Genomic DNA, 61,894 nt, shown 5'->3' on the forward strand with positions numbered 1-61,894 from the left:
TAAAGTATTTTAATTATTAGTTAAAATTTATGTGAATGGTACCTATATTATTTAAGTGTTTACCAATAAATGAGGTAGGTTTTAAAAACTCACCAAATTATGGATTCTACATGAATGTGAATTTCAATCTTGTTATTAACAAAAATCATAAAAAAAACATATTTTGTAGAAGAATTTAACAATGATGTACTGATAAATGAAACAAATTTACGCTTTAATTAATCATAAATCATTATTAATATGATTTTTAAAGTAAATGTATAAATTTAAAACATTTATTGTACACGATAATATATGTTAGGGTGTGTTTGGATTGAGGAGAGGATTTTAGGGAGTGGATTTAGAGTGATTTGAGATAAAAGTGTAAATAAAGTAAGGTTGTTTGGATTAGGGTATATTAGAGTGGATTTGTGAGGAAAGTTTATTGAAATTTGTGTATGATAGGATGGTTGTTAGGAGATTTTTATTTTTTTTAAATTGTATAAAATGTAAGTTTACAAATTTACCATTTTTTAAAAAAAAAAATTCACAAATCAAATCAAAACTAAAATTAACTTTTATTTTTATTTTTGTTAATATTATTATTTAATAAATTTATTTTAATTATTATTAAATATGTAATTTATATTTATTTTTATTGTTAATTTTTATATTTAATACTATTATTATATAAATTATCCTTTGTTATAAATAATTATATTTATTATTATTAATAATAATATTATAAATAATTTTATAATATCAAGGGTAATATGGTCAATTCACATCATCTACGTGGCTTTCTTGGCAAATCTTTGGGCACCCGTGAAGATGAAAAAATGTGTTTCAGCACCTTTCTTCGCTCGCCAATACACTGAAATCAGTGGAAACAAACGCAAATAATCTGTGCCTTTCTTTCTTTGGATATAGTGAACAACCAGAAACAAACACAGCCTTAAAGTGAATGATGTGATAGTTGTGAGAGTATTTTAATATATTTTGAATAGTATAAATGGTAAGATTACAAATTTACCCTTGTATATAAAAATAATAATTTTGTGTACATTTTAGTTAATTAAAATAATGTAAAATTTTAAATATAAATAAAAGAATATAAAATTAAAATAATAATTATTAAAGTGGATGTGTGAGGAAAGTTTATTAAAATTTGTGAGTGATGTGATGGTTGTTAAAGTATTTTGAATTATTTTTAAAGATATAAATTATAAATTTACAAATTTATCCTTATCTTTAAAAATATTTTTATGTAAATTTGATTTAATTAAAATTTTATATATTATTCTCTTTGAATAATTATTTTAGAAAAGAAAAAATACAAGTTTCATATGATAAAAAATGATTTAATTATTATTAATTTATTTAATATATTCATTATTATTATTTCAATTTTTTTAATTAATATTATTATTTTATAAGTTAATTCTAAATATTATTGTTATTTTAATATTTATATATTCATATTATCAATATTAATATACTTTTTATTATTATAATTAATTTTTTATAATTTAATTATAATTTTTTATGTTTTATTATATGTGTAATATAGTTTTAAAAAAATTTAAATGTGAAATGTGAATAATGAAGGAAATGTTGTGAATAAAATTAAGGGTTTATAAGTCATTTACATATTTTTGTATGACTTTCTCTCTTCCCCTTCTCCTTTCTCCGCAACTCTGAGAAGAAACATTCAACTCCCTATTTGGCACTTCCTCGCTCTCCCACCTCCTTTTAGCTGCTGATCCAAACACGGGAGATTCCGCACTCCTTCGTTCTTCCACCCTTCCATCTGCTGATACAAACACAACATTAAAGATGGAAACAGTTTGAATTTACTCACTCAAATTTTTTATTTTATAATTAAAAGCACTAATAGTATGATATATATATATATAAATATGTTTATAATTGATTTTTTAATTAAGAAATGTTTTATGTAGTATTTAAAAGTTATTTTTTTAACTTTTTTTTGTCATTTAATTTGTTCTCGTTCATTTGATAATTTTGTATCTTTATTAAAAAAATGGTATAATTAAATTTTAAATTATTTTTAAATTTGAGTATTTTTATTAAATTTTCATAAAAAAAATCATTCTATTGACTATTCAAATTTTTTATATTTTTAAATTTTCAAAAATTTTGTGTAGTTTAATTTTATTGTTAAGTAAAGTAATTTGACGGTTTGATTTTCAGTCTCAAATACAATATCTTGAAATTGAACAACATTACAAATGAATTTTTAAAATACTATAATATAATTTTTAATATTTAAATTATAAAATAAAATTAAACAAACTATATGAATAGGTAAAAAGAATTATTTTACATGGACTAAATATATAAATTAATTAAGAGAAAAATAATTAAGTTTTATAACTATTTTTTATTGTTTAAATTTATGATATTACGCTTAAAACGTTAAATTAAATCATTACGTAACTTTAATTTATAATAAAAAAATTAATTAAAAATATAAATATTTTACATACTTAATGTACAATACGATTATGAGATTCCATCAATCAAGATTGTTGATCGAATACCATTCGGATGATGTGACCATAAGTTTTCATTAACATCGCTTAACATAATGATTAACATAATCATGGTATGAAAATTTTTAAAATTCGAAGGTTAACTCGATAACTTACCTTAATCTCAACTTAGTGTTAAAGGTAAATCACAACCCTATAAATAGGCATACCAATCAAGGCAAATACATGAATTAAACAATATTTATTACACTCAACTACCTCATACCGACTAAGGAATTATAGTACTTTTGCAGGTACACCACCTACATCAACCGAAGATCGCACGACATCCCCAACTAGAATTAGCAACAATTTATGGAGCTTAAGGGAGGACCAAGACCTTTTTGAACTTATTGTAAGTACAATTGACGCACACCTTAGGGTTGAGAAGGACTTGATGAAAACTTATGGTATCGATAAGGAGTAAGAGAAATGAGCAATGAGCAATGGAACTGATCACATGACCCTGCTTTTGTCACTTCATCAAGAGATGACTTATATGAAAAACTAGAATGAAGAAGAGGTTTGAACCCTCATACTGGAGAATGAGGATAAGGATGGCAAGGCGGGACGAGGCAGACCATGTGGGCGATAACTATCGTTTTGCTGTCAAATTTATATGATTCTAGCGTAGACTTGTCTAACACTAGACAGATGATAGTATAATTGTGGTCAGATGACCCGAAGTCGTTTCCCAACGAATCCAATAGTGATTCAGTTAACTGAATTCAAAATCTATCTACAAGTAATGAAAAGTTAGTAATAACAATAATAATAAAAAGGGGGTAAGATAGTTATGCATAAAATATAAAAGAGATTGAAATAGAAAATAAAAAGAAGTTGATCCCCAAGTTCTTCCACCATTGAATTCTTCACAGGTTCTCTAAAGATTAATTTTTTCTCAATCCTCCAACAGAGTTAAACCAGATTGAACATGCGCCAATCTAATTCAACTGAAACTCACCAGTAAAACATGCGTCTACTGGTTTAATCAATACCCACTTTGTTCCATGCGTATACTCCATGGGAATTTTTACCTCCTCTCTCTTGAATCATGCGTCCAAGAAATTAATTAGAACAATGCGAACTAACTAAGAAACCAAAGTTTAAGACAAAGAAGACTCTCAATCACGCGTTCAAGTACAACCTCTCACAAAAACTAGTTTTCAAGGAGATTAGACAATAAAAACAACTGCTATAGAGAATTAAAAATCGAAACTTTTATTGAACAAAACCTCAAAACTCAATGGGAAATTACAAAGGAATCAACAAAAAAGGTTTAGCCTTCCATGCGGAGGCAAAACAAAAGAATTACTAAGAGGAAAATAAACTAAGAAAACCCTATGAAACTCTCTCCATTTTCTCCTTGATGCTTGTTTCCTTTTATAGGCTTTTCTGCTCCAAGGATCTTGGGAAAATATTGCAGTTTAGATTTTGTAAACAGTTTCCACTTTCCATAATTCTTTTTATTTTGCAGAAGATTTGCTTCCAATTCTGTTTTTGAGATATTGTAGATTTTATTTTCTCTTTCTTCTTCTTAGAATTTGTTTCTTGTTTTGGTTCAAGAAGCAACTTGGATTTTTGCATATTTGGCCCATTCACAAAGGTAGATGCTTCCTCCGGATAATTTACTCTAAAAACACAAAATTAACAATAATAATAGTTAAGGCCCAAATAAACCCAATTATAAGAATATTAATTAAAATAATGGATTTATTTATTATTATAGTCCAATAATCTATGAATAAGGCTAGTGAGTGTGAATAAATATATGTTCATCAGTGGGCTGCATTTCAACCCCCTGGCATAAGGAGAATGCAAAAGAATAAAAGCTTAGGGATGTAGAAACTGAAAACAAATTTACGTGGTGTTTTCCTTATTTGTACCTCGTGAAGTTGCCTAAATGTTTTATCATTCTGGTGTTAGTGAGGCTTCACAAGGTGTTTGAACCAAATCTGGTTTAGCTCCATATACTTGTGAGTGTATAGAGAAATTAACAAAAAAACCTATTGCCTCTATTAGTGGAAGTAATTTTATGAAAACAACCCTACTAAATAAATTTACTGTGAAAATTGCTAGGTCATTCTAATAAAACATCACAAGCTTTTATAGGAATAATGTGAAAAATGTTTCTGGATGAAGTAACACAAATTTTGGAAGTTTCACAAATTTTGGAAGTTTTAGTGTTTGTTTCATTCTAGATTTTTTCTTTTGAAATCTATTCTAGTGTTATTCTTAGGTTTCCTATTTGAGTGTTCGTTGTTTTTGTTAGCTTTAATTGTTGATTTGTGTCTTAAAATACTCCTTGCAGTTGTCAAATTAATCCATTTGAGTTTAGCAATTTTAATTGAGCTTTTCTTTATTTTTACTTGATGGCCTCATAAGGTGAAATTCATATTGAGTGGAAGTTTGGTTTTGAAGTTGTGAAGCTAATTTCTACTTAATGATTCATAGCTAAAGGCTAAAAATAGTGATTATTTGGAGAGGGCAGCAATTGAAGACAAGAATCAAGTTCATATAAAGAGAAGGAAGATTTGACAACTTGAAGAAAAGAAATTCATAAAAAAAAATTGTTTTATTTTTAACTTTGTATAACAAAACCTTTTTAGTTCTTTTTGTGTCTTTTTTACTTTCTTTGTGTTTGGGAAAATGCTCTCAAACCAATCCCATTAAGACATTGTAATACAAATCCATTCATTAGTAGGTGAAAGTGTGTCAAGGGGTTCAAAGGGTCACTTGCACTTTCACATAGGACATGTCTAGTTTACTTTCTTCATCTTTTTTTTTTCTTTAATTCCTTTTTATTTAATTTCTCGTTTTCCTTTATTTTTCTAAGTCTTCGTGATACCTAGGTGATTGATCTTCCTTTAATCATTAGGACGCCTTGAATACATCACATTTAGGGAAATTTGTTTTGAAGTTTCTTTTGAGGAAACACTTTGTTAAGACTATCTGAGGTAAGCTTTGGCTAAGGGAATACTTGATATTTAAGCACTCCTAGTGAATCACTTATCTTTCCTGGGAGTGAACTTGGAGACAGTTTGACTTGTTGACCTTGATTGAAACTTCACCAAGTCTACCTATTTGTAAAAATATTTTATCACTCATTTGAGATATTTTTTTTTGTGTGAAAATCATTTCTTTTTAATTTCAAAATGAGTGATCATTTACATGCATCAAGTGTACAAGGAAGTAATAGGGAACAAGAAGATGCCTATGGGTGGAGAGAGGAGAATAGAATTTTGAAAGAAGATAAAGATAGAAAATGGGATGAGATAAAAGAAATGTTTGGCAAAATGGTTTTCAACCAAAATAAGGACAAAAGGTTTGAAGAAGAAAGACCTATTTATAGAAGAAATATTTATAACTCCCATTATCAAAGAAAGGAAGGGGTGTGTTTTGAGCTTAGAAATTTATATTATTCTACAGAGCTTGAAGTATACATTCCCTACTTTGATGGAAACAAAAATGTTGAAGATTATTTATAATGGGAGAAAAAGCTTGATCAAACTTTTAAGCAATACAAACTGGATGAATATACTAGATTTTTCTTGGCTACCCTATGTTTTCAAGAATGTGTTAGGTCTTGGTGGCAATAAAGGCAACTTGACGATAGAATTGGTACAACATCAAAACTAGAGTATTGGAGTGATTTAAAGGCGTGTATGAGAAGAAAATTTGTTCCGCCTTCATATGATAGAAAAAGAAAGCTTAGAGAAGAAATGAAAGAGCTTGTTAGAATAGGAAGAAAATTTGTAGACAAAGAAAAAGAATACGCTATAAGAGAAAAAGAATAAGCTAGAAGAGAAAAAGAGTTTAAAGAAAAATTACAAGCTCTTCTCAGAAAGAAAGAAGAGAAAGAGGGCAGAATGAAAGGAAAGATAGAGAAGAGAAAGAAAAGAGAGAAACAATGATGATAGAAAAGGAAAGAATAGAAAAGTCTTTGTTTGGAGATGAACAAAATATTGATAACATTTTTACTTCTATAAACAAACCTTGTGAGGAAGTTCTTGAAGAAAAAATTGTGTCTAGAGAAGAACCAGATATAGATATAAATTGTTCCTCCACAGAAAATACAGGTGAATGTTTGATTCAAAAGGAAAAAGAAGAGGAAACCCACAAAGAAGAAGAGTCTCTTATGACACCCCCTGCAAGCATAGTTGAGAAAGAATCCTTAAAGGGGGATTGCAATACTTTGAACTCTTCTTTTCAATTATATAATGCTCATTCTTCTTCACAAAAATCTTAAAAACAACACTTTGTGATGTTGTTGCCTAGCTTGGGCAATAAAAAACACAAAGTGAACAAAAATATTTTTGAAAAATGTCCTATGTTTTTCTTTCAAAAAATTTATAAAAATAAAGGAACTTATTTCTGTTTTCTTTTCTTTTGTTTTAATTTTATTTTAGTAAAGAAAATTATCTCATATTTGTTTGATGTCTATTATAGATTGACATTTGATCCAGGAGGAAAATAACAAATAAACAGAGGTTGTTGTCATTGAACATCATTTAGGATCTGAGGACAAATCCTTTTTCAAGAGGGAGGGTCTAATGGAGGACAATCCAGAAGGACACATATTGGGCCTTTTACTAGGGTCATGGCTAGAAGAATGGAAGAAAAAGAAGAAGGAGTTCATAAAACTCTATTTTTATGGAGAATTAATTTTTAACTTATTCTTCCAAATTTCATAGTCTTATAAATTTGTACAAAATAGTATAAGCTTTATTTTGAGCTTGTATTTCGGTCAATATCTTGGGCCATGTTTTAGGCCAATTTTGCCTATTAGAGTAGGGTGTAAATAGAAAAAGAAAGAGTCTAACTAGAGTTACAATTGGGCCTCTTTGGATCCAATGCAACTCTAAACCATCTGAAGAGTTTTTTTAGGGTTAAAGCTTGCACCTTGGCTGCCCATAACACTATAAATACAAGTGTTAGTCCCCTTGTAAATGAGATTTGAATTGATAATGAAATGTTTCCCAAGTTGATAGCTCATTTCTTTTCAAATTCTCACTCTCAAGTTTTCACTTCTATTAGTGTTTTTCTTGAATCTTCTTAGGAGTTGGCCTAACCTCACTTAAGCTTCATTATCATTCTCCATACACCAATACTTCACAATTTCTTTCACTCATTTACCCATCCAATCCCACCAAATTTCGCACCCCCAAATACAAAACAAAAGACTTATAGCAATGCAAGCTAGGATTGCATCACTAGTGAAGAACAAACTAAATTGCAAAAAGTAAAATGAATTAAAAAGAACTAAGTATAATTGTTAAACATGTTAGTTAGCAATCGTTAACGAATAATTCCACTTAGAAAGCACGTAAAAAAATAAAAAGTGATAACATCTAAAAGTAAATTGCAAGGAAATGTAAATGACTGAAACTTAAATTTTGAGAAATATGAAAGGTTGGAAAGTAAATTACAAGAAACGTAAATAGCTAAAAATGTAAAGGGCAGAAAAGTAAATTGCAAAAGCGTAAAAACTATAAATGTAAAATAAGGCCTGATGAAATGTACACCAAGAATGATTCAGAATGTATTAAAAATAAAAGAAAAATATAAAATTCAATTGTAAATGACAGAAATGTAAACAAACATGATTTTAATAGAAATGAAGTAAAGAAAAATGAAACCCAATTCAAGAATGAAAATAGGGACCGAAACCATGGTTAAATGTTTTTCTACATCAAATACAAGGGACCTAAATCTAGATTCATTGATAATGGAGAAAACATATAGCCAATCGGTTCATTTGTCCTTAAAAACCCATTTTCAATCGAAAACAAAGTTTTGGAAAGATTTTGAAGAGAAGACACTAAAACATAACATCATTTAACAAGGTTTTTGAATAGTTGAAATCCATTTCCATAATCGATTTCATTTCAAAAGAAGAACTGAGAAAGTGCAAAAAGTAAAGAGAAGAAGAAACGTGAATAAAAAAGAACTCGAATAGATTGCATAGAACTCAAAACGTCAAAAACAAAAAATGATAAATTGTAAAAACTAAAATGTAACTCTAACTACTAACTATCTTTTATTAATGATTTTTTTGCTTCTATTTATAGAGTTTCAAGACTTAACAAGTGGGTAGGCATTGAATCGGGCCCACACAATTGATCTAAACTAACTCTTTTAGCTTCTTTCTTCTTCGGCCAGTATTGACCATCTAATGTTGGTTGATTGCTGACCTTTAACTGTCTATATCATGTTTCTCCATAATTTTTGTTCTTTAAGTTTTGGTTTCCAATCTTCATTACATCAACACCTTCATTCAAGCTTCCAAGGTCAAAATTAGTTTAAAAATTATTCCTTCAAATGATCAAAGCACTCGTTAGACGATTCAAGCAAAATATAAGCTATAAAATGCATTTTTTATAACATTTTTGTAAAAACTCTATTATTTTGGAGAAAATACAAATCTGATCTAAAAATAGAAAATAACAACGAAAGAAACCTCAAGGAAATGCAATTAATCTAGAAAATTGAGAGTTATCACTCCTCACTACCTTGACTACTAATCATTTTGGTTTAAAAAGCTTAAGAACACTAAAAATTTGACCTAGATCATCTTAAAAGACAACTTGAAGATTTAAATAAAAAGAAACAAAAATTACATTAATGCTGAAGAAAATGAGCTTAAGCAATTATTATGCCCAACTACTTGAGTCCATCAATGCTTCTTCCAAGTCATGTGAATTTGGACTTCTTATATGTTATCTTCAAACTAGGCTTGTCTTCGTCAACATGTAGAAAATAACATCAGATGATATATTTTCATGAGCTTATGATGCAAATCTATCCATTTTCTTTATCCTTCATATTCTTCCAAGTGGAACCTTTAGTACTCTTAAATAAAATATAAAAAAATTATAAGAAAATCCAAAATTACATTAACCACTCTAGATCATATTAATTATCCAGGCTGAAAAGGATACCCTTGCAAATGTAGTGGGACAACAAAGTATTTGGATTCAATACTATTGTTATTCCTCTGTATATTTCCTTACCAAACATAGTGGAGGTTGCTAGGGGAACCTCCATGTTAAACATTTTAGTGATACAACTATAGGCCATGAAGTCATATTATGTTGTGTTTTTTTTCACATATAATAATTACATTTAAATTATAATTTATTATGTTAGGTACATGGAAAAATTGAGTGTGGAGCAAGACAAATCTGAAATATATGAATTTGTTGAGCCTTAATCCATGCAAAAAATACGGGAACACAAAAGTTCAGATCCAACAATAATTGCAAACATGGGTAAATGACTCACTGAGGCATATTTACTTGACTAAATGCATTGAAGTGTTAGTTTTCTAACTTGTATTTTTCAAAATCGTGCTAATTATATAACTAATTATTTGTCATTCACTATTGGTCCCATTGACAGTTAATTGTAATTATACTTAGGGGTTACATAATAGTGTGATTTTGTTCACTTTAAAGAAAACCCAAGCATGAAATGAAAAGCGTATAACAAGAGTAAAGTTAACATTTTTCTTTACATTAAATAAGTATAAATGAATTTAAACTATCATATGTCTTTACTGTAATTAAAGTTGTGACTAACACAAACATTTTTAACGGGGAAAGAGCAAAACAAGGTCATTGTAATTCATGTATTCTAAGGTTAGACAACTTTTAATACATACAATAATTATTTTATTTAAAAGTTACGTGGAAATAATTTTTGAACTTGTTTTTAATAGGAAAGTTGATTTGTTCCAATGTAGCTACTATATTAAGTATTGGATGTGAACCATCATTTGGACGAGTATTATTGACTCAGGGACTAAAGTAACACATTTCAACATTTACTGAGTTGTATTTTATTTTTATGACTATTGCATAATAACGCGAGTCAAACATTTCAGATCTTCGGTAATCAATATTCATTGTCTCAAGATAACATCCAACAAATAAGACAATAATAATCAACTATCCTTCACCAACACAAAAAAAAATGTAGTTAACAATATTTTCTTCTTTAGCTAATTTTTAGGTTAAATTAGATAATTTTTTATTGAATTTTTTGTTGAAATGTTTGGATTTATTTGTATGTACATGTGTATTGATATTTTTTTTTACATTTCAAGTTTTGGTTTTAAGTCAAAGTCAATTAAATTAAAAAAGTGGATTCAATATAAATTTATAACGTTTTTTTTATCTAATATCTATTCACGTCGACCAGTGCATCATCCGACGTAGAAATTCACTTATTTGAAATAAATTCACGTTCATGCATCCATGTTGAATTTTTACTTTATGTAATTAACCCTAAATATCTAACTTAAGAAGTCTTTTTCTTCATCGGAATTTTGAGTTTTAACAATATATTTTGAAAATATAAGAAATATATTAAGTGAAGAAGTTTATAATTTATTTTATTTGTGGTAAAAATATAATAAAATATTATTTATTAATAATATTACAATCTTAATTTTCTAAATTTAAATATATTATGTGTTGTAAATCATGTGTGTAGGTGTTAAATTCTTAATAAACATATTTATTTTCTTTTATAAAGACATTAAAGTAGTAAGAACGCGATCCATATTTATATATATTATATTGTATTTCTTTAAAGTAAATCTGTATATTTTATTTTCTGTAAAATGCAACACACATGTATAAAAAATAAAAACAAAAATTATTAAAATGGGAAAAAAATGATTTTTAATGGAAATTAACTGCATACAAGAATTATAATACAATTTTATAATATCATTTAACATATATATGATAAATTTAATAATTTGTAAAGAAAGATTTCTGTTGGGCCAAGGCCCAATCGTTGGCCCATGTGAGAAATGTTTCACCATTTCCTTCCCGGTGCGTTCTATTGGGGAGCGATGTTCACGTAGATGGTGTTGAACCGCCATGGAGAAGCCATCGTCGTCGCGAAAATCGAGCACGAAGGTGAAAGCTTCAAGCGATGTGAACACAAGCTTGAGTATGCTGAATGAGGATCTTCTTCAGAACATTCTAGCGAGGCTTCCTGCTCTACCATTCGCTTCCGCAGCCTGCGTCAGCAAAGCATGGAACTCTCTCTGCAATCGCATCCTCTCTCGTCCCAAACTCTCTTCCGCGCTTTCTATCAACCCTTCGCTCCCCGTACGTCTCTTTCTATCTCACAATTTGATCATTAGGGTTCGGTAATTAACCTACGGAATGACGCCGGTTAACGCTTTACAATCTCGAATAGGATGCTGTGAATGAGGTTGTGCAAAGGGTTCTGTCGGAGCCAATTCGACCACATTTTGCTATTGCTAATACTGGAACTGGATTCTGCACTTCCAGGACTCTGCAGCTTGTAAGGAATTGACACCTAACACCTCTTTTAATTTTTTTGCTTTATTGTGTTTATTAATCAATTGACTTATTGCTTATGTTGCAGATTAGAAAGTCATTGGGATCTAATATTCCTGTTATTGTTACCGTGGCAAATGGTATTATTGGAAGGGATGCTGTTACTGATGAGTTTAAAGAGGTTGGGTTTGATATTTGTTTTCTGTTGTGGTAGAGATTTACTGAACTCGAGTAAACGCAGGGTGATTTATGTAGGTCAAATGGGGTGCCCTTTTTAGTGGCTTTGGTGGGGAAGCATATGCAAAGTTTATAAACGAAGGCTTAGTTTTGACTGTTGGCTACTTGCCTGGATTGAAAGTTGAAGCTGTGCCGTTGCGGCGGCCACCAAAGGTAGTAAAACCCCTTTAAGAATTTGGACTTGTGCATTCTCAGAAATTGAATATGTAATATGAGAGAGATTGAGATAGTAAGAAATTTTGAAAATGAATGCTTGTACAAAGGTGTTAAGGAACATAAAAAGAACGTGAGAGTAAAATATTTGTCTGTCTTGCGATGGTTTTTCATATTATTAACTACACACTTTACAAAACAGAAGAGTCCCAATCCAAAGACTAACATTATGACTATTTGATCCTCGTTTAACATCACAGTTAACATCACAGTTTGTATTTTTCCCACCAGTCATCTCAAGCACCATGGGTTGACAATTTTATTAAGGATATTAAGGAATATTCAGCCATTGTCTCCGGTCGCCCATTCCCTGTTGGGATCATATTGTTTGGAGTAAGTTTATAGCTGCACACTTATTTACTATTTTATTTTATTAAATTTTTCATTATTTATTTAATTCTTGGATATGTTTCTAACACTCTGATTTGGCTGCATAGGAAGAAAACAGTGACATGAAATTGGTTCTGGAGAAATTGGGTAAGTATTACTTATATGCATATAATTTGGTATTCCTGTATGTATTATGTTTCTTAATTATGCTCTTTTGTTTCATATTCTCTTTTACTCTTTACTTTATCAGGAAAGTTGTAGGAGGAAATTGGTCTATTGCGTGGTAGACTATGGAGTTTATCGGGTTATCTCATATTTAGTGTGTCTGTAATAAACAAGCTAGGAAGGAAATTATTTCTTGGGGTTTAATATGTGCACAATGTTTTCTTCTTAAAGATATAACTTCCTGCTTACTCTAAAATTTTTGTTGTAAAATGTCTATGGGATACATAATGGTGATTTGATACTTGACTTTAGATTTGGCAACTGTATTGTACCAATGTGTTATGTAATTTAGAGCATTATACCCTTTAGCCACAAGTTTGTGCTCTTCTTTCATTTTCATTATTTTTTTTCAAAAATGATGTCTTGTTTTTATTTCAGATTATGCCATGCCTATGGACACAATCGTTGTGGGTGATGAGAGAGGCTCCTTTGACTTTGTACACAAAAGTGGGAATGATTCTAGAATCATTTGTAGTAAAAAAGGAAATGTAGAAGCTGTTGCTCTCGTATTTGCTCAGGACAGAGACAGGTCTTTGGGTATGTCTTGTTATCCTTTTGGTAGCCCTTGCCAAGATGCATGACATAATCCTTGTAACTAATATAGTGCATACTGCCCTATTTCATTGATGAGGAATGCATTTTCTTTTATTCCTTGAAAGGATCACAGGGGTGATAACTTTTGTACTTTCATGAACATATATCTTTTATTCAGGAGAAAAAATGTACTGTTAATCAAATAAATTTTAAGAAAAGACAAGTGAAGCCCTTCAAGTTTGATTAGGCATGTCTGTAAATTTTAATTATTTTGCTCTCTCGAAATAGTGGTGTGCAGTTTGCACTAGTTGTTGGAGAGAGATAAAGTAAAAATAGGAGGTTGTAGCCTAGGGAAAGGGGTGGTAGGCTGGAATTGTAGTTGACTTGGAAGAAGCACTATCAAATTTGTGCCCTATTATCATTTCTTCTCTTCTGCTATTGCTGATTGTATTCCCAGTTCAAAATCTTATTTGCGTTTGGCTAAGACCGCTATTATTATTGCATCTTCCTCAAGCTTAGTAATGGACCTAGTGGGTTCTATAACATTCCCAATTGATGAGAATTTATTGAATAAAAGCTTAATTTAGTTGTTTACCTAATACCAATTATCATTATTGAATACAAATGCCACCAATTTTGGAGTATCCATTCATCATAGGATAAGCACCCTCATTGTTTTTTCTTCATCATTTTTCCTCGTTTTTGTTTTGCCATTATATGTGTGAACATGTTGAATAACAGTCTATCTTGTGCATTGTTGTACTGTTGTGATTGTTTTCAGTCACATGGCATGATTTACGATTCTTTTAACTTAGTTTGTTTTTTACAAATTACTTACCTTTGCTGTGGATTGATTTCTCTGCAGGAACTATTAGGTTTCATGTTGCATTATCAAATGGTGTTTCAACTGTGGGTCCCAGATACAAGGCAGCCTCAGTTAGACCAAACACCATTGACGGTGCAACATGGCTAACTGCCAGGAGGGAAGGGCAACAGGAACTTCTTGATGGTCAGAGTATTCTACTTGATATCAATAATTTGGTGCGTAAATTATATGCATACTTTTAGGCAAAATTCAAATTTCATTTTGTTATGGAAAAAACAAGTTTAAATTATTTAGAACTAGTCAAAACTTAGTTTTGAAGAATGACTGTTAGATTTCATCTAATAAATAAAATACCCTTATGAAGAAATTTGCGAGTGACTTTGTATGGATCCGATTGCAAGGTATGGGAATTGGAAGTATGGGATTCTAGTGTGGGGTTTATAAGGCTCTGGGCTTTCCAACAGAAGCAGTTTTTTGGTGTGGTTCTCCTGTCCTGAGGTTCTTATACTATTGCATGTTGATGAATTGATTATTTGTTCTCCCTAGGTGGTTAATAATTATCAATGAAGTTATTAGACACAGTTTTGAATATTTTTTGATGTTCTATTCTAAATGCATAAAGCTAAGAAGGAATTTGGAAAAATCTGTTGAGTTAGTCTCTGAATCACAAGGTATTGTTGGCTTGATCTTCTTGGAGCTCAAAACTATTTTGAAGTTAAAATAAGAGTTTTAAATTTAAATAAAATCTATTTGGTAGTTATATAAATTTATAAGCTTAAAAGTTAATTAGTTAAAATTTCTTGTTTAGTGATTTTGGATCTTGAGATTTTAAACAAAGAAAAATAGAAGCAGCTTTAATGTTCTAAAACTATTTTTTTTTAAAAGCTACTTTTCTAAACTTTTTTCATTGAACAACTGCCGTTTTAAAATCTCCTTTTTCCTAAAGTTCTGTTTAGCTCAACTTCTACTTTGGAGAAGAGAAGCCTAAAATAAGTTAGGTTAAACACTTCCTAAGTGGCTAAGAACAATAATAATATTCTTTTTGTATGGACGTGACATTATTTTGCAAAAAGTTTTTTTGGTAAGTGATTATTTATTTTTTATTCCAAGTGGAATTCTAGCAATTATAAATGAAAATTTTTATCCATAAAGTTTAGAAGAATTTTTCCAATGACAACTGTTGAGTGGTATTTGTTCTCGGTGAGTGGATAATTACAATAATTAAAGCTTTCCTTTTTGTTTGTTTTGGGGTGGAGGTTGTTAGACACATGAAGTTATGGAGTTTATTAATCTTATTACATGTTATTAAGTGGTCATTACATTCATTACTGGTATTTTATTCATTAAGTAAAATAGCCCTTGTCTCTAAATAAGTACTTTTTTGTTTCAATAACTAATTTCTTTGTATCACCTGTCATATCTATACTCTTTCTTTGGATCTGTCGACTTGCTTGGGGTGTCTATGAATCATTTTTCTTTTCTAAATTATTGATTTGTCTAATGCCACAAGGGGCCTGAAAATTTATTAAAATTTCAGTTTAAAAAAAGAAAAATAAAGCAAGAAAATGAATTGATACTGTTTCTTCACTAATGGATTTGTTTGTAACTGGTCTTTTCTTTAATGGTGATGCTGAAGTTTATATTATGAATTAAGGAATTTATCTTCTTTTGAAGTATGATGGGATATTTTGGAATTTCCCATCATAAGTGGAAACCTTTTTTGAGCCGGCAAATAATAAATGGGAAATGTACCAAAGAAAGAAAAAGGCAATCTTCATTGACGATTGAATATATTTCCTCCAAGGGTTTCATCTTACAACTGAACGACGACTGCTTTGTTTTCTCACTGCTAAAAGCTTTACCTCTCACTTCTACCTCTGCTTCTGATTAAAAGCTTAAACGGTCAAACTTCTCCAACTAAGCAATTGTTGTAATGTTCTCTCCCGTAGCTAGATTCTAACTGATTATTGGTATTCGGTATTCTATAGTAAAGCCAACATTGCATTTTGATCTATCTTAAACTATTTTCTTTTCTTTAACTTCTATGGGGATGATAATGTGAGAGCTGAATATGATTCTTAAAGTTGTTTGGAGGAAATTGAAGATAATAAATTTCTTGCATCTACTTCAAATAGCCTAGTTAAGCATCTAAACTCTCCCAGGCTACCTGGCTTCCTTGTATTTTGTCAGCGTATTTTTCTTAAAGCAGTAATAATCTGTATGTGTTTATGCTTACTCATGATGATGGGTCATGGAAAATGCCACGATGCACTTGGGTATTAAATTTGATATGCTTATTTTTGTTGAAAAGAGATAATGTAGGCTGATGCTGCTATTATTTTTCTTTGGTTATCATATCAACTTGAAGTTTTGTGAAACTAATTTGATATATATTTTGTGCTTGTGCTTTTTTTTTTTCTTTATTTCTTTGTATATATGGTTTTTATTTTCTTAACTTAAAAAATGTTGCAGCTGGACAATCATATTGAATCTCCTGATTTGTACATTGGGGTAATTAAACATAGGAAGTTCTCCACGGGAGCAGAGAAGCCAATGCCAAGAACTTGCGTTGCATATCATGGAATTGTGGGGTATGATTTAAACTACTCTTTTAGATGTTCTATTTCCTCGTCAATGTCTATTCTTCTCTCATTCTCTGGATTTGTTTGAAGATCTTTTTTAAAAGGACTGAATTTTGCTACATCTACCTTTTAGTGCTATATGGTATACCCTATTATTCCATCACTGTCATTTTCAACTGCTGATAATTTTGGTTTATCTAGCTTAGATAATAGGTGATGAATTATGGTTGCTTATAAGCAACTCAACTAAAAGATATAGTAGTCTACATTTACAAATTTGGTGAATTGTTGGATTTTGTCAGTCTTGAAAGTTGTTTTACCCTTTTGGGGAATCTTGTGCTATGTCGGAAAACCATTGTAGGATTGGCAGTGTGTTAATTATTATTGTACTTTAAATTCTTGGATGTTGAGTGTATGGAACTAGAAGAAATCTTCTAGTTCATTAATTGTTGTTTGGTGTTTTTAAATTGTAATTGTTAATCTGCGCTCAAATTCTTTGAAAAAAGACAAATGCATATATGCATGATTTCCTACATTCTTTTTGTACAATCTAGATAACATGAATTCTTTCCAGAATGAAATACGGATGCATACAAGACTTTTGAACATAATTGAAAGTCTAAGCTAATTTGGTGTTTTGATAGATGGTATTGTTTTATTACTTCAATATTGAAATCACTTAAAACATAAAAATGGTTCCTAGACAGAAACAAGGAGAAAGATGCTTCTGCTGACATTGGAAATGAATCTTTTATTAGCTTTTATGACAGCCATTTGATGTTTTTGTATTTGTTTCTTTTCCTGTAACTTGGACATTCCTTGTTGTATAATCAATTTTGTTCCCCTTTTATGTAAAATTATGGGTCTACTTGCAATCCTTGGCCTTTAAAAACGTATCTATGGTTCTCCATAGCCTCTTGCGAAATTGTCACCATTAGCATCATGAGGCACATGACCATGTGTTTCTTTTGCTCTTATGAGACCTCTATTTCCATAACATTCCCCAGTTTAATGTAATCAAGCAGGTTGTTGTAAACATTCTTGCTCTTAATAAAAAAGGCTGTGTTTTTGTGTTTGGGCAGAGGTGATGAAGAGTATCTATATGTTGATGGCATTGGCATAAAAACAGGAGATTTCTTTCAGTTCTACTATTCAGATCCCAATACTGCCTTATCTTCATTAACCAAGGTCCATGATGCCCTCAAGAGTATTACACTGGAAAGAGATTCTAAGAGTTTCAAGGGTAATGGAGACAATGCTGCCAATGTTTTTGGGGGTTTAATTTTTGCTTGTTATGGCCGGGGTGAATCATTCTTTGGACGTCACAATGTTGATAGCTCCCCTTTCTTGGAGAATTTTCCTGGAGTGCCAGTTTCTGGAATATTTTGTGGTGGAGAAATGGTGCGCCCCTGTACCACTGTGATTGGTCAATGTGAAGGAGCAAGCCCCGTTAGTTGTTGTCTGCATGTTTACAGCACTGTCTACTTGGCAATGTCTTATACTCCTCCTTCTGTGGAAGATTAGATGTTCATATTTTCTTTCCAGTGTAAATTTCTTAGTTAAGTTGGATGCCATTTTACCCTCTGCCATGAACATGGATCTGATTATATTGGGCGTATCAGATAATTTTTAGTAGTTAATGGTCATGGAATTTATGTTTTTTCTATATACTGTGTTTTGTTTATCTATCATAATAACATTATGAAACTGTCTCCACACTTTCTGAAATACAAGTTCTTGAAGTGAGAATGGATAGGATGTAATGAAGTTATTGTTCTGCTGGGAGCCGCGTCCTAAAGATTGCTGGGTGTTGAAAATGTGATGAAGTCCGGTATTGAAATTTAGTCTTGTAGTCATTCCACAGGATTGAAGTTTATGGAAATAGCTTGGTTTCTTTTTACTCGGGAGCCAAAGTCCTAACTGGCAGTTATAAAGAGTTTTGGTTTATTATGAAATGTTCAGTGGCTCTTCGAAGTTTGCTTTCACAATTCAATGTTCTCTGATGTATTATTATGCAAGTTCATCCACCATCTTTAGATGGCCTGGTTACCCTTAATTTGTCCTTCATAGTATTCTCTACCGATGTGTTTGTCTTCCTAAGCACTTTGCCTGCGCATTTGTTTTGGGTAACCAAAGGTTTGAGGATGTGTGGGCTCTAGTATGGACAAACTATTGTTTAATCTAATTAAAGAAATTTTAGTTTTTCTCTTTTTATTAAATCAAATTCAACCCAATTTAATCTTAAAGGAGTTGTGTCAATTGTCATAGGTTTTTGAATTTTTTGTTAAAAATTGTAATTTCAAATCTTTTATTAGATTTTCTAAAATATTTTTTTAAAATAAATTATATGTTTGAATATTAAATATTTAAAATATATATTTAATTAAGAGAATAATAAAGTAAATTAAATAATAATTAGAGTATTATCATGTTATTGTTATCAGTATTATTAATAATTTTGTTTAATTGAATTATGAATCTTATAGAAAGTTAAATTAGATTGGATTGAGTTGAAAATTATAAAATAAATGGAACTTGATATATTGAAGTTGGATTGAGTTATAAGATCTAATAAATACATAAATGAATTTTGAAGATTCTTGTTTATGCTCTTTCCTTCCATGTGTCTCTCTAGGTAAGAGTCTTTATGCCTTCTGTGATTTGAGAAAGAGAATGAAGAGAGAAAAATGGGGCAAGTACTCGAAAAAAAATATGAAGCTAAAAAGAAATATAAGGATAATTCAGCTAATATGTAAAAAATCATTTATCTTTCTCCCTCCACATGAAACAATGGAATATAAATAGTTGTCTCTTTAAGGTATTAAAGCATTATGTATTCTTATACTCTAAACAAAATACATAAACAGTCCAGATAACGATTTAATATATCGTTATTTTAGAAATAGAACCAAAAATATCCAATTTATAGCACCTTACTATATGACTTAGTGTATGTTTGCTTAAGGAATGAGAATAATTAACTCAACATTTTTCTCTCAAGCTTCTTGGTTTAGCTTGAGTTTTCATTTTTTTTTTTTTTTGTAGTTTGGCTTTTAAGAATTTCGTACACATAACACGAGACATGATACCAAAAACATGCACTTAGAACATGTTATTTCAAAAATGACTTTTGAGTCTTTGGAAATTTTCCAATCCTCCTTCAACCTGTGAAGAATTGTTCATCCATCTTATGTTTCTCTTGCACTTTTTCTTCGGTGATACTTGTCTTGTGTTTTATATGTTTTATGTGTTTTCCGGCAATAAAAACTACTGGTATGATTAACAGTAACAAAACTTATAGACAATAACTATAGCAGTTTTTTGAGGAACGAATTGGTCATGTGCTGGCTACAATGCTAATAATAGTATGATAAAGAATATATCGTTTTGCTAAGAAATGTGATCAAATTGAAGTAATGAGAACTATAAAATATTTCTTTGATGTAATTAATATTGTAGTTTACAATGACCCAGGTAGTTAAAATTAGTGAAAAAGATATCTTAATATAACATGTCAAGAAGAGAACATAATTATCAAAATGAAATCAATTATGCATTTAGACATAACGTATCATTAAATATAATAAATGTAATAATGATAAAAAAAATAAAGTTTATTATAAAATGTAGAAAAAATTAATTGAGAAAAAAAAAGACTCATTTGTCAAATAAACCATTTTTAGACCTATTATTTGTGAAAAATGCACACTATAAAAGATTCAAGGGTATGCAAGGATGTGAAACTTTTTTGTAGTTGAAGTTAAAAAAAAAAAACTTACGGAGATGTACGTGGAGTGTCCCAGAGATAAAGACATTATTCAAAACTTTTTGACAAAGGTAACTTTAAAAAAAATCATGAAAAAAGACATATTTATACTAGTATATAAGAAAGGGAAGATAAACATAATCGTACTAGTTTACTCTTAATATTGGATTACTTTTAATTCTCTTTTACAACCCTTTAAGAGATCTAATGATTACAATGAATTATAAACGACTTTTTACATTGTCACTCTCTGCTTTCTTTTTTAAATAATATTTTTCATTGAGATACTCCTAACTTTCATAAAGTGATATTCTTTTTTAAATAGTATTTTTTCACTAAGATACTCCTAATTTTCATAAAGTGATAGAGTTTATGAAGTGATAGAGTTTAATAAGAATATATTCAATATTTAGAGAGTGAATTTACAATTAAGATAAAGTTTTAAATTATCAAAGTTTGGTACATAGAAGATCAAAAAATTTGGATGTATAATGCTAACACTTTGTTACATAAAGATTTTATACATGAACAAGTCATCCAATAGTTTGGCAGAGACTCAAAAAGTAAGAATATTCACTTTGTAGTTGTTGACAAAGAGAGTTCAAGGAGGATTTGAACCAGTTGGAAGCAAGTACACCAAGAGTTTACACAAAATTTTCAAGAATTGAGTTAAAATATGTGTTAGTTTCTCTTTTTTATTTTCTTTTTGCTGAAAATATAAAAAACATTTGTGAAAATCTTTCATTACTCTTATTGGACTTCAAAATCTTTTGTGAAAATATTTTGATTTCTTAGGTCAACAATGAGTGATTGCATCAAATCCATATGCCAAGAAATTCTGAAGACAATAGGGGAAGGGAACTTAAAATATTAGGAGGGAATTTTCTAACCTTAAAATTATGTTTGTCCAATTTTTGAAAAGTCAAGACAAAACTAGTCGTGAATAATAATAGTATGTGGATTGAGAAAGAAACTTTGGATTCCACCACCTTTTTATTTTTCCATTAATAACCTCAACTCCACTTCCTCCTCCAACACTACCACCAACCTCTCCTCTCCCTTCCACCACCCCAATTAGAAGCACATTCACTTTATACACGTACATCTCATTTATCTAACATAATAGTTTTTAGGAGTCTTATTTTAAAATAAATTAGTAGTATTTTTTTCAAATCCCATTTTATTATCAAAGATGTTATCACCAGCATTAACATATACCTGAAATCAATTTTTTTATTATTATTTTACTTCACTTTCTTCCATGAGTGTGTTTTTAATTACGAGATGTTTCTACTTCATGTTATTAGGTTCAATTGATACACGACTTTGGAATTTGAAACTCATCGAAATTATTAGGTTCAATTAATATACGGCTTTGGAATTTCAAACTCATCGAAAGGTTAATTAAAGAAAGAAAAAATATTTAAATTGTTTTTGACTTCACTTCTAAATATTTTGAGACTATTAAATATTTAAAAAATCACTAACAATTATTAACGGAATAATCACTCGTCTTTATTTCTAAAAGAATTTATAGCCAAATCAAATTCAAACTTTAATTCTGACCCATTTAAACAATCCCGTCAAACTTAATTAAAAATATTATTTTTCATAAGCTAGCCTTAAATTTGTTTGACTAGTTTATATTTCTACCTGAAATCGGCCTTGATATATTGACGAAATCGTGCTATTTTGACAATGGAAATGAAATTGAGTTACCTTACTCACGTTAAAGAAAATAATTAATATAATATACGAAATTAATGGATACCCATTTTATGTATCATTACAACAAATATTGGATATAGTAATATGAAGATTCAATCTATTTTAGTTTAGATCAAATAGACCGTGTTCAATTTTCTTTATAATTAACTAAATCCAATCTAACTCATTTTTATATAAATGGGGGTATGGATGAGAAATTAATCTATATTAATGAGATTTGATGGAAAATTCTTACAAGAATGAGTATAGGTAAAATTTGATTTTTTAAATTAAATAAAGATAAGTCAGTATGTACATATTTGTTTTATTCTCATACTATACTCGTTTCAATACTCATCATTGTCTTAACTTACTAAAACAGTAATAATTTATTAGGTAACTTAAAAAACTTATATTAAGTGTACTTTTATAAACTAAAAGGGGCTTGGATAGTACTTGGAACTGATAATAACAATTGTCTTTAATGTCTCGATCGCTCCTTCTTTGTTTTTCTTGTATTCGCTCTCTCGTGCTCGGTCCTTCCTCTTTCACTCTTCTTGCGCTTCTTAGAACTTCAACTATTTAGCTCTTCAACTCCTTGATGCTCGATAGGGAGTAAACCTGCAGAAGGTTGTCCGACGATAAAGTAAGTACTATGTATTAAGAGTGTATGATGTAAATGATAAAAGTGTATCTCTCTTACATAGAAGACTTATTTATAGTGTTTGGTAGTGAACTATTTCATTCATGGGTCGTATTTGATGTGTATCTTCAATAAAATAGTATTAGCTGATTTATCTTATAGTTCCCAGATTTAGCAGGGGTGCAACTCAGATTTATAAGGACATTACCCTGATTTGTAAGATGTTACGATACTTATAATTTATCTTTGATTTTCTCTTTAATATAGTTAATTATCTGGTCGGTCGATCAATGATGGAGTGACGTGGCTCATTCGATCCGATCGGTACATTAACTATTCTTTTGTTCTTAGCTCCCTAACTTATTTCTAGGTCTTACATTTGATATTTTTACTCTTTCTATAATTATTTTATCTTTATTGAATTGTTTTTTGATACTCTCATTTGATATTTATACAATTATAATTTGTTTCTTAATATTTAATATTGGGAAAAACAAAATGCGTATCCTTTTAACATTGAATATTTTATAATATCATGTTTACCTTGCGGTGATTTTTATTTTGAACAAAGTTTGTTTGATACTTTAATAGTACAAAACAACCACTCTACAATCGTTTTTTGGAATAAAGTATTACATTATAATAAAATAATAATTTGTTTGGTGTCAAATGAATACAAGTGGTGTCAATGTATCATTACTCTATAAAAAACTTATTTAATTAATATTTGAAACATTAAGAAACAAATACAAACATGGGTATGTGGATACATGATTTCCAATGGGGATGAGGAAGTGATAAACAATTCATACTCATTAGACATAAAGATGTAAATAAGGATGAACTTTTACTTTTAAAATATAGATGAGATAGTCAAATTCGTATCCGCCATCTTATATAAGAGTTGAGTTATGAGTTTACTATTGATGATTCTCTATTTTCAACCAATATCTACTCTTATACTTATGTTATATATAAATGATACTATGTTTTCCTCTTATACTTATGTTATATATAAATGATATTATGTTTTCCTTTTTATGTAGGATTAATTTAAACAATTGTTTTATAACTTAACTTATTGTCTTAACTAAAGTTTTAAATTAATTTTTATAAAATTGTGTATAATTATATTGATACTTAAAAATTATAACTTTAAATAAAAGAATGTTTTTTTTTTTAAATTTTGTTCTAATTAATTCAATTTAATCTAAACTAATATTTTTTTAAATAGGTTAGATAATAAATTTATTCAAATACTACCATACTCAACCTGGGAACATCATCATCACCTTGATATTCCTCTCCAATTGGCTTAAAAATGGGTTTATATGCTTGTAAGGTATATATCGACTAAAAGATTTAAAATATTTTTTTATTTGAACTTACATTAAAATGTATTAGAATATATATATATATATATATATATATATAACTATTGAAAATGATATCAATTTATATAGAATGTAATTTTGATCAATTATTATATAAAGATATTGATTGATAAAAAAAAATGTGTTAGAATAATTTGATTATTTCTCAATATCAATATACATTTTTAATGAAAAAATGTATTTTCTATTCTTAATCAGTTCTCTAAATTGTCTTCAAAAGAATTTGGATGCCACATTTCGCAGTGACATTTTAACTAAAAATAGTACATCACACTGACACGTGAAAAATTCATCATGACTTTGGTAGTCAAAGGTTGTTATTTTATTACTTATTACTTTGTTATTATTACCAATTTCCAACCAAGAAGGGATAAGTGACGTGCACGTCTTCTATTGGCTACATACCAGAATCGTGGAAATCTTCTTTTTCTTTCTCAATCTCTCACTCTCTGTTTTCTTCCTTTCTCCTCTCTCTAGGGTTGCCTTCTTCCTCTCTCATTTCCCCCTCGTTTTTCCTCGCTGGTGGGAACCCTTTTTTCCGGCAGTATTTCCGGCCACCAAACCCTGCGCCGCCTCCAATTCAACTTCATCATTCCAACTCAATCAATCTGTTTCAATTCGGAGCTGTAGCTTGCTTGTACGACTCTCTTAGACTTCAATTTTTATACTCTTTGTTTTCTGACCGATTTTATGTGTTTAACTTTTTTTTTGTCGCAGCGATATTGGAACAGAGGAAAGATGGCAAGTCAAACCGGTGCCTCTCGAAGGAGTATTTCTTCGACGAGGAAAGCCTCCGAATCAGGAGTGTCTCACGTTACTTCTCGAAAATCAATGACCTCTTTCCCACCTGTGTATGCTGTTTTTATTCACTATCTTTCTTGTTAATTACGCCGCTCAAATAATATATGTTTTTGCTACCATGCCCAAATTAATCGCATCGTTAATTTGAATCTTAATCTTCCTTAATTATTATTTTTTTGACTTTTTTTTATAAGAAGAAAATCCTTTTATCTTGCGTGCGCTTGTTGATTTCATCTGCTCTGTGTTTATTGTTTAAAGTGCTAACCTTGTAATAATTTGAAATATTATGGATTTTATAGCTGTAGCTATTTTTGTGGTCTGCCGATGATTATCGCTTTCTGAGCAGCTATTTGGGTTGTGTTGCCATAATTGTAAAACTCGGTATTTTCAAAGTGTCTACGTCAAACAAACGAGGCTTTGCAAAATCTTGCCTGATTGGCCGAGTGGTTGGTTTACAATAATGAGAATAAAGGACTTTGACTTTGATAATATACTGGTTTGGGGTCGGTTGCTATGATTGTACCACCAACTTTACTTGATTGAAGAACGCTTTTTATGTATCATCTTGTTAAAGTCTAAGCAGGCGTAAAATAAGTACAAACAAATTGAATTCTGGAATAATTTATTTTTTCAAGTAGATTTATGCCTTGACATTTATGTCCATACAAGAATTTCTCCTCTTCCCCCTTATAGATTTGAGTCTGTTGCATAGGTTGATGATCATGACATGGCTATATAGATAACAATCTGCTTTCTTTAATTTCATATTTTCATAAGGGATCAGTTGATGCCTACAAGGTTGACTTGAGAAAATTGAATTCGTTTCAGGAGTTGTTAAATGCACTCAAATAGAGTTATTTTTAAGCAATAGGTCCTTCATAAATATCTAAGAAAGAACAGAAGATTTTTCGTTGAAAGTCCTATCAATTTAAATAATGGGATGTTCCCTCGTTTGTACATGAAATTGGATCAGGGCATTAGCAGGAGAGCGGACAGTGAAATCATTGCGACTTACAAAGGCCCTGACAGTACCTGAAACAACAACCATCTATGAAGCATGTCGTCGAATGGCCGCCCGTAGAGTCGATGCTTTATTACTAACTGATTCTAATGCTTTACTCTGTGGAATCCTCACGGACAAGGTTTGGTTCATACATGTTTTACTCAAATTTTAATAAGAAAAAATTAAAGTTGAGTCCATGCCTGGGCTTCTGCAGTTTTAACTTACATAGCTTCATGTTCTATTTTGTGGTTAAATAAAGGATATAGCAACAAGAGTTATTGCCAAAGAGATTAACATTGAAAACACACCAGTTTCCAAAGTCATGACTAGGAATCCAGTATTTGTCCTTTCTGAAACTCTTGCTGCGGAAGCCCTTCAAAAGATGGTGCACGGTAGTATAGATGGAGAAACACTAAACTTTTCCAGTTAGTTATTGTTCTATATCTTGCCTTTTGAATACATGGCTGATATTTGTTGACAGGGAGATTCAGACATTTACCTGTGGTGGAGAATGGAGAAGTTTTGGCTTTACTAGACATAGCAAAGTGTTTGCATGATGCCATTGCCCGTATGGAAAGGGCAGCTGAGAAAGGAAAAGCAATTGCAGCAGCCGTTGAAGGCGTTGAAAAACATTGGGGAACATCAGGTTCTGCTTTGTCAACCATTTTTTTTCATGTTTTCTTCTTTGATTTCTGTCGTAGTTTACTTGGAAAACAGTTAGAGATTAGTTATGTTCACAGTTTTTAATATTAAGTTGTATATTATGCTAATTTGGCCTTTGCACAGAGTCCAATACATCATTCATTGAAACTCTTCGGGAGCAAATATTCAAGCCATCATTATCTACAATCATTTCTGAGAATTCAAAGTAGGTAATACCTTCTTTTGTTGGAGTTGAAAAAATTATATAAATTTTAAACTGTCTGCATGTTTTGTTACATCCAAGTTACTTTAACAGATAATGGTTCTTTTTAGGCTTGTAACAGTATCTCCAACAGACTCGGTTCTGACAACAACAAAAAAGATGGTTGAATTTCATGAGAGTTGTGCTGTTGTGACAGTTAATGACAAACCTCGTGGCATCTTTACGTAAGTTTGTGGTCTCTGACATGACCAGAAGTCCTCTTTTCCTGAAATTTTTTTGCCTTTCTCCCAACTTTCATTATGTACGCATAGAATATTTTGATGGCTGCTTAAAAATTTCAGTTCGAAAGATATCTTGTTGCGGGTAATTGCACAAAATCTTTCTCCTGAATCAACTCCCATTGAGAAGGTACTTTTTATTTTTACATTCATTAGAATGAGCAGTTTACTTTACTTTTCCTTTTCCATTCTTTGATTCTGCAGCATCTATATCTAGTAATGTTTAAGATCCTATGTTTTCAATCGTGTTAGATAAAAAGTTGGTCATTTTGAGTGTTCATCGTTTTCTTGTTGCTCTTATTGATAAATATGCAGGTCATGACTCCAAATCCAGAGTGTGTAGTAATTGATACGCCCATTGTTGATGCACTTCACACTATGCATGACGGAAAATTTTTGCATCTTCCTGTGATTGATAGAGGTAATGTTAATTGCATTACATATGGGACAGGGAATATTTAACGGGTATATGCTTCAACCTTTTTTCTAACTTAGTTTAGGTGGTTAAAAACAGATGGCAGTGTAGTTGCTGTGGTCGATGTGATCCATGTTACTCATGCTGCTGTGGCGACAGTAAGTCAGGTGTATTATCTATCTATCTTGGACTTTGGAATCCACTACTATGCTATTGTTGACTAGAATATTAAATCCATGTTGCATGAAAATGGGATAAATGGCTTTATTCGTGACATAGCGTTTAGAATGATTCTTGAATAAAATATTGTGACATGTTCTTGATTTGGTTTTTGTTGATATTATTAAACGTAGGCTCATCTACTGTTCATGAATTGGTAATACCTCAACAGAAATTATGAGTTCTTGATTGTCCACTCTTTTTTTCTTAAACTGTTAAAATTCTAGTTTTGATTTTGGTTTTCACCCCCAATTTTTTAGCTGCTTGGAAATTTAAAAATCTGAAAGCTTTTCAGCAGCTACTAATGATTAAATCTAAGGCAACTAATTTACATCTTTATTTTTTCATTTACACAATTTTCATAAGAGTATATATAGGATTTGTAGATAAGAAAAAGGGAGATGAAATTTGATTGACCAAAACATCTGCAATACCTAATGGAATACGACTAAAAAATTTAAAAAACATTGGTGATGGGTACAAATAGGTTTCTAAGTAATGATGATATCATTTTCCTCCACTAACAGGTTGGGAATAATGAAGCTGCAACCACCTTGATGCAAAGATTTTGGGATTCAGCCATGGCCTTAACTCCAAATGATGATGATGACGATACACGAAGGTTATTTGCATCTAAGTTATTTCGAAAAATATTTTCGTATTTTTCTATTTACTTACACACTTATGATAATGCACCAGTGACAGTTCCTTGAAATTGGCTTCTGATGGAGGAGACACGGGGAGGTCCATTCCTTATCTTTCATCAAGCATGGCTAATACATTTTCCTTCAAAATACAAGATAAAAAGGGCAGAATGCACAGATTCACATGTGGTATGCAAACTATCACATGTTACCGATCAACATTTTTTCTGCAATTTCTTTCTATCTCTGACAGCATATAACTGATGATTTCAATATATGCTTGTATATAATCCTTCTATAAGTTTCACTTGAATGTGATTGGATTGCATGTACATATTGGCAGTTAGCTCTGTAGTAATAACTGAGGCAAACTTGTCTGCTTGACTTTTGTTTTCAGGGAATGCCTACATTCTCTGATAACTTGCATGCAATAGCTTATTTCAAGACAATTATGTTTTGTATTATCAGTTGAGTTGTTTGTATGGTTGCTTGCATGTTCAGATACCCGGAGCATAAAGGAGGTTATAACTTCAATCCTTCAGAGACTTGGTGATGATATTGATCCTAAGAATATACCTCAAATTTTGGTACTTTTCAAGACTATTTTATATTCTTCTTGAGATTGTATATTTACCCTCTGCTAAGGTAAGCTGGTTGTATTTTCCTTTTTAGTATGAAGATGAAGATCACGATAAAGTTGTATTGGCTTCAGACAGTGATCTTGCAGTTGCTGTGGATCACGCAAAGACAGCTGGTTTGAAGGTATGCTAGGTTTGTCTGCGGGTCTGAAGTCCTGAAGGAAGTTTTGTCTCCTTTTTTAATATTGAAAAGGGAATATTAGATTTGTAGATCTGAGAAAATCTTTTAGAGAAAGATGACGGATATCTAATTGAGGTTAAGTTATAAATTTAGTTCCATGTTCAATATTGCTTTTTTGTTTTAATCCCTACTTTAAAGAGACTACATTTTAGTAACCATATGAAAATTGTTTACAATTTAGTCCCTCTTGTTTATTAGAATTACAAGTATTGGGAAATTTTTATATAAGGACCAAAAGTACAAAATATATATGTTGGGACTAAAATGTAGAATTCCGGTGATGTAGATTTTGGACCTGTTATTTATGGTAAAGATGTTTATAAAGTATAAGTCTGTCTTGAAAAGAGTTTGATTTCAGATGGTTGAATGTTGTAGGGGTTGAAATTGCATTTAGACTACGCAGGACCACCGGGTAATGTGAAAACTTCTCGTTCAGGAAGTTATGCTTACTCAGATGCATGGGCCTCTGCATATAGTGCTGCTGCAGCTGGAGCTGCACTTGTTGCTGGCTTAGGCATATTAACGTACTTGAAGCGAGTTTGATTGAATGAAGAAACCAGTTTGTGAGCGAAGAGGCCAAGCTGAACTTGAATTTTGGAGGGCAAGCTGTCCTCTAGCCATCTTTATTAATGTTCTGAAATTTTGTTCAATTTCGCTATATATATACGAGGAAAAGGTTAAAGCATTTTTTTCTCATGCTGGTGTTATTGTGCTTTCTGAAAATTGATTGGGATGGTCATCCCTTGCTGCTTGTATACTTGTAATTTTAGGAATTGCAGCCTCATCAACCATGGAGACTGTGTACAATAACAAACAGCCTTGTCCATTTTTTCTGACATTATGAGTTCATAATATCAATCGATCAGAATTGATTTTATTGGGAATAATGATATTTTTTTGTGATGAGTGTTTGTTGTATGTCAATAAATTTGTGCAATGCTTATGCTGTGTGTCTTGTTAACAATAATTAAGAATAAATATGCATAATTACATGGTGAGTAAAACATAAGAATAAAAATTGTAGTATGTTAGAATTTTTTAGGAATAAGTATAGTACCTATTTATCATTTTTATTAATATATATATTTTGGTTTAATCTCTTTATATTTTTTTTAATAATATTTTTTATATGATGTGAGATGATTGTTGTTACTTGATATGTTAGCTTAAGTCATATGTCAAGTTCCATAATAATTCTAATATAAAAGCTTTTATAAAAAAAAATCTAAGTATAAAAAATATTTAAATATTTTTTAATTTCTTCATAGATCACACTGTTTGATTATAGTTCTTGGGAAAAATCCTTTATTTTAAATGACATTGTGTTTTTTTTTTCTTTTTATTCTTTCTTATTAACTATAACTAGTTTAATATTAAAATTAAAAAGTACTAACTAGTATAAACAAGACTAATAAATATTTAGAATTAAGATACCTATAATTTTAGGTATATAATTTATTTAAGTAACATATTTATTATTTAATATCAATAAGATAATTATTTTTTAACTATATTGTATTTTTTTAAAATAATTACGTTATCTAAAGTTTTTAATTCATTTTCTATTTAATAGTTTTTGTTCATACCAAAATTGAGTTGGAACCGTTTAAGGTAGATGTATAAGCTTTTAGACGAGTTGATCTTTCCACCTGAAGGGTTATTGGATTGATGGAGTGTTGAGTGGTGATCCATCGACAAAAGATTTTTCAACACTCAAGTTAGTAAAAATTTAGAAAGAGAAATGAACATTTAAGTGAATGAATGAGATTAAGTAAGTACTAACCGGAGAAAAAACTATATTTATAGACTTTTGGATTGATTAGTCTATTATCAAATATTGGACTGATTAGTCAATTGTAACATAATTAGTTTCAAGAAAATTTGAGTTATTCATATGTATAGATGATTTTACCCCACTTTAAAGATGAGTAATATTATATTATTATTTTTTGATACTGAGTAGTACACAAACCCCCAAGTTCGGGAATTCAATTTACAAAATGATCGAGCTGGATTTTGAACTTTGATTATATTTTTGGTCGAGCTTCAAAATATGTTATATTTTCAAAACTAGCTTTAAGCCCAACTTTGTGACCATTCATATAGTTGTCATGAGAGAAAAATAGTCCATGAAATGAAAAAGTTAGGAAACGTGAAGCTATACTTCACACAATAAAGAAAGCACAAGGTGGAGTCCAATCCAGTGAGAGTGCCTAAAGGTTTATTAGAATGACAAAGAGTGGCAAGGATCAGTATTAGGTAAACTCATGGTTTTGTGTTGAATTTTGGACTATTATTAAGCACAAGAAGTTTGGAAAGGATCAAGGCATATTTTTCTTTACAATTGGTAATCTAAAGAAAAAAGCCAACCTGAAATGAAAAATGAATATGTTGTTCCTTATTGAGTCTTAGCCAATTAATATGTTGTGTTGTGCATACTTGAACCTAAAAAAAATACTAAAATCCTACCCTTCCTAGCATTAAGGAAAGAGAGTAGTAGTATATGTAGAAAATAATGAATGGCAAGGTAATAGTTAGGCTATGACATGGAAAAGAGAACTGTAAGTTTGATGAAAAAGAAAGAAAAATTAGTATCAAGAAAAGAAAATGCTCAATCAAAAAAGAGAAAAATTATAGCCAAATGACTAAGTGAAAAATTTGACACCAATACAATAAGAAAAATCATATCAAGGCTACCAAGCTAAATTGTGAAATAATTGGAGACAAGAATTATGTGCATACTATACTATGATCTCTCACCCTAATGAATGAATGGATTTGTAATCCAAGAAAAATCCATATTTCTTCTTTAGCCTAGCAGAGTTACAAGCCAAATTTAGACCTTAGTGATTGAAGATGAATGTGTATAAATGGAGGTTATAAATTATATACAAAACAATTTTTGGGTACTGAAATGATTACTTTAGTGAAACACTTAGTTGGGATGGGAAGCAAATAAATTACAACCACTTAATTGCGAAATAATGATAAAGTTGTGTTGAAATTAGATAAGGTGTGATGAAGTGCAACTTTATCATTCTTTTGAAATTTAGTAAATTGTTTAACTCTAGTAGAAATATTACTTGAAGGAGTGAAATGACTAAGTTTGAATATACTCACACTAGTTCTTGAGCCAACCAATCATCAGAGCGTGTTATTGTCTTATTGCTTTAGAAACCTACAAGTGTTCTTTGCTTGAGGGCAAGAAAGGATCTAGGGGGAAGTTTGATATGTGCCAATTGCTCTTAGTTATTACATTGATTTATGAGCCTAAATTGGGTAAATTCAAAATAAAATAATATAAATTGAACTTCTTCCCACTTAAAATGCTAATTATAATGGCATGTATAATCTCATGTGAAATTTGGTGAAATATTGTAGGAAATGAAAGAAAAATAGAAACTAAGCCTAAAGGGAGAGAAATAGAACATCCGTTGAGTGCATGCATTAAGTGCTGAGTGGATTGATGGCAAAAAGGACATGAAAGAATAGCCTCCAAGCACTGAGCACCTAAAGAAGCACTGAGCAAATCTGCACCAAAGAGAAGCTTAGTCTAATGAATTGAGATGCTAAGCAAAGGCCATGAATTGTTAAGCATAAAGGAAACCTTGTGGAAAACAAAGGCTAATTCACTGAGTTAGGCTAGAAAGAAGCTGAGCGCATAAGATTCCTTGAGCTGAAGAAAGCTAATATGTTGAATAGATCCACTATGTGTTAAGCGATTCATATGCAAAACAAGGCCAAGAACTCAACACTATAAATAGAAAAGGCCATGGTCTGGAGAAATGGTGGAAAAAGGAGAAGATGAAGCAAAATAGCGAAATTTAGTTCAATGTGTCCTTAGTTGCTAACTTACTTAAACTTTCACTCTCTTGTATTCATTAATATGAGTAGCTAAGTTCCTTCTCGTTGGGATTGAAAGAAAATGTAACATTTATGTACTCTCTTATTTATAAATGCATGAATGATTCAATTAAATTGATTTGATTTTATGCTTAATGCTTCATGTGTGAGGGATCACTATTATTGCTTTTAGAAGTCGAATGATATTGGGAAAATCTTTCATCTTCTGAACTAAATCAAATCATCCAAAGATTTCAATATCTAGGGAGGGAATTAAAGTGTTTGGCATGAACTATTCCATCAATAATTCAGATTCAAACTATTGTAAGTTAAGGGATCTGATGAGAATCAAAAAGATGTTATCAATAGAAGAAATGGACAAGGGCCAAAGTATTTAAAGTTCTTCTTATTAGTCTTTGCAAAAAGATGAGGCCCAAGCCTAAAGCCCAAGCCCAAAGCCCAAAGCCCAAGCCCAAGAAGGCCAAGCATAAGAAAGCCCAAGTCCAAACCATGAGGGGCAAGGCCAAGCATTAAATAAAAGAGCATCATTTGAATTACTCTTGTATAGTTGTAGGTGGTGTGGATATTAAATAAATAGGTGTAAATGTATTAGATAAAGTCACATTGTCCATGTGACTTAGGGGGAGAGTGTAGGCGTAATATAGGAGGTGCCAAAACTAGAAAGGAAGTCACACTTTCCTCATGCTCTAGTTGGCGCCAATGTGAGTGTCATTTAGAGGAAAATTTGAATTTGATTAGCTTCACATTTCAGCACCTCTAAGGCTATAAATAGAGGTGCTTGCCTTTGTAAAATACAGATTGGATATTTGATATAGAGAAACTCTACTCAATTTGAGAGAGAATTGGTTCTCCTTCTTCCATAGTCTTATCTTGTGAGCTTTTGGAGAGCTTTAAGTGGCGACTTTCTACACTCATCTTGGAGCTCCATCACCAAGTGGCATGTTCATCTCCAACTCCATCTCATTCAAGTCTTCATCCACATAAGTTTCATCTTCTTTCATCTCCATTTTCATTTCCAATCGGTAGTTTAGCTTGTTCTTCAATTTCTACCGTTTATTCTTGTTCTAGGTGCTGTTTTAAGTTTCTATTCGGTGCATCTTATTCCTTTGATGATTTCAATTGGTAGATTCATTTTTTGATTCAATTATGTCCAGTTTTTCAGTTTACACATTTCAATTGTGTTTCTATTTGTGTTCTTGTTTTGTTCTTGCTTTCCTTTCAATTCCGCCAAGTGTTTGTGATAAGGACATGACACTCATGATGTATTTGAGTTTGGCTCTTCATTTGGATGACATTGTCCTCCATTGATTTGTCCTTAAGCCTCCTTAAAGTGTTGTTTCTTGTTAAGTGTCTATCCAACTCATATTAGGATCACTACAAGAAAATCAACAAATAAAAACTAATTTTAGATACCAAAATAATTAGTTAGTCTATTGACTAAATTAGAGACCATTTTATAAACTAAAAAATTATTGGTATCTAAAGTAGTTTTTATTATTAATAAAAAATTATAAAGTAGTTTCTAAAGTAGTATCTAACCATTAGCTACCAATGTTTTAGCTACTAACTACTTATGTTCTAAATTAGTCTCTATTTTAGAGACTAATTTAGAATTTAAAATATTAGTAGCTAAAACATTGGTAGTTAATTTAAATACCAATTTAGAAATAATTTTATAATATTTTATTAATAATAGAAACCACTTTAGATACCAATAATGTTTTAGTCTCTAAAATAGTATCAAATTTAGTCAATTCAGTGACAAATTATTTTTTGTCTCTAATTTTGATTACTATTTAATGATTTTCTTGTAGTGGATTGATTATAGTAGTTTTTTTTCTAGATAACCATGATGAAGTGATCAACTTGGTTTGAGCTTAAGGATCAATGGATTTGAACTACATTGCATTTATAATCCATTGAGTGCAAGAAAGTTACAAAGTCTATTCAATCCCAACATCATATTAAAATAAAATCTTCTCCTTTTGCACCTAATTTTAACTTCATATAATTTACATTTTGTTTACTTCACAACTATTTACAAGATTTCCCATGAATGCATTCATAAAGTCCCCGAGGATACAATAACCCCTCTTATCAAGTGTATTATAGTTGACTCAGTTCACTTGCCGAGAAATAACCCCCATCATTTAGATCTAGTGACACTTCTTTGAAAATCATGTGTACCAAAAAATTTACCTTCTCCAACCAAAATTCATACTTAGACAACTTAGCATACAATTATTTATCTCTTAAAATTTGAACAATAATATCAAGATGTTCTTCATGCTTCTCAATTATTTTAGAATAAATGAGAATGCCATATATATAAAAAAAAACTACAAAATGATATAAAAAAAATGGACAAAAAATATCATTCATATAATCCATGAACCCTACATAAGCATTGGTTACACCAAAAGGCATCTCTTGATATTCATAATGACCATACCAAGTCCTGAATGTTGTTTTGCGCATGTCTCCTGCCTTTACTCTAATATGATGATATCCTGACCATAAATCTATCTTAGAAAACACAGAGGCTCCACTTAGTTGATCCATCAAGTAATCTATTCTAGGGAGAGTGTATTTATTCTTAATGATGAATTCATTTAATTGACGATAATCCACACAATCTAAAACTTCTGTCTTTTTTCCTTAACTAATAGAATATGAGCTTCCTAAGGTGACACACTAGGACGAATGAATTATTTACCAAGTAACTCTTCTAATTGTTTCTTCCGTTCTTCCAGTTTAGAGGGTGACAATCTATATGAAGCTATAGAAATTGTTCCAATTCTAGGCATCAAAACTATTGAAAATTCAATTTCTCTGTTGGGTGACAAACTCTAAATATCATTAGGGAAAACCTCTTGAAATTTTTGAACAACTTCTATATTTTTCAAATCAACTACCTCTTTTAATTCCACAAAAGACAATAACAAACATACTTTAATTTCATTCTTTAAAGGTTCACTTACAAAGTTGGTAGATGTTTTCAAAAGATTCTTAGTGTTGGAAAATATTAATGATTTCTCTACACGTTTAAGAAGGACTTGACTGGAAAATAACCAGACCAAGCCTAAAATTACATCTAATTAAAATAGAGGTAGAAAAATTAAATATATAAGGAATTTCATATTTTCAATGAACAATTTAGAAAAACTTTATTGGTAGTTACAAATTCACTTGTGGGAGTCGAAACAACCAAAATAGAATCTAGAAAGGAGGTTGGCAATTCAATATGTTTGACATAATCATTAATGAATGAGTTACGCCTAAGTTAGACAAAAAATCTTTAATGAAACGATATCTTGAATCAGATCATGGTTTTGAGTAGTTTCAACCTCAACCATGGTGTAGACTCTCCTTATTATCACAGGTCTTGCCTTATATACAGAAGGATTGAAATTCATGTCCATATCCAAAATATACATGACTAGGTTTTCCACACTTGAAACAAATAGGTCTATTAAAATATCAGTCTTTGACATAATGATCTTGTCCATATTTTAGACACCTAATGTAACTATTTACATGCCTACTTGAATTTCCTAGAAAATCGATTGGGTGGGATTTCTATTGGGGGAGGTTATAAGATTTTCCCCATTATGCCTTTTTTTTTGTTTGGCTAAGGTCCGAAACATCTCAATTTATTATTTTGACTTTTTTCAAAATCCTCCAAAAGTATGCACTTGTAAATACGCGTAGTAAAATCAAAATTTCTAATATTCCTAATGTTTTTCTCAATTCAGACCGAAGTCCATTCTTAAACTATATACACTTCATTTTATTATTTGGGTGATAAAAGAAATTATAGTAGTTCCTTAACTCCTCAAACTTGGAAGCATACTCTCCAACTGACATATCCCATTGTTTTAATTGCATGAATTCTATTTTTTTGCTATCTTCATATCATTGGGAAAATATTTTTAAAAAAAATTGTTTTAAATACTTCCAAGATAATGATTATTCCTCCTCCTTCTAGTAATCTCTTGGTACTATCCGACCACTACTCAGTCTCTCATTCCAACATAAACACAATCTAATTTACCTTTTGGTTATTAGAACAATTCATAACTCGAAATATTTTGTCCATCTCTTTAATCCACAATTTAGCTTTTTTGTGGAGGTTTATTTCTCCTAAATTCAATTAAACCTTATGACTCAATAATTCCTTAAGTATTTTGATTTTTTAATTGTGCAACGACCATGTGTCTAATAGCTTGTACTGCTTCGGTCAACTCATTGTTCCTCCTAGTATTTTGTATTTGGAATTATACAAGTTAACAATCATAAAACAAATCTGATTGACATATTTCACAAGTCTCACATTCAATGTTACTTTGATACCATCTAACTGTAACGTTCTCTTTTATTTATTTCCTTAAAATATTAATTAATCAATTTATTAATAGTTTATATATATGTTTATTTTTAGGTAATTCTTTAAAAAAAATTACATCTTCACAAGTGAGAGATATAATACAAAAATTTATGTACATATATGTGTGTGATACAATTTTTACATTGAATTTTTCTTCTTCTATTTTACATGTTTATTTTATTTTTCTTAAAGAGAAAAGAAGAGTTTTATTTATATATAAATCCTTCCTTTCATACTACTACTATGTTATCCTATAATGGCGGGGAAACATGTTTATTAGAGGGTTAATATAAAGGGTTGGCATCATATAGAAGGTAATCACAATGGGTCCTTCTAGAACGATTGGTGCATCCTTATCTTCTATGAATGTTAGTATGAAAAGTCTCGTCCCACGAAGGTACCTGAGTTATCCACAACATTCGTGATCCAATTGGTTCCTAGGAAAACTGCAACAATGACAACAGAGAATGAGTTAGGATAGTTGGGAGCATTTATATCTGTAAGTCATATTTCAAATTTGTATGTTTTATTTTCATTCACCAATAGTAAGACAAGAAAGTGAGAACATTTATCATGTAAAATAATAGCATACCAAAAATTATATAAAATTCATCTTTTACAATTTCAGTAATATAATTTTGTTTTGTATAAAAATTATTTGACTTAATTTTGTAGAATTTTACCATGATTGTCAAAATAATATCATTTGAATCCTCAAGGTGAAACCTCCATCTACAATGTCTTCAAATCTTTATTTATCTGTAGTCTTATCATACTTAGACAATGAATTTTCTTTCTAAATTATTTCTATCATATATTAGTCTGTTAAATAAAAAATAATAATTTTTTAATAAAAATATAAATAAAAGGGACTAGTGTGTAATTAGAGATGAATAAAATATACCAGTGCGTAACTATAGATAATAAAATAAATAAAATGGACCAGTGTGTAACTGGGGATAAATAAAATAAAATAAATAAAATGGACCAATGCATATGAATATAAATAAAAAAATGCACCAGTGCATAAATAGAGATAAATAAAATAAAATAAATAAAATGAATAAGTGTGTGGTTGAAGATAAATAATATATAATAAAATATATAAAATAAATGAAATAAATAAAATGGATGAGGTTACAGAAACCTCCCTAAGATACTAAATTTACTAATTAAATAAATATATAAATGATAAATGTAGTTGCTTAGGTTACTCTTGGGAGCTTCTTTCTTTGTTTTTTTCATGGGTTTGGTCTAACCATCCTTATTTGTTTTTTTTTTCTTTGTATGCTATTTTTCATATGATGACACATATTGTCTAGAATGAGTTTTTAAAAAAATGTCAGTTTTCTCTAACCTTAGTTGATACGATGCAGTTGTAGTGTTGAAATGTGATTAAAAGTGTATATATTATTTTCTCTTTCCTTTCTCTATTTCTCTCTCTCCTCATAGAATTAATACTTTATTATTATTATTATTATTATTATTATTATTATTATCATTTCTTTAAAATTAATACTTTTATTATTAATATTGTCTTAATATTTGTATTATTGATATTACTTTTTAGGGTTTAGGGTTTAAACCCTGAGTCATAACAACCTAACCCATAGCGAATGAGGGTCACTTGCGACATCATGAAGAAGAGTTGCCTCGTGGATCCTGTCTTGGGTTCCCAATTTCAAGGTAGAAGTGAACATGAGACACTTATCTTAGGAGATTTCATCACAATATCGAAAGAATTTGTGGGAGCGAAGACTCACTAGACGATGAGAGAACGAGATAAAGACTTGTCAGACGATGACAAGAGTTAACAAAGTATTAGTTGAAAGCGTCAGATGAACGGGGTGCTAAAAAGGACTAGAAGTTTGTCTTTGTAGAAAATATCAAATGATGCCTATAGAAGAACTCAATGGACCAAGCTATATGCATAAGTGTTAGAGAAAGCTAACACAACTGACATGTGGTGAAAGATCTACAACACGCCAGATGATACTCAAATCATACATGGACAAACTTAATATTTCCATTTTATTGATACAGGAATAGAATGTTTTATAAGTAGAGTGTAAAACAAATTGCCAAGACATAGTAAACCAAAAGTAACACAATTATAGACCAAACAATGGACTAAAAGTAAAACAACATTAATACACATAGTGATAATTTATAACCACTATTTATGGATTACAAGTATTCTACAAATTAAATAAGTTGTTATAGAAAGATAAATAAATAGTTCACATCAAATATTCAAATCCTTGTTTGGTATTTGATCTGCCAAGTAAATATAAAAATGTCCCATAGCTCCAGTACGAAACTTGTTTTCGTATATGGATTCTAATGTTAGAATTTCGCCGTCTTTAATCTTGATGGAACCAGGTTTTGGATAGCAAACTGACATTCCAACTAGGTAACCATTTTCATTTCCTGCTTCTTTTCCTGTTCCATATTTTGGATTTGAAGTGCATAAAACCCTTCCATCCTAAGTAAAGCAAAAACATAAATTTAGAGAAGATGCATTAAAATAGTTAATTTCTTACAAATATATATAATTTATCAACAAATTTTATTACTGACAAATTTATGAAAAAAAAAATTAACATAAGGTTATCTACATGATATAAATTATATAGGAATACAAAAAATAAATTCAAATATTACCTGTCCATATAAAGTAGTGTTGACAACACCAGTGTGCATATGAGCAGTGCCATATATAAGATAACCACCTTTTGTCATTGGGATGTTTGCTTTCTTAACGTGAGGGAAGTCATTGTCATGATTTCTTGAAATAGTATATTCCGCCTATAACAAGTTGAGAAATTTATGTTACTCACTTACCCACGAAAAAAAAAGTAATTAATAGCCTAATAGCTTAGTTTGGAATATAAGTGAGTTTCAAAAGTTTGCTTATATTTTTAAACTATAGTATATATTGAATAAATCATCTACCTGGCAATCATGAATTGGTGTAGAACCATTTGATCTTACACGATCAGTTGAATCAAGTATATAGAACCTAAGAGGCACCTGGTGTTCATCCCAATCAACCCACCTTATTTTGTATCTTAGGGAAAGATTTCTTATTGGGCCATGGAAATCATTTCTTAATTTGCATTGCAAGTTATCTTGACAACAAAAGAGTCCTCCTTTATAATTTCTTGGCAATAATTGACCATTAATGCCCATTGTGACATTGTAAAAGTTGGTTGGGAGATTTAAAAGCTTACACCTACACTCTGAACAACCTTTTCTATCATGTGCACCACGAGTATCAATAACCATGATGCTAAATAACCATTTTTCTTTAAACCCATCCTTTAATTTTGTAGGATTACCTAATTCAACTGCAAAAGGATCTGGAAGATTTGAGGATGTTCCTCGTGATTCTCCTCCCAAGCCCCAATAGTGTGGAAGCAAAAAACCTTGGCACATACCATCATTTCTTTCGAATTCGATACCGTTGCGAAGGTCGTGAGATTCTTTAATGTAGTTTGACATGGTAATGTTTTCAATATATTTTACAGCAAACCAATGATGAAGGTAAGTTTCATACAAAGGTACAGATTTACCATTTTCATCAACTACTTCAACATCAAAACTCTTGACCCCAATGTGACCCTTTGGAAAGTCAATATCTAATAATGTTTTTACTACAATTTTTCCTGGTCCCACTTCAAACTTTTCAGACAAAAAAGTAGCTGATTTGATATAGCTTCCATTAGACTCTACAACAATTGAGTGTGTTATGCCAGGAAGCAACATCATCATTGATGATAAAATTATTGCTATTTTAGAGAGAGTCTTCATGTTAGCCTACACATAACCATTAACATTAGCCATGAAAATATGTATCCAATGTTATTCATGTGGTAAAAACACGTGATACTCATAAGATTTAAATGAAATGGTGAAATAATAGAACATTGATACAAAAGTTACATACCATATAAGAAAAAGAGAATTGGCTAATCATGATGATGCTTCGGTCTTAAGCTAAAGATGTATGATCGTTTAGATTTTAAAGAGATCAATTTATGTGTATATGAAATTAATTACTAGTTCTATATATGATAAATGATTTGATAGTGATATATCTGGCATAACTAAATTTTAAATTGATGTTGGTTGTCTCCTTTTATTGGATGTATAAGGTGTTTTCATTTTACTTAAGCCCAAATTAACATGTGCAGACATAGTTTTACACATGTACAAACCTATTGAAAGCTCTTATAACTATTTTGGGTGCTAAACCAATTTGATTAATTAACAATCTGTTTAAGCAAACTTGGTATGGTTTAATTTTTAGCAAACTTGGTATGGTTTAATTTTTAGTGTGATTTATTTTCTTAATTAGAAACATTTATACATTGTATTGATTGTAAGTTTTAATTGTTTAAAAGAAGAAAATGAAAAATATAATTATATAAATGTAATAAAAAATTATTTAATTTAGACTTATGTAAAAATATACTAAATTTTGAAAAGAAAAGTAAAAGAAATATTTTAATACTCTAATTTGATTTAAGAAACAAAAAATAATAATAACATTAATAAATTAAATTAATTAATAGCTACAGAAGGTGAGAAGACACACAAATGGAAACGAAAATTTTATACATGCTGATATTACATATAACGTTGAGGATGCATGATATTTTTTCACTGTTCATAGTATTTTAATGGCAAATAAAATTATATTTTTATATTATTTATATTGTCAAACTAACCGTGCAAGTCATTTAGAGTTAAAATTAAAGATTTAATGAAACAAAACTTGAAGGTTATGCTTATTAGATTGTTAAGGTTTTCCTAGATAATGAACCACCAGGTAATCAAATCAAAGTAAGTTAATTTTCCTTAAACATGTTGTTGAATGTAACATAAAACATGTTGAATTCCAAGTATTAAAAAATAAATTTTATTAGAGTATTAAATAACAATTGAATAAAATTAAAAATGATTAAATGTGTAGTATAAATAATTTTGAAAATTAAGGATCAAAGAAAAATTAATATAAGTTTTTTAGGTTACTTAATATACTAAAGGTGTTTTAGTCACTTAAAACGGGAGATATACATGAGGACGGGATGAGACGAACATGTACATACTCATACACATCCTTATACCCAACTTAAAAAATAAAGTTTTATTCATAGTCATAGTAATACCCAATCAATGAGATTTCTCATTAAAATCAAGACGGGATCAATAATTTCGAGGACGAGTTCATTTATTATCTCTAATTTTAAGAGTGAGATTTATTTATGAAGATTATGTAATTCTATGCTAAATTTAAATACATGGTAGATTATGAAAAATTATTCAAGTGGTTAATTTATGCTTGCAAATACAACTTTAAAAATTAAAAGATTGTGCTTCTAAACATACTTTTGATCATTTATTATGAATTATTATTATTTTTTCCTTAATTACATGTATTTTTTATATTTTTTAAATTATGTTTTGGAAGAAGTTTTTATTTATTTTTTATATTCTATTTTTATTATGTTTTAATTTTCTTAAATAGTATATAGGAGCACAATTTTACCTTTTTAGTTTTTTAAAATTATTATTTGAAGCAAGTTTTGAGTGTTTTTTTTTCTAAAACAGCGAGTTCTTAAAATTTATTTTATATTTCTTTGTGATATTTTTTCTAGTTGGATGATATTTTTTAATTTCTTTTATTTGAAAAATATTTTAAGAAAAATAATTTAATATAATGTTGTAGTTTTTATTTTTATTTAATAAGAACCTATTTATAGTTTTAGATTATTTAGTTAATTAATACCTTAATTATGTTAATTGAATGTGGTTTGGGAAAATTCAAAACATTAGTAGTAAATTCAAGTCTTCAATGTAATAAATAAATTCCCACAAAAATAAATTCTTAACAATAATAATATAGTTAAAGAAGGTAACAAAAATTTATTTGTGACAACAAGTACAATAAATTAATCTTTGGAAATTTAGTTGTCTTTTAGGTTTTCTTGCTTCATATATGATAAAATTTGTATGTCAATGATGATGACGATGATTATGTAGTTGCAACTTCTGTGAGAATATGTGGTTCTACATTCTTACACCACCTCATATATATATATACAAAATGTGAGGCACACAGAACATCCATAGGACAACTTAAAAGATAACCTTGTGACACATACACTCACAAATATATATTTTTTTGTTAACTTCCTTAACTATTATTAAAATTTTATTTTCATTTTAAATTTATTTTATTACAATAAAATAGGTGTGTGTTTTAGGTACAAGGTTCAAATAAGAGGTTAAACCAACTTCCTTATGATTTCACTAGGCTTGATAACTTCTAGCAAAGAGAGAATCAAAGAGAAATGTGTTGAAAATTCAAAAACACAATTCATTAATATTCTAAGTCTATGTTTAAAAAGGAGGAGCCACTTATTTACAAGTTCATGTATCTTAAAACCGTCTCTTGGTTGCCTTCACCTTAGTTAAGTGAACTTAATTATGAAAGATCTCAAGGCAATCCCTTTGACTTACCTTTTCTCACTTTCGTGCTCATTCAACCTATTCATTTCAGGCTCGTGCTCCCTGAGTTTCCCAAACAAAGATACGTGGTCAAGGTTATCAAGCCCTTTGATTCAGAGATTGCAGTGACCTTTATATGTCATGATTTGTCCAAGCATTTGAGGATTTTAATGTTCAACTCCTTTCTTTAAAAGATATTTTCGTGACCAATGAAATTATTTACTATATGAGTAAATATCTTCTGCACATCTGCAATTCTTTCCCCTATAGCATTATGAACAACTCATACTCTTGAATCAAGGCATGTTTCGTTGCTCTTTCCACATTTGTAGTTCCTTCATGAGTCACCTCTAGGATGTCCTACATTTCCTTTGTTGTGACACATTGAAAAACTTTAAATTATGTTCTTAGCAATACAATCATACTGAGGTTTCTTTCCCTTAGTCTCGGTCGATTAAGACCAAGGTTTTTCAACAAACACTTTATCAATTCCATGCTTAGGAATGAAAGGGTCATTTATAATAGCATCTTAGATTCCTCTATCAATTGATTCAATAAAGATTTTCATTCTAACTTTCAAGAATTGATAATTCACTCCACAAAACAATGGTGATCTGTTTATGGAAGCCCCTTCACCAAAAGGTAGTTTTTCAACCAATTTATAAAAAAGATTTTAGGATCGAAACTTGAATAACATGCAAGAACTTAACTCCTAATGCCAATTGTTATAATATGTGGCTTGAAGCAAGAGAGCGTGAATTGTTTTCGCAAGATTTTCGCAAATACTATTGTTAGATAGAAAACTTCAATTAAATCAACAAATTGATTTACCTGTTCAACTTATTATAAAAGCATAACAGGTATATTATCAAAATATGAACCAGTTGTTTCGAGAATTCAATTGATTGATTTACACGCACAACACTTTAAAATAATTTATATGAAAAATATTAGAGTAAAAGAGAGAGATAATACACAAGAGAATTATATTAGTTCACTCTTAATCAAGAGTTAGATCCAGTCCTCTACACACCATTGAGAATCCACTAAAGCAATAAAAAGAGATTACAAACCAAGAGTGTTGATATTGAACCCTTTAAGAGCACATAACACTCTTAACCACACAGATTTCAAAAACTCTATATGAATTTGTTTACAACAAAAACAGTAAAGAAGAATGAAGTCTGAATACACATGTGTTTGATACAAATGAAGAACAACAGAAATGTAATCTCCAAGAATGATTTTAAAACAATTTGTTTTTCTCTCTCAAAAAGTGTTGTGTTAAATGATCATAAAACATCTTTATATAAGATAAGAAAGATTGTTAAAACAGTTTGATCATTTAATGAAATCAATTAAATTAATTAAAAACCGTTTGAATAACATAACAATATTTTGTTAAAATCATTTAATTGATTTATGAAAATAACTTACTATTTTCTTTAACCCAGATAAAATACCACTTCATTTATCGAAATATCTTATTGATTTCACCTAACAAAAAAGACAGAAAGAAAAAAAAAATCATTTTTAAATCTTTAAAAAGAACTTAAGTGTTTTTAATCGATTGATATGATAAATCAATTTGTTTAAATACTCCCAATTTGTCTGGGCTCAACAACAATTGTTGTTTTGAGTTCCCAAATCTTGGACATGTTGTCCAACAAATTTAGATTTATTTATGCTTTGGAGAAGTTTTATCCGAGGGAGTCTAATCCATTTAAAAGAATCTGCATTCTTCCACTCCTTCTTTGTCCTTCATTTCATGTTGAAGGATTTATATTGATGAGTAATAGTGTCTACTTTTCAATAACGAAAATCTTCATTTCCTTTGCAGTATTTAATTTGCACATTTTCTTGAATTCATTTTGGAAACTGCAGAAATAAGTGTATACCTCAATTTATTGTTAAGTTACATCTTATTGTAAGAAAGATTAACTTGAATCCAAATTCTATTAATTGAATTCTTAAACTAATTTATTTATTTTTATTTAAATTACAAACACATTTTATTCAAAAACAATGATCATATATCTTGAATCAATTCATTGTACATATTTCAATATTTAGTGAATGTTACACATTAAAATGATATCTTCATAATTATTAACAATCCACTTTTACAAAAATAAATAAGCTGACTTTGCAGGTTGTGATATCTTCATGATTATTTGAATATTAATAACTCATTTTTTTTTGACCGGGTAGGATACCTAATTTCAATAATTTTGTTAAATGTGTTCAATTCATAAACCATCTGGGCCCATTGGCCCATCCTTGCATTGCAATGGAAAGAAAATGCATCTTCACTTTCCGTCTTTTTTTTTAAAAAACTAAAGTAAAATTATTCAAAAGTAAAAAGTAAAAGCATTACTTTCTCATGAAGTGTGGTTTAAGTAAGGTCTAGTAACACCAATAGAAAATGTAATTACAGTAAAGCTTTTGTTAAAAATGAAAGATTCTCTTTAATAAAGAATAATCATAAAAAGATTTTGAATATTTTCTATTTTTAGAAAACGAAAGTTATTTCTCTAAATATTTTAGCAGTGAAAAATATTTAATCAGTTCAAACAAAATTAATTAGTTAAAATTATTATTTTCTTACAAATTTTGTTTATAAAATGTGGCAGCAGCATGAGTTTGGTGTGCTTGGTCCACAAAGAAGCACCGACAAGCTCCATGGTTAAGAATGAAATATGTGAAATTCTTTAGTTATTTTATAGTTTCACGGGCCACAACTATGTAAATCTTAAAATGTGCATTTATAATTTATTTTTAAGAGTGGTTAGTTTGGTTTCGATAAATATATCTTACTTATATATTTAAAATTAATTTTATAGTTATTATCAAATATCATTTATATAATAAATTATTTTTATTTTTAGTTGAAATTGGATTTTTATCACACATTTTTTATTAAAATTCTTGAGAGTGAGAATAGAAAGAACCCAACAAATAATATAATAAATTTTGAATATTTATAATAAGAAAGTAAAATTTAAACATAAATAAATTTCATTAAATCAATTCAGTAGTGAAATTTATTATGCTTACATATTATAAATTAGTTTATTTATAGTATAGGTGAAATTTCTAACAAAAATTTATTTATTAAGATAATATTTTTAGACTCAATAAAACTTTAAATATCAAAATAGTCAATACTTTATATATAATAACTCACTATAACAATTATATTTTAATAAATTTGACATTGAAGATATTTTAGTTCAAATAAGACCAAAATTTGCATGCAAACAAATCAAATGAAAATCACACTAATGCATTCCTTTGTTCTTTCTCTATTAATTACCCACCGATTTGCGTGGGACCAAACGCATCCTTGTTTCTACTTTCCAAAGCCTTCTTATTTTTAATATTAATATAATTTTGTCATTACTTATTAGTGTTAAGATAAGGTTAAATAATTTATTAATGTATATGTTAGAAAAGGAATGAAGTTTGGATATTTGGCACACTTATGATCATTAACTTTAAACATTTTGCTATACTTCCACCTCACCATAAATTGTCTTCCTTCGTCACGAGAAACACAACTTTCTTCTGTAATTTAATAATTCACTTCACTTCTTTCTGTATAATATAATTCCGTTAATTTCTCTCCAACACCAGTATTTTTTCCTTAATTAATTAATTATAATTTTTTTAATCATGTTTAAATATATCGTTTCATAATTTTTTTATAAATTTGAATTTCTTAATTATTTTTTATTAAAAAAAATATTCTAATAAGACTCAAAATATTTTTTTATTTAAGTAATTTGTCCTTTTAATTTTTTAATTAATAGAATGACATAATTTTATTCTAGTCTTTTTATTTTTAATATATTTATAGAAAAATAAAAAAAAATTCTAACATTGATCAATTTTTTCCTTAAAAAATTAAGAAAACTGTTATATTATTTATTTTAATAATTATATTTTATGTTATATTGTCAATTACTAATCCTATATAGTATATTAAGGTAATTTTAAGTGATTCAAAATAAATATAAAATAATTAAGTAATATTCAAAGTTTCACTATGAATATTTACGTATCTTAAATAGTAATTAAAATTATCTTATTTAAACGTTAATCTAATTATTATACGGATCAGAATGGATGAATATAAAAAAAAATACCAAATAAAAAGATATTTAAAATAATGTCTTAAAAATATTATAAGGTATTGAGAAAAATTGTTTATCCAACATTTTTACAAGAATAAAAAGTTTTTCAGTTTAAAAACATGACAAACATAATAAAAAAATAAAATTTATACACATAATCAATGATATCTTTCTTAAAATTGATGTGTTTTCTGTACATTATTTATATCTATTAAAATAAATTATAAATCTATATATTTAATATAAATATGTGAATAATAATATCTATTTATTCAAATTTTAGTATTAAACATAATTTATATATAAATAATAATAAAAAAATGAGATCCTCTTATATTGTGTTTTTGGAATATTAAATAAAGTATTTATTAAATATAATATGTAGTTAAATTATTAATATAATAGTTTAAAAAGAAAAGAAACGTTGTATGTTATACTTTTAGTTAATTAGAAACTCAATTGGTATAGAAGTAATTATATAATAATCAATGATTTAATAGTACAGTGTAAAAAAACATTTATATTATCCGAATATTGTAATTAAATTCCTATTTTATTTTAAATTTGAATTTTTTATTTTTTATTATTACAAACACATTTTGTTTTATATTAATTATTATTTGGAGTTATGGGGGAAAATCCTATTAAGTTAATTTGGTAGTGACGAAAGTAGAAGAAACCCACAAAACTGAAAACTGATACTTAAAAAAGAAAAAATAAACTGACCCCGCGAAAAAGGAGCACGTAAGATCCTCATCAACTACGCATAATAGTCACAAAACGACACCTTCCATTCACGTTCCACTAATTGCGTTACTTTTTCCTTCTCCAGTGTTCATTAAAGGTGAATGAGTGAACCAGTGCGTGCGTGAGTGAGTGAATGAGTGAACCAGTGCGTGAGTGAGTTATAGCACAAAACCAACCACAACCTTATCTTTCTTCTTCTGTGTTCTGTGTTCTGCTACCAATCTATCTATACATCCAAGCTCCTCCAACACTGTAACTAAAAATCTTCCCTATAACTGCACAAAGTATCTTACTGTTTCCACATTCAGTGATTAAAGCTTCTTTCTATTTTCTCATTTATATCACCATTCACTTATTCCACATTCATTGTTGGAAAAGCATTTTGTATTACCGACCCATTTGGCAAAAGGCCCCATCTTTGAGGGAAAGAATGGGAGGTGGAAAATCCAGATCTTCCATTCTAGTGCTCTCTCTCTTTGTGTTCCTTTGCGTTTTTGCAAGGGCGCAACAACAGCAACCTATAAAAAACGTTGTTGTTTTGGTTATGGAGAACCGTTCCTTTGACCACATGCTGGGGTGGATGAAAGAAAGAATCAACGCGTTAATCAATGGGGTAACAGGAGATGAATGCAACCCTGTTTCTACTAAAGGTTCGAAGCAAGATTCAATTTGCTTCACTGATGATGCGGAGTTCGTGGATCCGGATCCGGGGCATTCATTTGAAGATGTGTTGCAACAGGTATTTGGTTCTGGTAAAATCCCTTCCATGAATGGATTTGTGGAACAAGCACTGTCTGTGTCTCAGAACCTCTCTGAGACTGTGATGAAAGGGTTTAAGCCCGAGGCCGTGCCGGTTTATGCTGCTTTGGTTAAGGAATTTGCTGTTTTTGATAGGTGGTTTTCTTCAATTCCGGGTCCAACACAACCCAATAGGCTTTTTGTGTACTCAGCAACCTCTCATGGTTCCACGAGTCATGTCAAGAGGCAGTTAGCCAAAGGGTACCCTCAAAAAACCATCTTTGACTCTATGCATGAGAATGGCTTAGACTTTGGGATTTACTTTCAGAACATACCCACAACTTTGTTCTATAGGAATCTAAGGAAATTGAAGTACGTATTCAAGTTCCATCAGTTTGATTTGAAGTTCAAGAGAGATGCCAGAAATGGGAAGCTTCCACCCTTGACTGTGATTGAGCCTAGATATTTTGACTTGAAGGGCTTGCCCGCGAATGATGACCACCCCTCTCACGACGTTGCACATGGCCAAATGCTGGTTAAGGAGGTTTACGAGGCTCTAAGAGCCAGCCCTCAGTGGAATGAAACACTTTTCATCATTACATATGATGAACATGGTGGATTTTTTGATCATGTGAAGACCCCATTTGTCAACATTCCTAATCCAGATGGGAACACCGGACCTGCTCCCTATTTCTTCAAGTTTGATAGGTTAGGGGTTCGGGTGCCTACTATTATGATCTCTCCTTGGATCAAGAAAGGAACTGGTAATCTCAAAATCCGATTTAACTCTCCTTTTTTAGCTTCTACTCTTTTGTCAAAGCAATTATTCATATTTTCTTTATGATAGAGATGTCAGACACTTATGTCCAATACTTCTTTTCTAATGGCTTGATTTTAGTCCATTGGATGCCACATTAACTTTTCTGGGACCATTGTCCTTTCTGATTATCGGTATTCCGTTGCCGTTACTTTGGAGAGAGCCGTGAGTTTAAGTTCCATGTGGTTGGTTGATTTTTCTTTTCTTGAGGCTACAAGACCATGTTTGTCCTTTTCCTTGATGTTTTGAGAGAGTAAGGCCTAAGGATAGTTGTTTTCTAGTCAAATTTAGTATACAGACCACACATGGGTTTTGAGCAATACGGTTCTAAATACTTGTTTACCAAATCTTCTTGGGTGCATTTGTTAGATTCTAAAGCTTCAACTTGCTTTTGATTAGTTTGACATGCCTACTAATTTTAATTTACCACTTGGTCCATTTTCTCAGTGATAAGTGGTGCCAAAGGACCTGCTGAAAACTCAGAATTTGAGCACTCTTCTATTCCTGCAACCATAAAGAAGATCTTCAACCTTTCCTCCAACTTTTTGACTCACAGAGATGCTTGGGCTGGGACATTCGAGCAGGTTGTTGGAGAGTTAAGTTCACCCAGAACGGATTGCCCAGGTATCCAATCTACCTTCTTTTTGTCAATCAATTGAATTCCTCAATAATACATTCCAATATGGATTACAACGTGATAGACTTGAACAGAGATAGCCAAAAAGGGGAAACTTCATCAACTTTGACAACGAAACTTTCTGAATAAGATTTTTTATACTATTTAATCATAAATAGTCATGTATGATCAGTTTACTAGCTTTAATAGTAGCTACATCAGAAGTTTATACCTATCGTGATTTCTGATTGGTTTACATTTTAAACATTTTACACTGGGCCTGCATAGAAATTAAACTCAAAACCTTATATTATGTATACAAAGTATTAAGACAGGGTAATGTGTTCATTTCAGTGACTTTGCCGGACGTGACCCCTCTAAGGAGCACTGAAGCAAAAGAAGATGCAGGCCTGTCTGAATTTCAGAGTGAGGTAGTTCAATTGGCAGCTGTTCTTAATGGGGACCATTTCTTGAGCAGTTTCCCTGATGAAATGAGCAAGAAGATGAGTGTGAAGGAAGCTCATGAGTATGTTCGGGGAGCCGTCTCAAGGTTCATAAGAGCTAGCAAAGAGGCCATCAAGTTAGGGGCTGATGAATCTGCTATTGTGGATATGAGATCCTCTCTCACTACTAGATCTTCAGTTCATAATTAATACAAAGCAAACGCAAAAACTACAAAGAGAAAAGAAAGTTGTGTGGCTATCTCTGTATCTAATTATTATAGTTTTAGGTCATCTGATAATTCCTGTGCTAGATTTTGCTATTGTGAAAGTGGAATGCTATAGAAGGGTGAAGGGAGTTCGCTAGATTGCTATGAGTATTAGTTGGCTGTGAAAGGAAGGGAAGTCTCTGAAGGTGACAAAGTCTCTGGCTGATAGAATTTAAGGAAATTTATAAAAAAAATTCAAGAAAATGATGGTTTGGCAAGTGAGTAATTTCGAAATAGAAAACTCCAATGCTGTTGTAAAAAGCACAAACTCAGAATATAAATGAAGCTCCATAAATTTGTTCAGATTTGCCTGTATCATGTGATTTTTTTGAACAGCGATTCTGGAAGGATAGACAAACGAAAAGTACTGCCTCTTTCACCAACTAAGATTTTAGTTTCAATATGATGTCAGAGATGCAACCAGTGAGGTTAAATTTTTATAATGATTGGATATGTAGTATTTTAGTCGCATAAGCCATGGAACGCATCCAATTAAAACTAAAGGGCTAAATTTAAAAATCATTCACCTAGATACCATACCAAAAAGGAATGAAATACAAAACAGGAAGGTTCTAAGGTATTTGTCAACATGTCATTTCAGTTGCGAAGTAGATTTATTCTTATTCAGCATTTTTCTAAAACCTATTCTGCATGAGTTACACAATCATAAATAAATATAATGGTTTTATGGCGCTTGTGTTGTTTTTTCCAGGGAGTGAAAACAAGGATTGGAAAATCAAATTCAACATTATGTTCCTTTGCATTACACCACTTAAGCCAATATCCCCACTGTAGTCAATATGCAAGTGGCTAGAGTTGGATATACTAATATTCGAAAATCATACATAACAGTTTGTGTTTACCAACAATCACTACCCCTCTTACAGTGGAAATGGTGTACATGGTAAGAACAGAGATCCACCAGGGGGATTAATCTGCTTAAGATGTGAAAGGTGGAACATATTCTGGAAGAAGAATTTCTGCAACATGCAGAATTCCAAGAAAAAATTACACCAGGTCATGCTGCCCTACAGGAGATATATAGTGAGATTTACGATACCATGAGATCCTAATTCTTTAACAAAGTTTATTAATATATATTCCTATTATAAAGTAAAATTCAAAAGAGTCAGTGAGAACGTGACACTTGATTATATCTATAATTTTTTCGTTCTTCCCGTAAAAAGTTGTAAGGAATACTCTTGCAATTCGTCGGCTATGGGGACTCTTTTTTTTCATTTTTAAATTGAAACTATTTCTCCTTTCAATTGTCAAGCAAACTTCTAAAAATATCTTCAACAAAGATACCGAATAATTTCGTCATCATTCAATCATTAACTCCTAAATTAAGTGGAAGATACTCATCATATAAATCATTCCGGCATAATACTTCGTTGCTTTTTCGTTAAAAATACACGAGGACAGGAGATGTAATTTGTAAAAACAAACATGCGCCAAGAACCACCACCACCTTACCATTCCATTCCTAAATACTCCTCAACCAAATAAATAGATCTGAAACATAAAATGCAGTGTATTCACCTAAGTAACAAGCTATAAATTGAAAAAAATGGTGATACAATTAAGTTTCATCTCAGACAAAATACAGGAACCCTTCTCTAAGGTTTAAAAGAAAGCAGTTAGTTACATTTTCTTTTGTTGTTAAAGATTGGAAGGTTGCTATTTTATAAAATTTATGGGGAAAAAAATCTACAAAATACAAGCCCATTGGACAACCATTTTCAGACAAGCTATCATCACTAAGGCTTGTCTGAAAGATCAGCTGATACACTTCATATGGAAAATATCAAGCCTTAATGTCATTTACTGTACTCTGAATCAAGTTTCCATTTTACGGGACCACTGCCAATTTGCATTCGTCCCAAACTTCAGGTTGAAAAAGGACTTTGCCATGTTGATATATCAGTGATAAGACCACGCAGTTGATCTATGAGTGTCTTCAGGAGCAAGTTCTTGTTGGCAAGCTCCTACATTTATGAGCAGATGTTCAATGTTTACCACTGATGTAATTAAAAACAGAAAAAAGACAGTCTATGAACCACTTCAGCTAATACCAATGGGTCATAAATTGTTTCAGAAATAAGCTAAAAATATAAAAGCCATAATAAGGAAGACATTAGATTCCGTTATAGAAACAGAACATGACAGAAAAGTAAATGCTTCTGAATTCCAACGAACTAAAATCTGCTCCTAAAACCAGAATTTCAAAGCTCAGTCGTTGTAAAGAACAGCGTGAAAGAATATATTAAAAACCTGGTTTTCAAACCTACCCTTCTTAGAGATGATGCTCGCTCCTGCAACTTAACAATTTCAGCTTCATCTGCAGTGCTAGCAGCTGAACCGGTATCAAATGTTTTTGACTGGAATACTAACCACGTTAGTTGAACCAGAAAACAAAAGCTTCACTTGACATAATTTAGTTGTAAAGCTCACAAAAGTATTACAAACATAAATATTTAAGCAAACAAGTGATATGTATATGAATGAAAACAAAATGTTATATACCAATATTCTTTAAGTGTCATTAGGGAGAGTTTGTCTAATAATATCCTTTATGAATAATTTTCTTTTACTCCAATCATCAATAACTTCAAATTCCAGTTTATGGTACCACAATATATTTAGCAAATTAAGAATTTATGCAAAGTGATATGTACCAGTCAGTTTAATATTCCTTTAAAACTAATATTTTAAATATGAGTTTGTCATTGAATTTTTTACAATCATATATTATCCATGTTTTTTTTATACCCCCATTTTTAGAAGGACATCAAATTGAACCTTAGAATAGAGAATTTATATCATCTTTTTACCTTCTCTGAAAGATATCCAAGGAATTAAGATTGAATTCACAATCCATTAGCTAAAAATCGGGTTTAGCAAAATAAAAACTAGTTATTCCAGAGATATTTAAGTAATAAAACATAGACAAATAGATTGCCAAAAGTCATTGAGCCACTTAACTCTGCAGTCAGCTCGGGAACATTTACAAGGGCATGTACGTAGGAGTTTCTTACCTTTTATTATACTATTGAAGCACCATCAATGTTTTCGGTATCAGATATCAGAAAATATTGGCAACCCAAAATTCCTTTAGAAAAATATATTGGACGCCATAACAGGTTATGGCAGAAGCATTGTGGACAAAACAGAATAAAATATATCCAGATATGCAGATATATAATTGCAACATAAAAATAATGAAAGGCAGTCATACAGTTAATAATAATGTGAATAATAATAATAATAATAAGTTTAGAAATTCAAATAACAATAAAATCAAAGCAAAACACCAGAAATTGAAATAAGGACAAGACAAAGTATTGAGTAGAAAGAAGAAAAAAAAGGCAGAGGGTGGCTCTGCAGAACGAAAGAGGAAACCAAGAAAGGGAAAAAAGGGGAGGGGGGGCACTGTAGTGGGACAACACAGCACTGCAGTGGAACACGTCCCAAGCTGCGGAACACAACGCAGGCAGCAACAGTGTCACCACCGGTGGCTGACCGCACAGCTATAGTTGCTGAAACAGAACAGCTCTGCATTTTAGGTTGTGGCAGGTTTAGGTTTTTTTAATTTTGGATTGGGTTTGGAGCAGATTGTATGACCCAACCCCTTTTTCAAAATATAAAATCTAAGAAGCCTTGGGTCAGTGCAACCCAACCTGAGGACAGCGATTTCCACCAGGGATGTTCCACAAGGCCATTCCACAATGTCCAAAGCAGTGGCCAGCCATAATGGAGAACCCAATTCATCACCACCTGGTTGCCAGAAAAAATCTGTCACGGCTTTATGCCATGGTTGTTTTTTGATAACATAGAGCACCATGAGTTAAACTTGCATGGTTCAACAGTCAGCAATTTGATCCCCTAAACTTACAAACTGTGACATAAATCTACTCTAGTGCACATGCAGAAATGCCCCCATGATGCCAATAAACATGATTTGGTAAGTCAAGTAGTTGAGTTGCTGACTTTGGAATGACAACAGGTATGATTGTATTGCCCGTCAAAGCACATTGAACATGAATTTACAGTTAGACATTGATTCAAGTTCAACGTACTTTGGTACATGTGATAGTCCCAAAACACAAAAAATGATATTTCTGCAACTGACCTATAGTTGACAGAAAGTTCCTAATATTTTAGTCACTAAATATTGAAGGACAATTCATGTTTAGGATTATATTTCTGAACTCTGAAACTAAGGCCTTTCAGATTTCGGAACTCTGAAATTAAGGCCTTTCAGATTTCTGAACTCTGTAACTAAACACCACATCTCAGTTTAAACCTCTGGGGCCATCACGATTTGGCACCAATGAATGTTATAATTACCATAAAGTGATGGCACTAATCTTAAAGGTAGAAGATCTTAGTTTTTATAATGAATCCAATGAATATGCACGTGAACAATTGACAGCCACAATACATCCTAAATATCAAGAGTAGGGTTCTCAATAGTGCATGATAGTGACACAATAATGCTGTTGTAACACAGATTAACCAAGGGCCGCACATTGCTCACGATCACTGTGCACTTAATGTTCCATTCCAGCAGCTTTTGTGGCAGAAATAGAATGGATTGCAGCAGGATAGCACTGCAATGTTGTGATTTCAAAATCCCTTCTTAGCTGTTAGGCTTGTCTTTTGGAAGGGAAGGGTTATTTCAGGTTTTTTGAGGAAAACACAACGAAAAGGGGCGAGACCTGCATTCCTCTACATCTCTTCTCTCTCCAGCGACAAGACCTACAGTCTCCCTGTCTGTGGATACGACGAGACATACTCCCTCTGTTTCTGGCTGGACCTCTTACCTGTGTCTTTGGTTGATATTTACTTGTCTGTTTTGTTTAAAACACATGGCTTTTTTTAGTGGTTACACAATGACTCTAGTTCATGTATTTTCTTGTATGGCGACTTTTTATTATTAATTATGAATCACGATTATTTAACAACTTTCTGTCATAGAGAATTTAGACCTATATAATAAACTGTATAAAAAATTTCAGAATAGTGGTCATCCCACAATAGCATTTTGTGATCGACTGCTATCCGATAATGATAAAACTGATGAAGGTCAGGCAAGAAAATACAAAGAATAATTGATACACATTAATTCTACTAGGCAGTAGAAACACAAATCAATAAAAACTCCTTATGATGGGGAACTGAATTTAATACAAAAATTATGCTAATGCATCTGTACTTGTGTAGAAGAGCCAGGTCAAATATTCAAGAAATTCCACACCTTTCACTTATCAAAAGCGGGTAGAAAAGAATTAGTGAAAAATGATAAAAAGAAATCCTTTACATACATTGTTCTGCACATTTAATAAGTAAACTAATCCAGGAAGTACAAAAATTTGATATCATAGCTACTAATAAGTGAAGTATGTGAGTTAACCCAACCTTAAAAAGACATCTCCATTTCTAGAACTAGATTTTTGAAATATTTACAGATCTCAATCCAGGGAGAGTTGAACTACTTCCATTTCCAATCCAATCCAACTCAAAGTATTATCCTTTTACATTAACAATTTAACACAACATTTATGCATACAACCGAAGGCAGCATCGAACAGTACCGTTCCCACCCTCTCACAGCTCAATAGAGTCTATCCCACCCTCTCACAGCTCAATAGAGTATTGCATTCAGTTTTGACGCACATAATAACCTCTCGAAAAAGTTCACAAAATCCATGAATCAATAGAATTCATTGTCAAAATACATTTCACAACAAAGCAAACACGGTATGGAATTCAAGATAAACGAGCGAAATCAGGTACCTTCTGGGAGTTAGGAATGGCAGTGAGAATGGTCCGAAGCGCGGCGACGGCGTTCTTGTACCGCAAGCGGGCCTCCTCAAGGGCACCTCCGGCGCCGGCAGAGACTGTGGCGCTGTCGGAGTGGAGATTGGAGTTGTCGGAAGTGGAGTCAGCGGTGGCGGAGGGGGCGTTGGGGGAGGCGGAAGTGGCGGAGGGAGAGGTGGACCACAGAACAGGGTTGCAGAGCTCGTCGTTCATGGAAGAGAGGATCTGAAAAGCGAACTCTATAGTTTCTTCCAGGTACTTCTGCCCTTCCATCGCTAACTCTTGCGTCGTTTTCGACCTCGACATCATGCCGTTCACCGATTGTTCTTCCATTTCAATCCCTTTACAATCATTGAGCGCCAAAACCAGGAGATTTACAAATCCTAAAACCCTAACCTTTTATAGATTCAAAAAATACAAACAATGAAAAATATTAACAAAAAGAGAACAGTTTATCAAGAAACGAAAAACTTCGACAGCAGGATTCGAACCTGCGTAAAATTTAATTAATAACAAAGTGTATTTTAAAATAGTTATAACTACCATTTATTATTTCCAAATAAAAAACTTGATAATTTACAATACTTCCTTTTTCTTAACTTCTACTGTATTCTTACTTAATTGTTTGAGAAATATTTTATTGACACTTTTTAATAATTTTAAAATATTATATTTTGTCTTAAGATAATTTTTGTAAATATAAAAAATAATTTATTTTATATAAATAATAATTACATGCTTAAATTTTATCACATCCGTCACATTAGTATTTGGTGCTGATAAAAAACATTAGTATTTGATTTCTTTGAACAGACTTGTACGAGAGAAACATAAGAAAAAAAATAAACAAATAAATTTTTTTCTATTAGTTAAAATAACTTAGAAATAAGTTAATTTATCAAATTTCTCACATATTTTTTCAAAATTTTATTTTTTAACTTAGTTAAATTTATTTTATAAATATTTAATTTCATTTTTTTTATTTAATTTTTAACAAAAGTACTATGGAAAAGTTTCTCTGAACAATTTCTTTTAAAAAGTTATTTAAATACTATTAAATATAAAATATAATTATGGATTATGAGATTATTTATAGAGGGATACTTCAATTTGTTTTTTAAAATTTAATCCCAAATTCAAATATTTATATCCTTAAAAATGTATCAATTTTGTTGTTCAGTTTCTAACAAAGTTGTGCTTTCAAATTTACTTATTTTTCTATTATAAATGACTTCTTTTTTCTAAAAAAAGCTTACAAAGTGGATTTTGTTTAGACAAATGACAATATACAATACTCCCATTCTCAAACTCCAATATTATGTTATTTTTTGTGAATGTGATGAAGGTGGATAATGAAGATACTGATTATGAAGTTTAGTGCAATAACAATAAGAGAATAACTAAATGGTGATGAGTTATTTTGATTAGAAATTTGTTGTTATATTTTGTAATTTTGAGTGAGAATTGAAGTGGTAGGCACTGGGACAATTGTAAGTCTTATGTTTTGTTGTAGGGATGACTAGTTGAAATGTTGTATTGTTGGTTGCACACAATAAAAAATTATTTGTTTATGAAGATGAGAACTCTTTAATGCTTTTATGTGGTTAAAAAGTATTTAAACTTTTTTTTGTTTTTGACTCAGTTTTTTTTAAAGTGTACTATGATTTTGATGGTTTTAACAACAATGTCATTATGGTATGGTTAATATATACCATTTTCAGTAATCTCTATTAAATTTATATCAATTTAGTTTAGGAAGGCACTCATCTTGATTTTCCATGAGTTATATTTCTCTTTATTGAATAGTGGTGGTCTCTCAAATAAGTTGACTTAGGGATTCCATTGAGTTCACACTTTGATTGGTTCCTCAAGTTTTGTAGAGAACTAACCCTTAAGGTTAGCTTTGCTACCAATTCTAGGTACAATTGACTTCAGAAGGGGACAGGGGGTTGAATGGAGTCTAAACTTAAATCGCTTATTTGAAATAGAATTAAAACATAAATTATAATAAGCAAGGGATAGAGAGAAATATGCACAAAGTTTGATACTAGTTCACCCAATCACAAGACTACGTCTAGTCTCTTTAAGCAAATCATTTAAGAGCTTTCACTAACAAAAGTATTTTAAACCTCTCCAGATACAAGTATTTTACACCTCTCTAAGTAACAAGTATTCTACACCTTTCTAGGTAACAAGTATTAGGTAACAATTATTTTACACCTCTCCAAGAAAAAATTATTGTACACATCCTCATGTAACAAGTATTATACACCTCTCTAGGTAACAAGTATTCTATACATCTTCAGGTAATCAATCTTAATCTTCCCATGAGACTAAGACCTCTCAACAAGTGAAAAACACTCTCAATCAGAGAGCAACAATGGAAACGCACAGGTTTATCTTCACATACTGAATGATTTATAATTTGTGACTCACTCCCCGAAGTATAAGTGCTCTAAACAACAAATATAAAATACACTCATAGTATGACTATTCACACTAAGAATATGATCGCATTTTTCTAAGCTTGGTGTTGTCTCTTATGCATAATTGTCTTTCTTCTTCAAGGTCTTTATATAGCTTTCACATAGTAATCATTGAAAGCTTTGAATTATTCTATTATTCACATAGTTGTTTGACGTTGGATATGGAAGTTCTTTAATCTATTGATCCTTCTGCATCTTGGAAAATAAATGTAATTTGAATTGTTTCTTTTCTTTGTCCAAATGTAAACATTGATACTTCAGTATTGTAATCTTGAGTATCTTCAATCATATCATTCATTGATGTGTATTGTTCATCATCTTCTTCTCATCAGACCTAAATATGACAACTTCTTCTTTGATTTGATTCTACGCGTCTTTGAGCATGTGAAACAATTTAAATTGTTTCCATTCATATTTTAAAGCAAACACAGAAAATACATAAATAAACTAAAAATCAGTTTTTCAAAAATCAAATTCTAATTCTTGTCAGCATGCACTAAATCAAAGATCATAATTGGGCTTCCCAAAAATCGAATTGTGATGTGAAAAAATAAAATAAAAGTGTACTAGTTCTATAAATATTTTATACATGGGTGAAAAGTTCAAATTTCAACCTGAAATGGTTATTTGTGATTGTTCTTACAAGGACCTAGAAACAAACTCTTTCTTTGCCTTCCACCCGTTGACTTCTCGGTTTTACTTCCGGACTCCCTTCTCGACTCAAACTTTCGGCTTAGTTGTTCTTGGTTTGTACTTGGTTCATAAATCTTTCTCGTTTCATCGAATTGCTTGATGGACACCTTTCAGTCAAACTTAATTTCCTCCATTTGATCTTTCAGTTTTTAGTCTCGACTCCCTCTCACAGATGGGGGTGTGTACCTGAAAGGTGCCTCGATGCCAAAGTTAGATTCAGTTTTACAAGATATTAGAATGAATTCACTCTACTTACCTCTCAAGACGACCCTCTATTTATACTAATCTTTTATTGGGCCCCAGAGTTATTTGGGCTTTTTCTCTTTATACTCAATATTTACTATACACACCTACATATTTGGGCCCTTTTTCATGGGCTTTTGTTTAATAACAAATTCCATTTTATTTTATTTTTATCTTTTAATTCTCTCAATTTACCTTTTTTGATTCAAATCCACAGCTTAACCTTCCGGTTGAACTTTTTGTCCAATGGACCCTTTCGGCCCAATCAGTACATTAGCCCCCAAGAATAAGGAGACTTAGGAGACGAAATGCCTATTGAGAAGCGAAACGTCACCCTTTTGTATTTTGAGAGGGAAAACAGATTTTGAAAAAATGACTTTAATGGTGTATTAATTGCGAAAAGACTTTTTCAGTTTGCGCGTTTCCTCTTGATTGTACTGCTTAACGTGGCAAGATAGAAGTCCCCAACCACTGAATGTAACTAAATCTAATGGTTACAATGCCATGACTCTTCATGTGTCATCACTCTTCCACAATTATAAATCTTCAACTACGTTCATCTTATTACGCAATTTCTCCGCTCATTATATTTTAAAGCTGAAGCAAATATTCACAAAAGGTATAATGTCTTCATCGAGCTCTGTTTCCGTTTCTTCTAAGTTTACGGGATTTTCGAGCACGAGCAATGAATCTATTGGAGAGTGATTGAGACCAATAAGAATGCCAAATCCGCTTTGTCACCTGAAACGTTCTCGTGTATGAAT

The 61,894-nt window shown here is 30.5% G+C and overlaps 5 protein-coding genes across 6 annotated transcripts; 3 read left to right on the plus strand and 2 right to left on the minus strand.

Moving 5' to 3' along the window:
• Positions 1-11,312: 11,312 nt before the first annotated feature.
• LOC137820476 (F-box/LRR-repeat protein At5g63520) lies at positions 11,313-18,550 on the plus strand. The gene is made up of 10 exons (XM_068624591.1): positions 11,313-11,659; positions 11,751-11,858; positions 11,943-12,035; positions 12,110-12,244; positions 12,536-12,637; positions 12,742-12,781; positions 13,238-13,396; positions 14,259-14,434; positions 16,692-16,810; positions 17,884-18,550. The coding sequence occupies exons 1-10, from the start codon at positions 11,426-11,428 to the stop codon at positions 18,323-18,325; spliced, it is 1,608 nt and encodes a 535-aa protein (XP_068480692.1). The 5' UTR covers positions 11,313-11,425; the 3' UTR covers positions 18,326-18,550.
• Positions 18,551-24,767: 6,217 nt separating this feature from the next.
• On the plus strand, positions 24,768-30,242 carry LOC137820405 (CBS domain-containing protein CBSCBSPB1). Its single transcript, XM_068624484.1, has 15 exons — positions 24,768-24,948; positions 25,029-25,162; positions 26,086-26,254; positions 26,375-26,507; positions 26,597-26,761; positions 26,902-26,983; positions 27,091-27,204; positions 27,322-27,388; positions 27,574-27,679; positions 27,773-27,840; positions 28,420-28,514; positions 28,592-28,725; positions 29,038-29,123; positions 29,209-29,298; positions 29,731-30,242. The coding sequence occupies exons 2-15, from the start codon at positions 25,050-25,052 to the stop codon at positions 29,896-29,898; spliced, it is 1,590 nt and encodes a 529-aa protein (XP_068480585.1). The 5' UTR covers positions 24,768-24,948; positions 25,029-25,049; the 3' UTR covers positions 29,899-30,242.
• A 9,373-nt stretch (positions 30,243-39,615) lies between these two features.
• Positions 39,616-41,419, minus strand: LOC137820060 (uncharacterized). Its single transcript, XM_068623839.1, has 3 exons — positions 40,562-41,419; positions 40,271-40,414; positions 39,616-40,091 (listed from the first exon to the last, which is right to left on the minus strand). Exons 1-3 carry the CDS (start codon positions 41,417-41,419, stop codon positions 39,852-39,854), a joined length of 1,242 nt encoding a protein of 413 aa, XP_068479940.1. The 3' UTR covers positions 39,616-39,851.
• A 7,614-nt stretch (positions 41,420-49,033) lies between these two features.
• LOC137820988 (non-specific phospholipase C6) lies at positions 49,034-52,188 on the plus strand. The gene is made up of 3 exons (XM_068625365.1): positions 49,034-50,507; positions 51,008-51,184; positions 51,531-52,188. Exons 1-3 carry the CDS (start codon positions 49,436-49,438, stop codon positions 51,827-51,829), a joined length of 1,548 nt encoding a protein of 515 aa, XP_068481466.1. The 5' UTR covers positions 49,034-49,435; the 3' UTR covers positions 51,830-52,188.
• A 1,234-nt stretch (positions 52,189-53,422) lies between these two features.
• On the minus strand, positions 53,423-58,216 carry LOC137820998 (mediator of RNA polymerase II transcription subunit 30). Of its 2 annotated transcripts, XM_068625382.1 has the most exons (3): positions 57,685-58,216; positions 54,177-54,266; positions 53,423-53,873 (listed from the first exon to the last, which is right to left on the minus strand). In XM_068625382.1, the coding sequence occupies exons 1-3, from the start codon at positions 58,039-58,041 to the stop codon at positions 53,775-53,777; spliced, it is 546 nt and encodes a 181-aa protein (XP_068481483.1). In that variant the 5' UTR covers positions 58,042-58,216; the 3' UTR covers positions 53,423-53,774. The 2 variants fall into 2 exon arrangements, with proteins under 2 accessions (XP_068481483.1, XP_068481482.1); XM_068625381.1 differs by lacking the exons at positions 53,423-53,873; positions 54,177-54,266 and adding an exon at positions 54,873-55,662 and having other exon boundaries at positions 57,685-58,186.
• Positions 58,217-61,894: the final 3,678 nt, after the last annotated feature.

This window comes from Phaseolus vulgaris, chromosome 9 (assembly GCF_000499845.2).
Source record: "Phaseolus vulgaris cultivar G19833 chromosome 9, P. vulgaris v2.0, whole genome shotgun sequence".
Taxonomy (NCBI): Eukaryota; Viridiplantae; Streptophyta; class Magnoliopsida; order Fabales; family Fabaceae; genus Phaseolus; species Phaseolus vulgaris.

Bases quoted from the DNA above. Each gene is read 5' to 3' on its own strand.
- LOC137820998 (XM_068625382.1), bottom strand. From the start codon at position 58,041: ATGGAAGAACAATCGGTGAACGGCATGATGTCGAGGTCGAAAACGACG. The intron at 54,267-57,684 runs GTACCTGATTTC...TTAGTATTCCAG, and splicing joins CCATTCCTAACTCCCAGAAG to TCAAAAACATTTGATACCGG. The intron at 53,874-54,176 runs GTAGGTTTGAAA...TCATAAATGTAG, and splicing joins GAGCATCATCTCTAAGAAGG to GAGCTTGCCAACAAGAACTT.
- LOC137820988 (XM_068625365.1), top strand. From the start codon at position 49,436: ATGGGAGGTGGAAAATCCAGATCTTCCATTCTAGTGCTCTCTCTCTTT. The intron at 50,508-51,007 runs GTAATCTCAAAA...CCATTTTCTCAG, and splicing joins TTGGATCAAGAAAGGAACTG to TGATAAGTGGTGCCAAAGGA. The intron at 51,185-51,530 runs GTATCCAATCTA...TGTTCATTTCAG, and splicing joins ACCCAGAACGGATTGCCCAG to TGACTTTGCCGGACGTGACC.
- LOC137820476 (XM_068624591.1), top strand. From the start codon at position 11,426: ATGGAGAAGCCATCGTCGTCGCGAAAATCGAGCACGAAGGTGAAAGCT. The intron at 12,036-12,109 runs GTTGGGTTTGAT...TGATTTATGTAG, and splicing joins TTACTGATGAGTTTAAAGAG to GTCAAATGGGGTGCCCTTTT. The intron at 12,245-12,535 runs GTAGTAAAACCC...TTTTCCCACCAG, and splicing joins CGTTGCGGCGGCCACCAAAG to TCATCTCAAGCACCATGGGT.
- LOC137820405 (XM_068624484.1), top strand. From the start codon at position 25,050: ATGGCAAGTCAAACCGGTGCCTCTCGAAGGAGTATTTCTTCGACGAGG. The intron at 25,163-26,085 runs GTATGCTGTTTT...AAATTGGATCAG, and splicing joins ATGACCTCTTTCCCACCTGT to GGCATTAGCAGGAGAGCGGA. The intron at 29,299-29,730 runs GTATGCTAGGTT...TGAATGTTGTAG, and splicing joins CAAAGACAGCTGGTTTGAAG to GGGTTGAAATTGCATTTAGA.
- LOC137820060 (XM_068623839.1), bottom strand. From the start codon at position 41,419: ATGAAGACTCTCTCTAAAATAGCAATAATTTTATCATCAATGATGATG. The intron at 40,415-40,561 runs GTAGATGATTTA...AACTTGTTATAG, and splicing joins CACCAATTCATGATTGCCAG to GCGGAATATACTATTTCAAG. The intron at 40,092-40,270 runs GTAATATTTGAA...TGCTTTACTTAG, and splicing joins ACACTACTTTATATGGACAG to GATGGAAGGGTTTTATGCAC.